This window comes from Triticum urartu, chromosome 3, assembly GCF_003073215.2.
Source record: "Triticum urartu cultivar G1812 chromosome 3, Tu2.1, whole genome shotgun sequence".
Classification (NCBI taxonomy): domain Eukaryota; kingdom Viridiplantae; phylum Streptophyta; class Magnoliopsida; order Poales; family Poaceae; genus Triticum; species Triticum urartu.
The window spans coordinates 40,630,513-40,702,601 of record NC_053024.1 but is presented as its reverse complement, the minus strand read 5'-3'; the positions used below and the strand labels follow the sequence as shown (position 1 = coordinate 40,702,601).

Here is a 72,089-nt window from a genome sequence, read left to right as displayed (position 1 = left end):
GGAGGTGTCGGTGGTCGGGGTGTCCTGTCGGTGTCGGGGTGCCGTGTCGGGGTCGGGGTGCTGTTTCGGGGTCGGGGGGTCGGGGTGTCGTGTCGATGTCGGGGTAGTGCCGTGTCGGTGTCGGGGTGTTGTTTCGGGGTCGGGGTGTGGTGTCGGGGTCAGGGTGTCGGGTCAGGCTCGGGGTCGGGGTGTCGGGTCAGGCTCGGGGGGTCGGGGTGTCGGGGTCGGGGTGTCGGGTCAGGCTTGGGGGTCGGGGTCTTCTTCTTCTTCCTCCTTTCCTTTTTCCTCTTCTTCTCCTCCTCTCCTCTTTTTTCTTCTTCTTCTTCCTCCTTTCCTTTTTCCTCTTCTTCTTCTCCTCCTCTCCTCTTTTTTCTTCTTCTTCTTCCTCCTTTCCTTTTTCCTCTTCTTCTTCTCCTCCTCTCCTCTTTTTTCTTCTTCTTCTTCCTCTTCTTCTTTTTTCTTCTCCTCCTCCTCTTCTTCTTCTTCTCCTGATCTCCTCTTTTTCTCTTTTTCTTCTTTCCTAAAACTAAACTAAACCTAAAACTAAAACTAAAAAAACAGAAAAAGAAAAAAACTAAATCTAAACCTAAAACTAAACTAAAACTAAACCTATAAACCTAAAACTAATCCTAAAACTAAAACTAAATCTAAACTAAACATAAACCTAAAACTAAAAAAACAGAAAAAAGGAAAAAGAAAAAAAGGAAGAAGAAGGCCTCACCTGCAGGGTGGAGGAGGGGGGCGGTGCGGCCTGGGGCGACGGAGGAGCGGGGCGGGGCGGCCTGGGGCGGGCGGGGGCGCGGGCGGGGGGCCGGGCGGCGGCGCGGCGCCGGGCGGCGGCGGGGGCGCTGGGGGCGGCGGGGCGTGGTGCGACGGGGGCGGTGGAGGTGGGAGAGAGAGGGGAGGCTGTGGGGCGCGGCCCCGTTAACGTTACGTGGGGCCTCCCTCTTTGCCGTCCGCCAACCTTTGTCGTCCGTCTCCTTGCTCTTTGCCGTCTGCTAGCGGACGGCAAAGAGGGGGGCCCGTCAGGTTTTTTTTTTGCAGCTCGTCAGTGGGGCCCCTCCCTCTTTGCCGTCCGCTAGCCGACGGCAAAGAATCTTTGCCGTCCGCTAGCCGACGGCAAAGAATCTTTGCCGTCCGCTAGCAGACGGCAAAGAATCTTTGCCGTCCGCTAGCAGACGGCAAAGAATCTTTGCCGTCCGCTAGCAGACGGCAAAGAACTGGCTGATGGCAAACTTTGTCTTTGCCATCAGCCAGTTCTTTGCCGTCTGCTTTTTGGAAGCTGATGGCAAAGAGCTTCTTTGCCGTCCGCTAGCGGACGGCAAAGAACTGGCAGATGGCAAACTAGCTGATTCCAGTAGTGAATAGACCTGGGGGCCATAGGTTTCACTAGTGACTTCTCTCAAGAGCATAAGTATTCTACGGTGGGTGAACAAATTACTGTTGAGCAATTGACAGAATTGAGCATAGTTATGAGAATATCTAGGCATGATCATGTATATAGGCATCACGTCCGTGACAAGTAGACCGAAACAATTCTGCATCTACTACTATTACTCCACTCATCGACCGCTATCCAGCATGCATCTAGAGTATTAAGTTAAAAACAGAGTAACGCTTTAAGAAATATGACATGATGTAGAGAGATAAAGTCATGCAATATGAAATAAACCCCATCTTATTATCCTCGATGGCAACGATGCAATATGTGCCTTGCTGCCCCTTCTGTCACTGGGAAAGGACACCGCAAGATCGAACCCAAAGCTAAGCACTTCTCCCATGGCAAGAACTACCAATCTAGTTGGCCAAACCAAACGGATAATTCGATGAGACTTGCAAAGATAACCAACCATACATAAAAGAATTCAGAGAAGATTCAAATATTATTCATAGATAGACTTGATCATAAACCCACAATTCATCGGTCTCAACAAACACACCACAAAAAGAAGTTTACATCGAATAGATCTCCACGAGAGTGGGGGAGAACTTTGTATTGAGATCCAAAAAGAGAGAAGAAGCCATATAGCTACTAACTATGGACCCGAAGGTCTGAGGTAAACTACTCACACTTCATCGGAGGGGCTATGATGATGTAGAAGTCCTCCGTGATGACAGCCCTCTCCGGCGGAGCTCCGGAACAGGCCCCAAGATGGGATCTCGTGGATACAGAAAGTTGCGGCGGTGGAATTAGGTTTTTGGCTCCTATTCTGATCGTTTGGGGGTACGTAGGTATATATAGGAGGAAGGAGTACGTCGGTGGAGCACCGAGGGGCCCACGAGGCAGGGGGCGCGCCCTAGGGGTATGGGCACGCCCCCCACCCTCGTGACCGCCTCTTTGACTCCTTGGAGTAGGGTCCAAGTCTCCTGGATCACGTTCGGTGAGAAAATCACATTCCCGAAGGTTTTATTCCGTTTGGACTCCGTTTGATATTATGTTTCTCCGAAATACTGAAATAGGCAAAAACCAACAATTCTGGGCTGGGCCTCTGGTTAATAGGTTAGTCCCAAAAATAATATAAAAGTGGAAAATAAAGCCCAATATAGTCCAAAACAGTAGATAATATAGCATGGAGCAATCAAAAATTATAGATACATTGGAGACGTATCAGGCATCCCCAAGCTTAATTCCTGCTCCTCGAGTAGGTAAATGATAAAAAGAGAATTTTTGATGCGGAGTGCTACTTGGCATAATTTCAATGCAAATCTTCTTAATTGTGGTATGAATATTCAGATTAGGAAGATTCAAGACAAAAGTTCATATTGACATAGAGAATAATAATACTTCAAGCAAACCAACAAAGCAATTATGTTTTCTTAAAGTAACATGGCCAAAGAAAGTTCATCCCTACAAAATCATATAGTTTCGTCATACTCCATTTTTGTCACACAAGAATGCTCTCATCATGCACAACCCTGATGACAAGCCAAGCAATTGTTTCATACCTTAATAATTTCAAACTCATAAACTTTCACGCAATACATGAGCATGAGCCATGGATATAGCACTATGGGTGGAATAGAATATAATGATGGGGGTTATGTGGAGAAGACAAAAAGGAGAAGGTCTCACATCAACGAGGCTAATCAATGGGCTATGGAGATGCCCATCGATTGATGTTAATGCAAGGAGTAGGGATTGCCATGCAACGGATGCACTAGAGCTATAAATGTATGAAAGCTCAACAAAAGAAACTAAGTGGGTGTGCATCCAACTTGCTTGCTCACGAAGACCTAGGGCACTTGAGGAGGCCCATTGTTGGAATATACAAGCCAAGTTCTATAATGAAAATTCCCACTAGTATATGAAAGTGATAACTCAAGAGACTCTCTATATGAAGAACATGGTGCTACTTTGAAGCACAAGTGTGGAAAAAAGGAATAGTAGCACTGCCCCTTTTTATTTATTTTCTCTTTTTTGGCCTTCTTTTTTTCTTCTTTGGCCTTTTTTGGGACAATGCTCTATTGAATGATTATCATCACACTTTTATTTATTTACAACTCAATGATTACAACTCGATACTAGAACAAAGTATGACTCTATATGGATGCCTCCGGCAGTGTACCTGGATATGCAATGAATCAAGAGTGACAAGTATGAAAAAATTATGAACGGTGGCTTTGCCACAAATACTGTGTCAACTACATGATCAAGCTAAGCAATATGACAGTGATGAATGTGTCATGATAAACTGGATGGTGGAAAGTTGCATGGCAATATATCTCGGACTGGCTATGGAAATGCCATAATAGGTAGGTATGGTGGCTGTTTTGAGGAAGATATAAGGAGGTTTATGTGTGAAAGAGCGTATCATATCACGGGGTTTGGATGCACCGGCGAAGTTTGCACCAACTCTCGATGTGAGAAAGGGCAATGCACGGTACCGTAGAGGCTAGCAATGATAGAAGGGTGAGAGTGCGTATAATCCATGGACTCAACATTAGTCATAAAGAACTCATATACTTATTGCAAAAATCTACAAGCCATCAAAAACCAAAGTATTACGCGCATGCTCCTAGGGGGATAGATTGGTAGGAAAAGACCATCACTCGTCCCCGACCGCCACTCATAAGGAGGACAATCAAATAACACCTCATGTTTCAAATTTGTTGCATAACGTTTATCATACGTGCATGCTACGGGACTTGCAAACTTTAACTCAAGAACTTCTCAAATTCAAAATTACTCTACTAGCATGACTTTGATATTACTACCTCCATATCTCAAAACAATTATCAAGCATCCAACTTTTCTTAGTATTCAACACACTCAAAAGAAAGTTTCACAAATCTTGAATACCAAGCATGTTACTATTAAGAAAATTACCATGCTATTAAGACTCTAAAAATAATTTAAGCGAAGCATGAGAGATCAATAGTTTCTTTAAAACAAATCCACCACCGTGCTCTAAAAAAATCTAAGTGAAGCACATAGAGAAAATTATAACGCTCAAAAGATATAAGTGAAGCACATAGAGTATTCTATCAAATTCTAATTCATGTATGGCTCTCTCAAAATGTGTGTACAGCAAGGATGATTGTGGCACACTAACACACACAAAGACACAAATAATACAAGACGCTCCAAGCAAAACACATATCATGTTGGTGAATAAAAATATAGCTCCAAGTAAATTACCGATGGAAGTGGACGAAAGATGGGATGCCTTCCGGGGCATCCCCAAGCTTTGACTCTTTGGTGTCCATGGATTATATTGGTGGTGCCATGGGCATCCCCAAGCTTAGGCTCTTTCCACTCCTTGTTCCATAATCCATCACAAGAATTCACCCAAAACATGAAAACTTCACAACACAAAACTTAAAGTAGAAAACTCGTGAGCTCCGTTAGCGAAAGAAAACAAAAAACCACTTCAAGGTACTGTAATGAACTCATTCTTTATTTATATTGATGTTAAACCTACTGTATTCCAACTTCTCTATGGATTATAAACTATTTTACTAACCATAGATTCATCAAAATAAGCAAACAACACACAAAAAATAGAATCTGTCAAAAACAGAACAGTCTGTAGTAATCTGTAGCTAGCGCAATATATGGAACCCCAAAAATTCTAAAATAAATCGATGGACGTGAGGAATTTATCTATTAATCATCTGAAAAAATAATTAACTAAATATCACTCTCCAAATAAAAATGACAGCAGTTCTTGTGAGCGCTAAAGTTTCTGTTTTTTACAGCAAGTTCAACAAGACTTTCCCCAAGTCTTCCCAACAGTTCTACTTGGCACAAACACTAATTAAACACAAAAAACACAACCAAAATAGAGGCTAAATAATTTATTTATTACTAAACAGGAGCAAAAGGCAAGGAATAAAAATAAAATTGGGTTGCCTCCCAACAAGCGCTATCGTTTAACGCCCCTAGCTAGGCATAAAAGCGAGGATAGATCTAGGTATTGCCATCTTTGGTAGGAAATTCTTCGATGAGGCATCTATTTCCCTTAGGAATTTCTTTCTTTCTAGTGATTATCAAACTTTTAGGCACAAGATCGAAAAATTCATTTGTAGCAATTGGTTCCTTAATGATAGAAAAAAGATTGGGATGAATACTTATAGATTTAAGATCCGCAGTTTCCTTACTAGATGTTTCACCCTTATTTTTTAGGAACATACATAAGCTTGGAAATTTTAGTAGGAGGACTTGGAGTATTCTTTACGGAAGAAAAAGCGGTTCCCAAGTTTGTAATGATACCCTCAAGTTTATCAATTCTAGTAGAATCTAAGTTTATCTTCTCATTAACTATGGGTTCCTTTTCCTTAATATTTTTCAAATTCATTCCTACCTTAGATCCATATTGAGTAATTTGATTTTGGATCTTTTTATCTAGATTTTCAATTAATTCAATAGTAGCAACTTTATTTTCAATAATTTCAAGTCTTTGCATAACATGCTCCAAAGTTAACATGGTTCCATTAACCAAAAGAGGTGGTGAGCCAAATAAATCTAACATAGCATTATAAGAATCAAAAGTATGGCTACCCAAGAAGTTCCCTCCGGTAATGGTATCGAGGATATATCTATACCAAGGATTAACATCTACATAAAAATTGCGGAGAAGAACTGAAGTAGATTGCTTCCTGGTAGATCTATTTTGAGCATTGCAAATTCTATACCAAGCATCTTTTAGATTTTCTCCCTCCCTTTGTTTAAAATTTAGAACTTCATTCTCGGGAGACAACGGAGAAGATATGAGACTAGCCATGACGACAAGCAAATAAACTAGCACACGAGCAAACAAGAGCAAACGGGCAAAAGAGGCAAACGAAGAGAAGAGAGAGAAGGAGATTGAGAGAGAGAGGGCGAATAAAACGGTAAGGGTGAAGTGGGGGAGAGGAAAACGAGAGGCAAATGGCAAATAATGTAATGCGAGAGATAGGGATATTGATGGGTACTTGGTATGTTGACTTTTTGCGTAGACTCCCCGGCAACGGTGCCAGAAATTCTTCTTGCTACCTCTTGAGCTTGCGTTGGATTTCCCCGAAGAGGAAAGGATGATGCAGCAGAGTAGCGTAAGAATTTCCCTCAGTTTTTGAGAACCAAGGTATCAATCCAGTAGGAGGCCACGCTCAAGTCCCTAGTACCTGCACAAAACAATAGCTACTCGCAACCAACGTGATTAGGGGTTGCCAATCCCTTCACGGTCACTTACGAGAGTGAGATCTGATAGATATAATATTTTTGGTATAGAGATGCAAAGTGAAAAGTAAAAGGCAAAGTAGAAAGCAAAGCAAGATTAAAGTGATCTCATCAATTTCTTATTCCATAGCTTCCTGCAAAATATTAGTCTCTTCTTGGACAGCGGAGACTTTCTCAATAAATGCATTAATATAGTAATTGTATTCATAATTTTCATAGCAATATCTAAGTATAGCAAGATTTTCAGGCCTATAAACATCATCATCTAAAGCTTCATACTTTTCAAACAAAGATTCAATTTCATAAGCAGCCTTAAAAGCAACAAATTCTTCTATTTGTTCCACATCATAGTAATCATATATACCATTAGCATAAGAAGCTAAGGTTTCATTAACATTAAATTTGCATGAAAAGGGAAGGTGTGGAGCCTTCATCCTAGAGCAACAAGTAATATCATATCTCAAGCATAGTTGCCAAGCATACCAACGCAACATAATAAATTGGTCCCATAATAGTTTCCCTTTTTGTGTCAAGCGATAATCCCTAAAGTATTCACGTTGATCCAACGTGTCTCCCATTATAAAGTTGAATGGGGTTTTCTCAGGATTATCAAAGTAGTACTTAATATCTTTCACATAATGAGAATCGAGGGTTTTAGGAGTTACCCCATCTCCATGAGTAGCAAGTACACCTAATTTTTTTTGGTATTTTGCGTTCCATATCCATAAATAAAGATAGAAAACAACTAAGAACAACAAATAAAAATTACTTAGTGATAGAGCAAACAAGCACACACGAGAATATTCACCCCACGCTATTGCTCCCCGGCAACGGCGCCAGAAAAAGGTCTTGATAACCCACAAGTATAGGGGGTCAATTGTAGCCTCTTTCAATAAGTAAGAGTGTCGAACCCAACGAGGAGCTAAAGGTAGAACAAATATTCCCTCAAGTTCTATCAACCACCGATACAACTCTACGCACGCTTGACGTTCTCTTTACCTAGAACAAGTATGAAACTAGAAGTACTTTGTAGGTGTTTTTGGGTAAGCTTGCAAGAAAGTAAAGAACACGAAAATAAAAGCTAGGGGCTGTTTAGATAAAGACACAACTAAATTAGTTTTAGTAGAGAGCTTTTGTCAACAAGAAAGTTATTTGTCCCTAGGCAATTGATAACTAGACCGGTAATCATTATTGCAATTTTATTTGAGGGAGAGGCATAAGCTAACATACTTTCTCTACTTGGATCATATGAACTTATGATTGGAACTCTAGCAAGCATCCGCAACTACTAAAGATTCATTAAGGTAAAACCCAACCATAGCATTAAAGTATCAAGTCCCCTTTATCCCATACGCAAACAACCTACTTACTCGGGTATGTGCTTCTGTCACTCATGCCACCCACCATAAGCAAATCATGAACATATTGCAAACCCTACAGCGGGAATCCCTCATGCTTGCGTGACACGGAGAGCACCATAGGACAGCACCAATAATAAAACATACAACTCAAACCAATCTTGATCATCAAATAGCCATTAGGACAAAACAGATCTACTCAAACATCATAGGATAGCCATACATCATTGGGAAATAATATATAGCGTTGAGCACCATGTTTAAGTAGAGATTACAGCGTGTAAGAGAGAGGTTACACTGCTGCATAGAGGGGGGAAGAGTTGGTGAAGATGGCGGTGATGATGATGGCCTCGGCAGCACTCCGGCGCCACCGGAAGCAAGGGGGAGAGGGGGCCCCCTTCTTCTTCTTCTTCCTTGACCTCCTCCCTAGATGGGAGAAGGGTTTCCCCTCTGGTCCTTGGCTCCCATGGCGTGGGAGGGGCGAGAGCCCCTCCGAAATTGGATCTATCTCTCTGTTTCTCTCTGTTTCTGCGTTCTGTTCTGGCTTTGTTTCACCATTTCGTATATATACGGAGATCCGTAACTCCGATTGGCTTGAAACATTCGCCGTGATTTTTTCCGAATATTAGCTTTCTTGCGGCAAAAGAAGAGCGTCAACCGCCTTACGGTGGGCTCACGAGGGTAGGGGCACGCCCAGGGGGGCAGGTGCGCCCCCCTGCCTCGTGACCACCTCGGGCACTGGTTCGCGTTGATTTTCCTTCCAAATTTTCCATATTTTCCAAAAATAAGGTCCGTCCGTTTTTGTCCCGTTTGGACTCCGTTTCATATGGATATTCTGCGAAACCAAAAACATGCAACAGACAGGAACTGGCACTGGGCACTGGATCAATATGTTAGTCCCAAAAATAATATAAAAAGTTGCCAAAAAGTATATGAAAGTTGAATAATATTGGCATGGAACAATCAAAAAATATAGATACGACGGAGACGTATCACAATTCCACACCATCCTTGCCTTCCAAGTCCTTGGGATCCTCAGCATCCAAGTTTTTTGCATGCAAGTCCTCGGCATCCTTACCTTCCAAGTCTGTAGGAACCTTAGCATCTGAGTCGTTACCATCCTTACCTTGCAATTCTCTAGCATCCCTGCCATATGGGACTTTATCATATGGGACTTTGCGCAAAACTCCAAACACGACCAAACCATCACACGCTACCCGGTCTGTGACCTGCCAATTTGTTCCTTCGACAATTTGACGCTTTACCCATGGAAACATCACAGTTGTATAAATATAAGAGGCAGCAATCTCCAGAGGGTGTGCATTCAGCTTAGTGAAGGGTATCGTATGTGTCGCTACTGCGTCTAATGTTGCTTCATTCTTACTCATTATGGGTACAAGTGCTCAACATGCTGCAACAAATCAACAAGCTGCATCTTCCTGTTCAGGTGCACATGAAGCCTTGAGTTGAGAGACTCACTCCTCTGATTACTCATGATGCCTAGGAAATATCTACCCTTTGTGTACGCAGCAGCCCATTTGTGTCGCAGCTCGTACATCCTGTTAACCCATTACAACCTCTTGCCTGTTGGTTTTATTTTGAACCTAACCTTATAAGCCTCCCATCTTTTCTCAAACTCATCAACATCCCAATGACGGTAAATGAATTCCCTAAATTCCTCAAGCTTTTTTTGCGGAGGTGGATCACCATATTCTCCTCGATATGCCACGTGCACAAACGATGATCTGTTCCGGTCCAGACAGTAGCTATTGCTTTAGCCATTGAACCATCCCCATCGGTGATTGCTGAAATGGGTGCCGTCTGGGACATTGCCTCCAAAAATACATGAAGAAGCCATTGGTATGATGCAATTGTCTCGTCTGACACTATACTGACCCCAAACAAAACTGTGCTGCGATGATGGTTCAGACCAACAAATGGAACAAACGGAAGCCTATACTTGTTAGACCGATATGTACTGTCGAACACCACGACACCACCAAAGGCAACATAGTCAATCTGGGATTGTGAATCAGCCCAGAATATGTTCCTCAAATGGCCTTCGCTGTCTTTTGTGTATTTGAAAAAGAATCCCGAGTCTCCTTTTTTTCTGTGCAATCATATAGGTGAGCAAATATCTAGTGTCACTGCCTTCTATCTTGCGCTTCTTCTGGATTGAAACATTGTTGTATAGATCTCGATCTATAAATCCAAGCTTGTCGGGACCTCTGGAATTCTTCTCCATTACATTCATAATCTGATGTGTTCGAAGTCCACCGACAGCATACTCGATGACATTGGCCTTTTCTGCGTCAGTCATTCTACGATGAGCCAATAAGTACAGAGTCAGGTCAGCAGGGACAAATAGATGGTTATGCTTGTCCACAAAATTCTTGACAAACCAGAGGCTACTTCTATCTTGTAGCTCAACTTGAAAAAGAGCGGGACACCCACACCGAGAAAGACCCCTCGGTGTTCTTTTTCTTTCAACTCTATTAAAGTGCTTAAGGGCCCGCCATCCTTGTTTGCAGCACTTGTATGTCCTTCTGTATGCATTTTGTTTCGGACCTGGACCCCTGTACTTCAGATCATCCTTTCTAACACCAAACCCTTTTTTTCTCGCATAGCCTACGTAGAACATGTAGGCTTCTTCCTCAGTCCTGAAAGTCTTCTTCACAATCTCTAAGTATTCCATACAGTCATTCAGGTCTGAACCAGCCATGCCTTTATTATCAATTCCTTTACCTTGCATGTGTACATCATCCATGTCTATGCCATCCTTGCCTGCATCCTCATTAACCTTATCATCCATGCACATACCATCCATTCCTTTGGGGTCCATGGCTACGAAATCATTGTCCTTGTCATCCATGCCTTTGCCTTCGTTGCCTCTATGACCCATGTCCTTGTCATCCTTGTCTATATCACCCAAGTTTTTGCCATTGTTGCCTTTATCATCCATGTCATTATGCTACCAGCGAAAACAGATAGTCAATGTTATGGATGGATAGCATACGTTACCAAAATTATGCACTACGCTGCTTAAATAATTGATTTAATTTTTCATATCGGATTCATGTACCTAACTCGGTCCTTCAAAAACTATAAGTAAATATGCCCTGACTAAATCCAGAAATTTGTAATTGATTGTATTAGCTCTAACTGATGATCTCCTAAATAAATCCAAAGTCCATGAGTCCTTCAAATGCCTTGATAGATCCACCCTGATAGATCAATTATCTCCAAACTCCATTCAAAATTATCTCCTAACTAAATCCAAATTATCTCCTCACAAAATCCAAAAGTATCTCCTAACTAAATCCGAAATAAGTCCAAACTCCATACAAAATAATTATCTCCTAACTAAATCCAAAATATCTCGAAACTCAATTCAAAAGTATCTCCTAACTAAATCCAAAATAACTTTCTTTGAATCCAAATCTGCTGACAACTTTCTCATGCCACATAACCCTAACTAAATCCTTCAATATGGCCTAGCTACATCCGACTTACACTTCCTTTCAATCGTAATCTTGTCACAACTTTCTGAAAACATAAACCCTAATCCTCACATGACATATCCTAAACCCTAACCAAATCCAATTGAAATCTCGTCACAACTTTTTGAAACGATAAAACCTAAACCTCACATGACATATCCTAAACCCAAATCAAATCCGACCCCTATTAGTGCTATATGCAGAAGGGACCAGAAAAGATTTGAGATGGCTAGGAACTTACAACGAAGATCCGGCATGAAAAAGTTGATGCACGTCGATGAGGATGATGTGGCCTCTCGGGTAGGGGAAGGTGGCATCCGCTCGGGGAAGGAGTGGATTAGCGGCTCGTCGGAAGATCTGGCGCCACGACCCGAGTGGGGTGACTTGCGATGGAGGGGAGGGGGTAGGGGCAGGAGGGGTAGACACGGCGGGTGTGATCGGCGGCGATCGAGGGCGCCAGGGGTGATCGGCGGCGATCGAGGACGTCGGGGGCGATCGGCGGCGGTCGACGGCGCCGGAGGCGATCGAGGGGGCCCGAGGTTAGGGCTCGAGAGGAGAGAGGACGAACCACTCGAACCAAAATTCAAAAGAGTACGCACGATGATGGGACCTCTATAATGAAGTGCTTTATTAATGCAATTAATTTAATCAAAAAAAATTTGACGAGAATACCCCTAGACCTAATTGGGCTGATTAAAGGTACAAAAAAAATTAGGTCAAAAATACCCTTGGGCTCAAAAAGGCCCAGTTATTGTTATCCGTTAGATCGCCCATATAATACACGTGCTCTGGTGTATTATAATGCACCGTAAAATTTCCCTTCTTCCTCATGGTCGCACAGAGGCCATGCGTCCTGATGCGGTAATCCTCTCCGTGCAAGTCGATCAGAGGTCCAACATTGGTCCCTGAACGCAAGCCATATAAAGAACTTGCAAGTGGAAGGTGCCCGAGACTTCCAAGTCAGCTCCGCCATGGGCTCAATAGTCCGGCCCCAAAACATTGCCGCGTATGCTGACCTCACCGAGTACTGTCCATTAGTCTCCCATGCCCAAGATATCGTATCCGGCATATCTGCGTTTGGCTCCCATACACACACTCTTAACCATAACGAGAGGAATTCCTGTAGAGCCTCATCTCCTAGCTCGGGGCCAACATCCAATGCTCAAGACCCATCCTCGATTGTCTGTGCCACCAGCCTCGTCGATCTGACTCTCCGCGAGATCCGGCCATAAATAGTTGAAGCAATGTCTTGAACCCTCTGGCCATCAATCCAACGATCTTCCCAAAAAAGTGTATTGAGCCCAGCATGCGCTTCGCTCCTAGTTGTTGCCTGGAAGAGTCTTTTCGCTTCCCTTGGAACTCTGATGTTAAATTCACTCCATGATCTGCTAGTGTCCACCCGTTGCAGCCATGGCCATCTGGCCTGCATGGCCACGTTTAGCCATCTGAGATTTGGCAGCCCCAGGCCTCCTGCTCATTTCGGTGTGCACACCGAGTCCCAGGCGAGAGCACAGTTGCCACCATTTGCAGCGGCCCTCCGGCACCAAAGGAACCCTCTGCACACCTTGTTCATCATAGCTATTGTCTTCATCGGGAGATCCAAAGCCATCATGGCATGTATGGGCATGGCGCATAGAACTGACCGGACCAAAGTTAGGTGCCCACTCTTTGGCATAAGTGCCGCCTTCCACTTCGGCAAACAGTTTGCCATCTGGTCAACAAGGTATTGCAACTATGTCGGTGATTGCTTCCTTAGAGACAACGGTAAACCCAGGTACTTGATTGGGAAGGATCCTCTCGGGCATCCCAGCTCCACACTAGCCAATGCAATTTCCTAATCATTGCATCTTATAGGGAGAACAGCTGACTTTGCCATATTTATCCGCAGCCCCGATGCTTCCCCAAACATCTCAAAGATTCGCTTACTAATCTCCAGCTCCACTGGCTTTGGTTTGATGAACACCACCACGTCATCCACAAAGATGGATAGATGCTGCCTTACTCCAGAACGTGCCAAAGGCTCCAAAATGCCTCTGCTCGTGGCTTGCTCAAACATCCTTTGTAGAGGCTCCATGGTGAGGATGAATAGCATTCGTGATATCGGGTCACCCTGCCTAAGCCCCTTGCAGTTGTAAATGGTGTCCCCGGGGTCTCCATTCACCATAACCTTGGTGGTGGATGTTGCAAGAATCCCACAGATCTAAGACCGCCACCTAGGCCCAAATACAAGATGCTGCATCACCTCAATCAGGAAAGGCCACTGGACATAATCAAAAGCCTTCGATATATCAAGCTTGAGCAGCACTGTTGGGTTCCATAGGGCATTAAGCCTGGGAGTAGTACATTGCACCAACATGAAGTTGTCATATAGGGATCTGCCCTTCATGAAATCACTCTGATGATTGCCCACAAGCTTCGACAACTGCATCACCAATCTGCACGCAAGCACTTTCTTGAAGATTTTTATAGCCCCATGAACAAGGTTGATCGGCCTGAAATCTGTCACCTCCAGAGCACCATCCTTCTTGGGCAGAAGAGTCACTAGGGACGTGTTGATTGCAGCCATTCCATGAACATCCCCATTGTAGAAACAGTTCATGGCCTTCATGAAGTCTTCTTGTATAATGTTCCAGCATGTGGCATAAAAATGGCCAGTGAACCCATCCGGTCCTGGCGCCTTATCCGGAGGCATAGCTTTGATGACGTTTTCCACTTCCTCAGAGGTGAAGGGTTCCTCCAACTGAGATAAGTCCAGCTGCGGCAAGTCCAACTCACGTAGGTTAAGTGTGTATTTCCTGGAGGTAGTACTGCCAAATGCCGCACCAAAATGCGCATCCACCGCAGACGCCACCTCATCCTGCCCAGAGTAGATGTTCCCATTGTACTTTACCATCCGGAGAACGTTCTGTTGGGGAACGTTGCAGAAAACAAAAAAAATCCTACGGTTTCACCAAGATCCATCTATGAGTTCATCTAGCAACGAGTGATCGGATTGCATCTACATACCTTTGTAGATCACGCGTGGAAGCGTTCAAAGAACGGGGATGAGGGAGTCGTACTCGACATGATCCAAATCACCGGAGATCCTAGCGCCGAACGGACGGCACCTCCGTGTTCAACACACGTACGGTCACCATGACGTCTCCTCCTTCTTGATCCAGCAAGGGGGGAGGAGAGGTTGATGAAGATCCAGCAGCATGACGGCGTGGTGGTGGATGCAGGAGTCACCGCACCAGGGCTTCGCTGTTCTACTACGAGAGGGAGAGGTGTAGCAGGGGAGAGGGAGGCGCCAAGAGTCAAGGGTGCGGCTGCCCCTCCCTCCCCCCCTTTATATAGGCTCCCCAAGGGGGGGCGCCGTCCCTAGGAGATGGGATCTCCTAGGGGGGCGGCGGCCAAGGGTGGAGTGGCCCCCGAGGCAAGTGGGGCGCCCCCCCCCCCCACCCTAGGGTTTCCAACCCTAGGCGCAGGGGGTGGGCCAAGGGGGGCACACCAGCCCACTATGGGCTGGTTCCCCTTCCCACTTCAGCCCATGGGGCCCTCCGGGATGGGTGGTCCCACCCGGTGGACCCCCGGGACCCATCCGGTGGTCCCGGTACAATACCGGTGACCCCCGAAACTCTCCCGATGGCCGAAACTGCCCTTCCTATATATAATTCTTCACCTCCGGACCATTCCGGAACTCCTCGTGACGTCCGGGATCTCATCCGGGACTCCGAACAACTTTCGGGTTACTGCATATTCATATCTCTACAACCCTAGTGTCACCAAACCTTAAGTGTGTAGACCCTACGGGTTCGGGAGACATGTAGACATGACCGAGATGGCTCTCCGGTCAATAACCAACAGCGGGATCTGGATACCCATGTTGGCTCCCACATGCTCCTCGATGATCTCATCGGATGAACCACGATGTCGAGGATTCAAGCAACCCCGTATACAATTCCCTTTGTCAATCGGTACGTTACTTGCCCGAGATTCGATCGTCGGTATCCCAATACCTCGTTCAATCTCGTTACCGGCAAGTCACTTTACTCATACCGTAATGCATGATCCCATTACCAGACACTTGGTCACTTTGAGCTCATTATGATGATGCATTACCGAGTGGGCCCAGAGATACCTCTCCGTCATACGGAGTGATAAATCCCAGTCTTGATCCGCGTCAACCCAACAGACACTTTCGGAGATACCCGTAGTATACCTTTATAGTCACCCAATTACGTTGTGACGTTTGGTATAACCAAAGCACTCCTACGGTATCCGGGAGTTACACGATCTCATGGTCTAAGGAAAAGATGCTTGACATTGGAAAAACTCTAGCAAACGAACTATACGATCTTGTGCTATGTTTAGGATTGGGTCTTGTCCATCACATCATTCTCCTAATGATGTGATCTCGTTATCAATGACATCCAATGTCCATAGTCAGGAAACCATGACTATCTATTGATCAACGAGCTAGTCAACTAGAAGCTTACTAGGGACATGTTGGTGTCTATGTATTCACACATGTATTACGATTTCCGGATAACACAATTATAGCATGAATAAAAGACAATTATCATGAACAAGGAAATATAATAATAATCCTTTTATTATTGCCTCTAGGGCATATTTCCAATAGTCTCCCACTTGCACTAGAGTCAATAATCTAGTTACATTGTGATGAATCGAACACCCATGGAATTCTGGTGTTGATCATGTTTTGCTCTAGGGAGAGGTTTAGTCAACGGATCTGCCACATTCAGGTCCGTATGTACTTTACAAATATCTATGTCTCCATCTTGAACATTTTCACGAATGGAGTTGAAGCGACGCTTGATGTGCCTGGTCTTCTTGTGAAACCTGGGCTCCTTGGCAAGTGCAATAGCTCCAGTGTTGTCACAGAAGAGCTTGATCGGCCCCGACGCATTGGGTATGACTCCTAGGTCGGTGATGAACTACTTCACCCAGATTGCTTCATGTGCTGCCTCCGAGGCCGCCATGTACTCCGCTTCACATGTAGACCCCGCCACGACGCTCTGCTTGCAACTGCACCAGCTTACTGTCCCACCATTCAAAATATACACGTATCCGGTTTGTGACTTGAGTCATCCAGATCTGTGTCGAAGCTAGCATCGACATAACCCTTTACGACGAGCTCTTCGTCACCTCCATAAACGAGAAACATTTCCTTAGTCCTTTTCAGGTACTTCAGGATATTCTTGACCGTTGTCCAGTGTTCCTTGCCGGGATTACTTTGGTACATACCTACCAAACTTACGGCAAGGTTTACATCAGGTCTGGTACACAGCATGGCATACATAATAGACGCTATGGCTGAGGCATAGGGGATGACACTCATCTCTTCTATATCTTCTTTCGTGGTCGGACATTGAGCTGAGCTCAATTTCACACCTTGCAACACAGGCAAGAACCCCTTCTTAGACTGATCCATATTGAACTTCTTCAATATCTTATCAAGGTATGTGCTTTGTGAAAGACCTATGAGGCGTCTTGATCTATCTCTATAGATCTTTATGCCTAATATATAAGCAGCTTCTCCATGGTCCTTCACTTCATTGAAAAACTCTTATTCAAGTAGGCCTTGATGCTGTCCAAGAGTTCTATATCATTTCCCATCAAAAGTATGTCATCTACATATAATATGAGAAATGCTACAGAGCTCCCACTCACTTTCTTGTAAACGCAGGCTTCTCCATAAGTCTGCGTAAACCCAAACGCTTTGATCATCTCATCAAAGCGAATGTTCCAACTCCGAGATGCTTGCACCAGCCCATAAATCGAGCGTTGGAGCTTGCACACCTTGTCAGCATTCTTAGGATCGACAAAACCTTCCGGCTGCATCATATACAATTCTTCCTTAAGGAAACCATTAAGGAATGCCGTTTTGACGTCCATTTGCCATATCTCATAATCATAGAATGCGGCAATTGCTAACATGATTCGGACGGACTTCAGCTTCGCTACAGGTGAGAAAGTCTCATCGTAGTCAACCCCTTGAACTTGTCGATAACCCTTAGCGACAAGCCGAGCTTTATAGATGGTCACATTACCATCCGCGTCTGTCTTCTTCTTAAAGATCCATTTATTTTCTATGGCTCGCCGATCAACGGGCAAGTCAGTCAAAGTCCATACTTCGTTTTCATACATGGATCCTATCTCGGATTTCATGGCTTCTAGCCATTTGTCGGAATCCGGGCCCGCCATCGCTTCTTCATAGTTCGAAGGTTCACCGTTGTCTAACAACTATGATTTCCAAGACAGGGTTGCCGTACCACTCTGGTGCGGAACGTGTCCTTGTGGACCTTCGAAGTTCAGTAGACTTGATCATGAAGTTATCATGATCATTAACTTCCTCTCTAGTCGGTGCAGGCACCTCAGGAACATTTTCTTGAGTTGCGCCATTTTCCGGTTCAAGAGGTAATACTTCATCAAGTTCTACTTTCCTCCCACCCACTTACTTCTTTCGAGAGAAACTCTTTCTCTAGAAAGGATCCATTCTTGGCAACAAAGATCTTGCCTTCGGATCTGAGGTAGAAGGTATACCCAGCAGTTTCTTTAGGGTATCCTATGAAGACGCATTTTTCCGACTTGGGTTCGAGCTTTTCAGGTTGAAGTTTCTTGACATAAGTATCGCATCCCCAAACTTTTAGAAACGACAGCTTAGGTTTCTTCCCAAACCATAATTCATACGGTGTCGTCTCAACGGATTTCGACGGAGCCCTATTTAAAGTGAATGCGGTAGTCTCTAAAGCATTGCCCCAAAAAGATAGCGGTAAATCGGTAAGAGACATCATAGATCGTACCATATCTAATAGAGTGCGATTACGACGTTCGGACACACCATTATGCTGAGGTGTTCCAGGCGGCGTGAGTTGTGAAACTATTCCACATTTTCTTAAGTGTGTGCCAAATTCGTGACTCAAGTATTCTCCTCCACGATCTGATCGTAGAAACTTGATTTTCCTGTCATATTGATTCTCAACCTCACTCTGAAATTCTTTAAACTTTTCAAAGGTTTCAGACTTGTGTTTCATTAAGTAGACATACCCATATCTACTCAAGTCATCAGTGAGGGTGAGAACATAACGATAGCCACCGCGAGCCTCAACACTCATCGGACCGCACACATCAGTATGTATGATTTCCAATAAGTTGGTTGCTCGCTCCATTGTTCCTGAGAACGGAGTCTTGGTCATTTTTCCCATGAGGCATGGTTCGCACGTGTCAAATGATTCGTAATCAAGAGACTCTAAAAGTCCATCTGCATGGAGCTTCTTCATGCGTTTGACACCTATGTGACCAAGGCGGCAGTGCCACAAGTATGTGGGACTATCATTATCAACCTTACATCTTTTGGTACTCACACTATGAACATGTGTAGTAATACGCTCGAGATTCATTAAGAATAAACAATTGACTATCGGAGCATGACCATAAAACATATCTCTCATATAAATAGAACAACCATTATTCTCGGATTTAATGAGTAGCCATCTCGTATTAAACGAGATCCTGATACAATGTTCATGCTCAAACATGGCACTAAATAACAATTATTGAGGTTTATAACTAATCCCGTAGGTAAATGTAGAGGTAGCGTGCCGACGGCGATCACATCAACCTTGGAACCATTCCCGACGCGCATCGTCACCTCGTCCTTCGCCAGTTCCGTTTATTCCGCAGCTCCTGCTGTGAGTTACAAATATGAGCAACGGCACCGGTATCAAATACCCAGGAGTTACTACGAGTACTGGTAAGGTACACATCAATTACATGTATATCAAATATACCTTTGGTGTTGCCGGCCTTCTTGTCCGCTAAGTATTTGGGGCAGTTCCGCTTCCAGTGACCCTTCCCTTTGCAATAAAAGCACTCTGTCTCAGGCTTGGGTCCATTCTTTGACTTCTTCCCGACCGCTTGCTTGCCGGGCGCAGCAACTTCCTTGCCGTCCTTCTTGAAGTTCTTTTTACCCTTGCCCTTCTTGAACTTAGTGGTTTTATTCATCATCAACACTTGATGTTCCTTTTTGACTTCTACCTTTGCTGATTTCAGCATTGCAAATACTTCAGGAATGGTCTTTTCCATCCCCTGCATATTGAAGTTCATCACAAAGCTCTTGTAGCTCGGTGGAAGCGACTGGAGGATTCTGTCAATGACCGCGTCATCCGGGAGATTAACTCCCAGCTGAGTCAAGCGGTTATGTAACCCAGACATTGTGAGTATGTGCTCACTGACAGAACTATTTTCCTCCATCTTACAGCTGAAGAATTTGTCGGAGACTTCATATCTCTCAACCCGGGCATGAGCTTGGAAAACCATTTTCAGCTCTTCGAACATCTCATATGCTCCGTGTCTCTCAAAACGCTTTTGGAGCCCCGGCTCTAAGCTGTAAAGCATGCCGCACTGAACGAGGGAGTAGTCATTAGTACGTGTCTGCCAAGCGTTCATAGCGTCTTGGTTCTGTGGGACGGGTGGATCACCTAGCGGTGCTTGTAGGACATAATCTTTCTTGGCAGCTATGAGGATGATCCTCAGGTTCCGGACCCAGTCCGTATAGTTGCTGCCATCGTCTTTCAGCTTGGTTTTCGCTAGGAACGCGTTGAAATTGAATACAACGTTGGCTTATTTTATCTACAAGACATATTGTAAAGATTTTAGACTAAGTTCATGATAATTAAGTTCATCTAATCAAATTATTAATGAACTCCCACTCAGATTAGACATCCCTCTAGTCATCTAAGTGTTACACGATCCGAGTCGACTAAGCCGTGTCCGATTAACACGTGAGACGGACTAGTCATCGTCGGTGAACATCTTCATGTTGATCGTATCTTCCATACGACTCGTGTTCGACCTTTCGGTCTCTGTGTTCTGAGGCCATGTCTGTACATGCTAGGCTCGTCAAGTTAACCCTAAGTGTTTTTGCATGTGTAAAACTGTCTTACACCCGTTGTATGTGAATGTAAGGATCTATCACACCCGATTAACACGTGGTGCTTCGAAACGACGAACTGTAGCAACGGTGCACAGTTAGGGGAGAACACTTCTTGAAATTGTTGTAAGGGATCATCTTATTTACTACCGTCGTTCTAAGTAAACAAGATGCAAAACATGATAAACATCACATGCAATCAAATAATAATAGTGAGATGATATGGCCAATATCACATAGCTCCTTTGATCTCCATCTTGGGGCTCTATGATCATCCTGTCACCGTCATACTCATCGACATGTAAGTTGTGATTCCTCGTATAATAGCATGAACATCTCATACATCACATATAGATCATTCATCATTCATCACAACTTTGGCCATATCATATCATAAAGCACTTGCTGCAAAAACAAGTTAGACGTCCTCTAATTGTTGTTGTAGGTTTTACGTGGCTGAAGTAGGGTTCTAACAAGAACGTTTTCTTACCTATGTGAAGGCCACAACGTGATTTGTCAACTTCTATTTACCCTTCATAAGGACCCTGTTCATCGAATCTGCTCCAACTAAAGTAGGAGAGACAGACACCCGCCAGCCACCTTATGCAACTTGTGCATGTTAGTCGGTGGAACCGGTCTCACGTAAGCATACGTGTAAGGTTGGTCCGGGCCGCTTCATCCCACAATACCGTTGAAGCAAGATAAGACTAGTAGCGGCAAGAAAGTTGACAACATCTACGCCCACAACAAATTGTGTTCTACTCACGCAAGAGAACTACGCATAGACCTAGCTCATGATGCCACTGTTAGGGAACGTTGCAGAAAAACAAAAATTTTCCTACTCGTTTCACCAAGATCCATCTAGGAGTTCATCTAGCAACGAGTGATCGGATGCATCTACATACCTTTGTAGATCGCGAGCGGAAGCGTTCAAAGAACGGGGATGATGTAGTCGAACACGACGTGATCCAAATCACCGATGACCAAGCGCCGAACGGACGGCACCTCCGCGTTCAACACACGTATGGGACGGGAGACGTCTCCTCCTTCTTGATCCAGCAAGGGGGAAGGAGAGGTTGATGAAGATCCAGCAGCACGACGGCATGGTGGTGGATGCAGGGCGTCACAATAGCAGGGCTTCGCCTATACTACGAGAGAGAGACGTAACGGGGAGAGAGGGAGGCGCCAAGGCTGGTGTGTCAAGTCCCTCCTCTCCCCCACTATATATAGGAGGGCCAAGGGGGGTGGTGCGCCAGCCTAGGAGATCCAATCTCCTAGGTGCGGCAGCCAAGGGGAGGTTTCCCTCCCCCCCAAGGCACCTAGAGGTGCCTTCCACCATTGGGACTCTTCCCTTAAGTGGAACCCTAGGCGCATGGGCTTTTTGGGGCTGGTACCCTTGGCCCATCTAGGCCAAGGCGCACCCCCTCCATCTCATGTGGCCTCCCAGGACAGGTGGCCCCACCCGGTGGGCCCCCGGGACCCTTCCGGTGGTCCCGGTACAATACCGATAACCCCGAAACTTGTCCCGATGGCCGATACTGCACTTCCTATATATAATTCTTTACCTCCGGACCATTCCGGAACTCCTCGTGACGTCCGGGATCTCATCCGGGACTCCAAACAACATTCGGGTTACTGCATATACATATCTTCATAACCCTAGCGTCACCGAACCTTAAGTGTGTAGACCCTACGGGTTCGGGAGACCTGCAGACATGACCGGGACGACTCTCCGGTCAATAACCAACAGCGGGATCTGGATACCCATGTTGGCTCCCACATGATCCACGATGATCTCATCGGATGAACCACGATGTCGAGGATTTAATCAACCCCGTATACAATTCCCTTTGTCAATCGGTATGTTACTTGCCCGAGACTCGATCGTTGGTATCCCAATACCTTGTTCAGTCTCGTTACCGGCAAGTCACTTTACTCGTACCGTAATGCATGATCCCGTGATCAACCACTTGGTCACCTTGAGCTCATAATGATGATGCATTACCGAGTGGGCCCAGTGATACCTCTCCGTTATATGGAGTGACAAATCCCAGTCTCGATCCGTGTCAACCCAACAGACACTTTCGGAAATACCTGTAGTGCACCTTTATAGTCACCCAGTTACGTTGTGACGTTTGATACACCCAAAGCACTCTTACGGTATCCGGGAGTTACACGATCTCATGGTCAAAGGAAAAGATACTTGACATTGGAAAAGCTCTAGCAAACGAACTACACGATCTTGTGCTATGCTTAGGATTAGGTCTTGTCCATCACATCATTCTCCTAATGATGTGATCTTGTTATCAATGACATCCAATGTCCATAGCCAGGAAACCATGACTATCTGTTGATCAACGAGCTATTCAACTAGAGGCTTACTAGGGACATATTATGGTCTATGTATTCACACGTGTATTACGATTTCCGGATAATACAATTATAGCATGAATAAAGACAATTATCATGATCAAAGAAATATAATAATAATACTTTTATTATTGCCTCTAGGGCATATTTCCAACAAGTTAATCATCGGTACGTGTCTGCCAAGCGTTCATAACGTCTTGTTCTGCAGGGAGAATAGGTGCTTCACCTAGCGGTGCTTGTAGGACATATCTTTCTTGGCAGCTATGAGGATGATCCTCAGGTTCCGGACCCAGTCCGTATAGTTGCTGCCATCGTCTTTCAGCTTGGTTTTCTCTAGGAACGCGTTGAAGTTGAGGACACACGTTGGCCATTTGATCTGCAATACATGTTGTAAAGATTTTAGACTAAGTTCATGATAATTAAGTCATCTATAAATTATTCAATGAACTCCCACTAGATAGACATCCCTCCAGTCATCTAAGTATAACATGATCCAAGTTAACTAGGCCGTGTCCGATCATCACGTGAGACGGACTAGTCAACATCGGTGAACATCTTCATGTTGGATCGTATCTTCTATACGACTCATGCTCGACCTTTCGGTCTTCTGTGTTCCGAGGCCATGTCTGTACATGCTAGGCTCGTCAAGTCAACCTAAGTGTTTGCATGTGTAAATCTGTCTTACACCCATTGTATGTGAACGTTGGAATCTATCACACCCGATCATCACGTGGTGCTTCGAAACAACGAACTGTCGTAACGGTGCACAGTTAGGGGGAACACTTTCTTGAAATTATTATGAGGGATCATCTTATTTACTACCGGCGTTCTAAGTAAACAAGATGCAAAAACATGATAAACATCACATGCAATCAAATAATAATAGTGACATGATATGGTCAATATCACATAGCTCCTTTGATCTCCATCTTGGGGCTCCATGATCATCGTTGTCACCGGCATGACACCATGATCTCCATCATCATAATCTCCATCATCGTGTCTCCATGAAGTTGCTCGCCAACTATTAATTCTACTACTATGGCTAACACGTTTAGCAATAAAGTAAAGTAATTTACATGGCATTTCTCAATGACACGCAGGTCATACAAAAAAAAGACAACTCCTATGGCTCCTGCCGGTTGTCATACTCATCGACATGCAAGTCGTGATTCCTATTACAATAGCATGAACATCTCATACATCACATATATATCATTCATCATTCATCACAACTTTGGCCATATCACATCACAAAACACTTGCTGCAAAAACAAGTTAGACGTCCTCTAATTGTTGTTGCAAGTTTTACGTGGCTGCAATAGGGTTCTAGCAAGAACGTTTTCTTACCTACGTGAAAGCCACAACATGATTTGTCACCTTCTATTTACCCTTCATAAGGACCCTTTTCATCGAATCCACTCCAACTAAAGTGGGAGAGACAGACACCCGCCAGCCACCTTATGCAACTAGTGCATGTCAGTCGGTGGAACCGGTCTCACGTAAGCGTACGTGTAAGGTTGGTCCGGGCCGCTTCATCCCACAATACCATTGAAGCAAAATAAGATTAGTAGCGGCAAGAAAGTTGACAACATCTATGCCCACAACAAATTGTGTTCTACTTCGTGCAAAAGGAACTACGCATAGACCTAGCTCATGATGCCACTGTTGGGGAACGTTGCAGAAAAACAACAAAAATTCCTACGGTTTCACCAAGATCCATCTATGAGTTCATCTAGCAACGAGTGATCGGATTGCATCTACATACCTTTGTAGATCACGCGCGGAAGCGTTCAAAGAACGGGGATGAGGAAGGCGTACTCGACGTGATCCAAATCACCGGAGATCCTAGCGCCGAACGGACGGCACCTCCGTGTTCAACACACGTACGGTCAGCGTGACGTCTCTCCTTCTTGATCCAGCAAGGGGGAGGAGAGGTTGATGAAGATCCAGCAGCACGACGGCGTGGTGGTGGATGCAGGAGTCACCGCAGCAGGGCTTCGCCGTTCTACTACGAGAGGGAGAGGTGTAGCAGGGGAGAGGGAGGCGCCAAGAGTCAAGGGTGCCGCTGCCCCACCCTCTCCCCTTTATATAGGCTCCCCAAGGGGGGCGCCGGCCCTAGGAGATGGGATCTCTTAGGGGGGGCGGCAGCCAAGGGTGGAGTGGCCCCCAAGGCAAGTGGCCCCCCACCCTAGGGTTTCCATCCCTAGGCGCAGGGGGTGGGCCAAGGGGGGCGCACCATCCCACTATGGGCTGGTTCCCCTCTCCACTTCAGCCCAGGGGCCCTCCGGGATGGGTGGTCCCACCCGGTGGACCCCCGGGACCCATCCGGTGGTCCCGGTACAATACCGGTGACCCCCGAAACTCTCCCGATGGCCGAAACTGCATTCCTATATATAATTCTTCACCTCCGGACCATTCCAGAACTCCTCGTGACGTCCGGGATCTCATCCAGGACTCCGAACAACTTTCGGTTACTGCATATTCATATCTCTACAACCCTAGCGTCACCGAACCTTAAGTGTGTAGACCCTACGGGGTTCGGGAGACATGTAGACATGACCGAGATGGCTCTCCGGTCAATAACCAACAGCGGGATCTGGATACCCATGTTGGCTCCCACATGCTCCTCGATGATCTCATCGGATGAACCACGATGTCGAGGATTCAAGCAACCCCGTATACAATTCCCTTTGTCAATCGGTACGTTACTTGCCCGAGATTTGATCGTCGGTATCCCAATACCTCGTTCAATCTCGTTACCGACAAGTCACTTTACTCGTACCGTAATGCATGATCCCGTTACCAGACACTTGGTCACTTTGAGCTCATTATGATGATGCATTACCGAGTGGGCCCAGAGATACCTCTCCGTCATACGGAGTGACAAATCCCAGTCTTGATCCGCGTCAACCCAACAGACACTTTCGGAGATACTCGTAGTATACCTTTATAGTCACCCAGTTACGTTGTGACGTTTGGTATAACCAAAGCACTCCTACGGTATCCGGGAGTTACACGATCTCATGGTCTAAGGAAAAGATACTTGACATTGGAAAAACTCTAGCAAACGAACTATACGATCTTGTGCTATGTTTAGGATTGGGTCTTGTCCATCACATCATTCTCCTAATGATGTGACCTCGTTATCAATGACATCCAATGTCCATAGTCAGGAAACCATGACTATCTATTGATCAACGAGCTAGTCAACTAGAGGCTTAGTAGGGACATGTTGGTGTCTATGTATTCACACATGTATTACGATTTCCGGATAAAACAATTATAGCATGAATAAAAGACAATTATCATGAACAAGGAAATATAATAATAATTCTTTTATTATTGCCTCTAGGGAATATTTCCAACACGTTCTTCCTTTGCCGATGACTCGCTTGCTGATGGAACAGCCTTATGCTACCGTCACCCTCGCGCAGTTGCAGCAATCTCGATCGCTGCCTTGCAATGGTTCTCTCAAGAGAGCACAACCGAAGTAGCTTCCTCTTCAAACAACTCCTCAAATCCCGCTCCGCATCCGACAGCGCCCTAGATTCCATGGTCGTATCCAGCTGTTTTATCACCTCCATTGCAATCAAGATTTGAAGTTTCACATTCCCAATCCAACGGGCGCTCCACTGTTTAAGACTAATCGCCATGGCCCTCAACTTGTTATGGAGTGTTACATAGTCATTTGTAGCCACCAGTGTGGAGTCCCGCGCCATCTGTACCATATCCATGAACCCCTCAGCTTTGATCCAAAAAGCCTCGAACTTGAATCTTTTCCGCGTACTTATGTCCATGTTCATATCCAACATGAGCGGGTAATGGATCGAAACCGGTGTCCCAAGAGCAGAGAGGAAGCATGATGGGAATGCTTCATCCAACTCGCTGGAGACGAACACGTGATCTATTTTCTCCAACATCGCATTTTGCCTCTCATTCGACCATGTATAGCGCCTCCCATTGAGATAAAGCTCCTTAAGCACAAGCAAGTTTATCTTGGCTCTAAACATTCCCAACATCCTTCGGTTGATCAGAGCATTGCTCTTATCCTCCTGCCTAGCCAGCAGGTTGAAATCTCCAGCCACCAACCAAGGGCCCGCGTGCAAATCCTGAATGTCAACTAAATCCGGCAAGAACTCTAGCTTGTCGGCCTCCTCCCGCGGACCATACACGCATGTGAGCCACCATGCCTGCTCATCCTCCAGGCACTTGACGAGTGCGGTCAATGTATGGGGAGTATAATGTGGATTGGACAATTGGGTGACGAATGCATCCCAAGCCACCAAAATTCCACCCCGAGTGCCATGTGCCGGCAAGTAGAAGAATTTTTCATATTTATTTCCGAGGCATTGTCGAACAATGTTTATCGATACATCATGCAGCTTGGTTTCTTGAATACAAACAATAGTCTGGTTGGCTGTTGTCACCACCTGGTAAAGGGCGTTCCTCCTAGCCTGGGCGTTTAGCCCATGGACATTCCACACTAACACTTTCAACGGTTGTGCATTCCTTTCATAGACCCCACGTCCACGTAGCCGGCATAGTAGCTAGACCACTCCGAGGCCATCCACCAAAGGCACCAGAGGTGACTCCCAACCAAACAAGGGCAAAACCGCCGTGATGTGCGCTTCTGAGAGTGGTCGTGAGAACAAGTCGACGTACATCCGCAGTGCATCGTCCGAAATGACCTCACCCTCATTTGCCAGGCACAATTTGCGAATCAGCACCTGCTGTTGTTTTGACGCTGCATGCTTAGCAATCCTTGCGTTGCGCCTTCGAGTTGTTTCCATCCTCTGCTTCTTCCTTGCCTGGCGGCCTGGGTTGGCACCCGCACGAGCAGCTGGCCTGGGCAGAATCGGCGAGAGCCTTACGCTCATACCCGCGCAGAAGCCCCCCACATCAACGTGGAAAGAGGCATCCGGACCCGCTTGCATGGGCACAGGAGTGCATGGCGCTGGTTCCGTCGATTGGCCCGCTCCATCTACCCGTGGGGCCTCTTGCTCCCCATGCATAGGCCTACATGGCCCGGGATCACGCGCCGGCCCCTCCAACACCTCCACATGGGCCACCAGATCTCCTTGGAGAGGCGTGATTGGTCTTGGGTCCCGCGCTGGACTGCTGTCTCCCTCTGATAGGCTGACCAAGAAAGTTTCCCATGTCTCCACTTGCATGTCCCCATCGTCTGTGCTGCCAGACAGCAACAGCTCAGGGTGGACACGGTCCGGGCCGGTCCGGTCCCTGACCGAGCCGCCCTATGGACCGGCCGGCGGCGGACCAGACTAGACCGGGCCGAGCAGTGCTGCGGTCCACTTTTCAGGGACCGGACCGATGATGGTAAAGCTCGGGCCGAACCGAGAGGACCGCCCATGGCGTGGCACGGCGACGGTGAGCGGCGGCGCATGGCGAAGGTAGGAGATTATGGGGCACGGGAAGCAAACAAAGGAAAGGGAAAACAGTCGCGTGCCCATCATGAGCACGTTTAAGAGGTTGGGGAGGCCAGGTACACGACGACGGCGGTGAATGGAAGTGTTGCCGTGGAAGTGGCGGCGTCGCAGTAGCCGGCGGAGGTCATCCCCGGCCCGCCTGACTTGGGGCAGCTGGAGTTCTTCATCAGGGAGGCCCCCGAGCGCATGAAGTCCAAGGGCGTATCTGTTTGTGGCGACACTAATGCTCCGGAATTAATCTTGTTGCCCCATTGTTTCCTGTTTTTAGGGGTGTTTCCTATTTTCTGTCGCGTTAATTCTGCTTGATTTTTTGAAAGTATCACGTTAATTATGTTGAGTCGATAGGAGTCCACATTGTCGAATCGTTGCATGTGCCATCACTATCCCTTTTAGAGTTTGCATGTTGCATGTACATTTAGTCATACAAATTCTGATCTGCCACGAATCGATCTTCCTTTCGATGGCCCGGGTTAATTGGATCGTGGGGAGGTGTAGGATGGCAGGAACGTATCCGATCGCGTCCATCTTTCTCGTTCTTTCTATTTTTGCTCCGTTGAATTTAGGCAATAGATTCCTATTCCTACGAAGTAAATCATGGAGTACATCGTGGAGATAACCGCTTCTCCAATAACGTGCAGTAAATCGTGGAGATAACTATCTCTTCTTCTACCTCAAGCCATAGAATCCATCGCCTCAGTTTTCTCGCGTCAGCTCGTTCGGTCCATGCGAGTTAACCGAGCTAAGACCGGACCGGACCAGTGGATTTTTCAGGCCAATATTCCCAGCTCGGACTGGCCAGTTTTTCCAGCGGACTAGGACCGATCGGTCCGGTCCAGAGCGGGCCACGAGCGGGCCGAAAAGCCCGCTCGTTACGTCCAGCCTGAGCAACAGCAACAACTCTGGTCCATCCCCATCTTTCGTGCTGCTAGACAGCGACAGCTCAAGTCCTTCCTCACCTATCCCATCGCAACAAGTCTCATCCTCGTCTAGGCCCTACAGCGGGATTCTCACCGAGCCAACCGACCCATCGCACCGGTGTCCACCATCTGAAACGAGCACCGATGCGCAAGGCCCCAGTGCCTGCAAGGCTGCCGGCTCAAGCTGCACGCCTTGTCGCCATCTGGCAAGTTAAACCGAGGGCGGGGAGCCAACGGTCATCACAGCCATAGCTGGGGCCGCACGTGACGCCACCCGCAAGCGAGAACAGTTGTCATCCCTCTGTGCATCTCCTCCGATTGGCTGGTCTTCCCTATCCACAAAAGAACCCCTAAGGCTGGTCATAGTGGGGAGTAACTTAGACTAGTGTCATACATATGACACTAGTCTATGTTACTATCTTCATAGTGCAAAGTGTCATAGAAGTAGTATCATATATGGTTGCATTTATTATCTTATAGACTCAACATTTCTTGGGAAGTGCTATGTGATGGTAACATAATATGTTACTCCAAACACCTCTCTCCTCATTAACTAGGTGCCACATAAGCAAACTTGTCTTGAGATGTGTTATGTTACTAGCTAAGTTACTCCCACTATGACTAGCCTAACGTTTGCAACACAGTTGTTGCTGACCATATGCCCCCTCGGGCCGCACCTGGTTTGAATGTGAGCGCGCATGCCCGCCGGCGGCACCGCCGCCGTCAATTCTGCCATACTCCCTGAACCTCCACTAGAGTGGCGAAACTGCCCTTCCTGACCTCCACTTCCGGCCGAGCCCTAGCCGTGGTCATCACTCCTTGAAGGCGGCAATGGAGGCGGCGGCGATGGCGGGGGCACCGGCCGATCCTCGGACATCCCACCATCCTCGATCCCATCCGCCAGCACCACGATGTTGATGGGGTACCATAGGGCCGTGGAGCGCCGACCAGCAGTCGACCGTTGTCCCCCTCCTTCAGACCAGAGGGTCCGCCTGGGCTCATCGATGAAGAGGATGAGCCGCCTTGGAATCTGCCTGAGCCGATCTGTGCGGAGCCAAACCCAGAAATCCGCCATGTCTGCCCTGCTCGTCGTGTCCTCGTCCATGCCCACGACATATCCAAGTCCCCGTAGGATCACGCTTGCTATTCTCTGGCTCCAGGAATGGGCGGGCACGCCCCGCAACGAGACATGGACGAGGTAGGTCAAGGACGCCGCCATGGCCTGAGCCTGCCAGAGCCAAGGCCACAGAGAGAGCTCGAACCAGGCTACATCAACACGCCCGGCCCGCACCATGCGATCCCGCAGCGCCCCATCATGGCAAAGCGCAAGGAATTCTTTTGGGAAGAAACGGCGGATGGACAACTCCGCCGGGCCGACACCGAACGCCGAGTGCAGCGCACGCGCCGCAGAACCTACATCCACCGCTGGTCTGGTGCCGATGACGGTGACCAGCACCGCTCATGCCAGCTCCGCCTCAAGCATCCTTGTGTCCTCTGCCACCTCGAGGAAGCAGGCCTCCATCGGATCATCATCACGAAGCTCCTGCCGCAGCAGCTGGCCCTCCAGCAGACCAAACGGGGCAAAGAAGACCGGGCCCGCAGATCCCCCCACCGATGGCGGCCGCGCCACGGGCGCCTCCCGCACCACCTGACTCCATAGACGCACCGCACCGGGCTGTTGGGGAACGTAGTAATTTCAAAAAAAATCATACGCACACGCAAGATCATGGTGATGCATAGCAACGAGAGGGGAGAGTGTTGTCTACGTACCCTCGTAGACCGGAAGCGGAAGTGTTAGCACAACGCGGTTGATGTAGTCGTACGTCTTCACGGCTCGACCGATCAAGCACCGAAACTACGGCACCTCCGAGTTCTAGCACACGTTCAGCTCGATGACGATCCCCGGACTCTGATCCAGCAAAGTGTCGGGGATGAGTTCCGTCAGCACGATGGCGTGGTGACGATCTTGATGTTCTACCGTCGCAGGGCTTCGCCTAAGCACCGCTACAATATTATCGAGGATTATGGTGGAGGGGGGCACTGCACACGGCTAAGAGATCAATGATCAATTGTTGTGTCTCTAGGGTGCCCCCTGCCCCCGTATATAAAGGAGTGGAGGAGGGGGCGGCCAAGGAGGGTGGCGCGCCCTAAGGGGGAGTCCAACTCCCACAGGGAGTAGGACTCCCCTTTTTCCTATTAGGAGTAGGAGAGGGAAGGAAGAGGAAGGAGGGAGGAAGGAAAGGGGGGCCGGCCCCCCTCCCAATTCTGATTCTTCTTGGGGGGGCACGCCCCCTCCCTTGCTCCTTTCCCCTCCTTTCCACTAAGGCCCATATACCTCCCGGGGGGTTCCGATAACCTCCCGGTGATCCGATATTGTCCCAATCTCACCTCGAACCTTTCCTGTGTCCAAATATAGTCGTCCAATATATCGATCTTTATGTCTCGGCCATTTCGAGACTCCTCGTCAAGTCCGTGATCACATCTGGGACTCCGAACAACCTTCGGTACATCAAAATATATAAACTCATAATGAAACTGTCATCGTAACGTTAAGCGTGCGGACCCTACGGGTTTGAGAACAATGTAGACATGACCGAGACACGTCTCCGGTCAATAACCAATAGAGGAACCTGGATGCTCATATTGGCTCCTACATATTCTACGAAGATCTTTATCGGTCAGACCGCATAACAACATACGTTTGTTCCCTTTGTCATCAGTATGTTACTTGCCCGAGATTCGATCATCGGTATCTCAATACCTAGTTCAATCTCGTTACCGATAAGTCTCTTTACTCATTCTGTAATACATCATCTTGCAACTAACTTATTAGTTGCATTGCTTGCAAGGCTTAAGTGATGTGCATTACCGAGAGGGCCCAGAGATACCTCTCCGACAATCGGAGTGACAAATCCTAATCTCGAAATACGCCAAGCCAACATGTACCTTTGGAGACACCTGTAGAGCACCTTTATAATCACCCAGTTACGTTGTGACGTTTGGTAGCACACAAAGTGTTCCTCCAGTAAACGGGAGTTGCATAATCTCATAGTCATAGGAACATGTATAAGTCATTAAGAAAGCAATAGCAACATACTAAACGATCGGGTGCTAAGCTAATGGAATGGGTCATGTCAATCACATCATTCTCCTAATGATGTGATCCCGTTAATCAAATGACAACTCATGTCTATGGTTAGGAAACATAACCATCTTCGATTAACGAGCTAGTCAAGTAGAGGCATACTAGTGACACTCTGTTTGTCTATGTATTCACACATGTATTATGTTTCTGGTTAATACAATTCTAGCATGAATAATAAACATTTATCATGATATAAGGAAATAATAATAACTTTATTATTGCCTCTAGGGCATATTTCCTTCAGTCTCCCACTTGCACTAGAGTCAATAATCTAGATTACACAGTAATGATTCTAACACCCATGGAGCCTTGGTGCTGATCATGTTTTGCTCGTGGAAGAGGCTTAGTCAATGGGTCTGCTACATTCAGATCCGTATGTATCTTGCAAATCTCTATGTCTCCCACCTGGACTAGATCCCGGATGGAATTGACGCGTCTCTTGATGTGCTTGGTTCTCTTGTGAAATCTGGATTCCTTTGCCAAGGCAATTGCACCAGTATTCTCATAAAAGATTTTCATTGGACCCGATGCACTAGGTATGACACCTAGATCGGATATGAACTGCTTCATCCAGACTCCTTCGTTTGCTGCTTCCGAAGCAGCTATGTACTCTGCTTCACATGTAGATCCCGCCATGATGCTTTGTTTAGAACTGCACCAACTGACAGCTCCACCGTTTAATATTAATACGTATCCGGTTTGCGATTTAGAATTGTCCGGATTAGTGTCAAAGCTTGCATCAACGTAACCATTTACGACGAGCTCTTTGTCACCTCCATATACGAGAAACATATCCTTAGTCCTTTTCAGGTATTTCAGGATGTTCTTGACCGCTGTCCAGTGATCCACTCCTGGATTACTTTGGTACCTCCCTGCTAGACTTATAGCAAGGCACACATCAGGTCTGGTACACAGCATTGCATACATGATAGAGCCTATGGCTGAAGCATAGGGAACATCTTTCATTTTCTCTCTATCTTCTGCAGTGGTCGGGCATTGAGTCTTACTCAACTTCACACCTTGTAACACAGGCAAGAATCCTTTCTTTGCTTGATCCAATTTTGAACTTCTTCAAAACTTTGTCAAGGTATGTGCTTTGTGAAAGTCCAATTAAGCGTCTTGATCTATCTCTATAGATCTTAATGCCCAATATGTAAGCAGCTTCACCGAGGTCTTTCATTGAAAAACTCTTATTCAAGTATCCCTTTATGCTATCCAGAAATTCTATATCATTTTCGATTAGCAATATGTCATCCACATATAATATCAGAAATGCTACAGAGCTCCCACTCACTTTCTTGTAAATACAGGCTTCTCCAAAAGTTTGTATAAAACCAAATGCTTTGATCACACTATCAAAGCGTTTATTCCAACTCCGAGATGCTTGCACCAGTGCATAAATGGATCGCTGGAGCTTGCACACTTTGTTAGCTCCCTTTGGATCGACAAAACCTTCCGGCTGCATCATATACAACTCTTCTTCCAGAAATCCATTCAGGAATGCAGTTTTGACATACATCTGACAAATTTCATAATCATAAAATGCGGCAATTGCTAACATGATTCGGACAGACTTAAGCATCGCTACGGGTGAGAAGGTCTCATCGTAGTCAATCCCTTGAACTTGTTGAAAACCTTTTGCGACAAGTCGAGCTTTGTAGACACTAACATTACCGTCAGCGTCAGTCTTCTTCTTGAAGATCCATTTATTCTCAATTGCTTGCCGATCATTGGGCAAGTCAACCAAAGTCCACACTTTGTTCTCATACATGGATCCCATCTCAGATTTCATGGCTTCAAGCCATTTTGCGGAATCTGGGCTCACCATCGCTTCTTCATAGTTCATAGGTTCATCATGATCTAGTAGCATGACTTCCAGAACAGGATTACCGTACCACTCTGGTGCGGATCTTACTCTGGTTGATCTACGAGGTTCAGTAGTAAATTGTTATGAAGTTTCATGATCTTCATCATTAGCTTCCTCACTAATTGGTGTAGGTGTCACAGAAACCGGTTTCTGTGATGTACTACTTCCCAATAAGGGAGCAGGTACAGTTACCTCATCAAGTTCTACTTTCCTCCCACTCACTTCTTTCGAGAGAAACTCCTTCTCTAGAAAGGATCCATTCTTAGCAACAAATGTCTTGCCTTCGGATCTGTGATAGAAGGTGTACCCAACAGTCTCCTTCAGGTATCCTATGAAGACACATTTCTCCGATTTGGGTTCGAGCATATCAGGTTGAAGTTTTTTCACATAAGCATCGCAGCCCCAAACTTTCAAAAACGACAACTTTGGTTTCTTGCCAAACCATAGTTCATAAGGTGTCATCTCAACGGATTTTGATGGTGCCCTATTTAACGTGAATGCGGTCGTCTCTAAAGCATAACCCCAAAACGATAGCGGTAAATCTGTAAGAGACATCATAGATCGTACCATATCAAGTAAAGTACGATTACATCGTTCGGACACACCATTACGCTATGGTGTTCCGGGTGGCGTGAGTTGCGAAACTATTCCGCATTGTTTCAAATGTAAACCAAACTCGTAACTCAAATATTCTCCTCCACGATTAGATCGTAGAAACTTTATTTTCTTGTTACGTGATTTTCAACTTCACTCTGAAATTCTTTGAACTTTTCAAATGTTTCAGACTTATGTTTCATTAAGTAGATATACCCATATCTGCTTAAATCATCTGTGAAGGTGAGAAAATAATGATATACACCACGAGCTTCAACATTCATTGGACCACATACATCTGTATGTATAATTTCTAACAAATCTGTTGCTCTCTCCATAGTACCGGAGAACGGCGTTTTAGTCATCTTGCCCATGAGGCACGGTTCGCAAGTACCAAGTGATTCATAATCAAGTGGTTCCAAAAGTCCATCAGTATGGAGTTTCTTCATGCGCTTTACACTGATATGACCTAAACGGCAGTGCCACAAATAAGTTACACTATCATTATTAACTCTGCATCTTTTGGCTTCAACATTATGAATATGTGTATCACTACTATCAAGATTCATCAAGAATAGACCACTCTTCAAGGGCGCATGACCATAAAAGATATTACTCATATAAATAGAACAACCATTATTCTCTGATTTAAATGAATAACCGTCTCGCATCAAACAAGATCCAGATATAATGTTCATGCTCAACACTGGCACCAAATAACAATTATTTAGGTCTAATACTAATCCCGATGGTAGATGTAGAGGTAGCGTGCCAATCGCAATCACATCGACTTTGGAACCATTTCCCACGCGCATCGTCACCTCGTCCTTCGCCAGTATTCGCTTAATCCATAGTCCCTATTTCGAGTTGCAAATATTAGCAACAGAACCGGTATCAAATACCCAAGTGCTACTGCGAGCTCTAGTAAGGTACATGTCGGGGATATACCCCGCGGCGTAAACCGGCCGGAAGCATAACCCGGCCGGACTTGGCGGTTTACTTGAGACCCGGCTAAGACTTGATAACTCACTGGTGACCCGTTTGGGCCTGGCGGTTTACGGTTCATTGGTAATCTGGCAGGCGGGTCAGAAGAACGACAAGACCCGATGGCCCAACAGGCGGTTCATGAAGGCCGGTTCATACTATGGTGGGCCGGTTTAAGGAGAAAGGCATGACGAATATTTACCTTACAAGGAGTTAAGACCAGGACTTGTATCCGGTTCGTATTAGAGATAGACTAGTCCTAATCCTAATAGGACTCCGCATGTAAACCGCCCCTTCAACATATATAAGGAGGGGCAGGGCTCCCCAAAGAGGGGAGGAAAAAGAAGAAACAATCTTAGGGCTAGACACAAAGAGGAGAGCCGGTTTACGGCGACTCCCTCGTGATGATAATGAGACCTAGCCTCAAACAGCATGTAGGGCTATTACCGGACGATGTTTCCCGGGGCCCGAAGCTGTCTAAATCCTTGTCTTGCGTGTTGATCCGCCCTGCGTCTCTCGTCCCACTCAACCCCTCTCAAGCTACCACATAGATGTGTTGGCCTCACGACTAAGTCCTGACACTAAGGACATCTGCCGTGACAAATCCACGATAGTACACATCAATAACATGTATATCACATATACCTTTGTTCACCTTGCCATCCTTCTTATCCACCAAATACTTGGGGCAGTTCCGCTTCCAGTGACCAGTCTACTTGCAGTAGAAGCACTCAGTTTCAGGCTTAGGTTCAGACTTGGATTTCTTCTCCTGAGCAGCAACTTGCTTGCTGTTCTTCTTGAAGTTCCCCTTCTTCTTCCCCTTGCCCTTTTTCTTGAAACTAGTGGTCTTGTTGACCATCAACACTTGATGCTCCTTCTTGATTTCTACCTCCGCAGCTTTTAGCATTGCGAAGAGCTCGGGAATTGTCTTATTCATCCCTTGCATATTATAGTTCATCACGAAGCTCTTGTAGCTAGGTGGAAGTGATTGGAGAATTCTGTCAATGACGCAATCATCCGGAAGATTAACTCCCAGTTGAATTAAGTGATTATTATACCCAGACATTTTGAGTATATGCTCACTGACAGAACTGTTCTCCTTCATCTTGTAGCTATAGAACTTATTGGAGACTTCATATCTCTCAATCCGGGCATTTGCTTGAAATATTAACTTCAACACCTGGAACATCTCATATGCTCCATGACGTTCAAAACGTCGTTGAAGTCCCGATTCTAAGTCGTAAAGCATGGCACACTGAACTATCGAGTAGTCATCAGCTTTGCTCTGCCAGACATTCATAACATCTGGTGTTGCTCCAGCAGCAGGCCTGGCACCCAGCGGTGCTTCCAGGACGTAATTCTTCTGTGCAGCAATGAGGATAATCCTCAAGTTATGGACCCAGGCCGTATAATTGCTACCATCATCTTTCAACTTTGTTTTCTCAAGGAACGCATTAAAATTCAACGGAACAACAGCACGGGCCATCTATCTACAATCAAACATAAACAAGCAAGATACTATCAGGTACTAAGTTCATGATAAATTTAAGTTCAATTAATCATATTACTTAAGAACTCCCACTTAGAAAGACATCCCTCTAATCTTCTAAGTGATCACGTGATCCAAATCAACTAAACCATAACCGATCATCACGTGAAATGGAGTAGTTTTCAATGGTGAACATCACTATGTTGATCATATCTACTATATGATTCACGCTCGACCTTTCGGTCTCAGTGTTCCGAGGCCATATCTGCATATGCTAGGCTCGTCAAGTTTAACCTGAGTATTCTGCGTGTGCAAAACTGGCTTGCACCCATTGTAGATGGACGTAGAGCTTATCACACCCGATCATCACGTGGTGTCTGGACACGACGAACTTTGGCAACGGTGCATACTCAGGGAGAACACTTTTATCTTGAAATTTAGTGAGAGATCATCTTATAATGCTACTGTCAATCAAAGCAAGATAAGATGCATAAAAGATAAACATCACATGCAATCAATATAAGTGATATGATATGGCCATCATCATCTTGTGCTTGTGATCTCCATCTCCGAAGCATCGTCATGATCACCATCGTCACCGGCGCGACACCTTGATCTCCATCGTAGCATCGTTGTCGTCTCACCAATCTTATGCTTCCACGACTATCGCTACCGCTTAGTGATAAAGTAAAGCATTACAGCGCGATTGCATTGCATACAATAAAGCGACAACCATATGGCTCCTGCCAGTTGCGGATAACTCGGTTACAAAACATGATCATCTCATACAATAAAATTTAGCATCATGTCTTGACCATATCACATCACAACATGCCCTGCGAAAACAAGTTAGACGTCCTCTACTTTGTTGTTGTAAGTTTTACGTTTGATTGAAAAGCCAATATTTGACGCTAGGTCCTATGGAAGCTAACAAACTCTGAGCAACTCTTCATCAACTAAGGTACAATTGCATCTTGACATAGTGCACTCAAGTAAGGAGTGGCGCCATGAATCCGGTGCCCCCACATAGATCGCAAGCACTCGTTGCGGACATGTGTCGATGAGCCCTTAGACTAGCCACAGTGCGAGTAACTTCAGCAGTAATATCTAGTCCAACTCAACAAATTTGTTTATATGGCAATGAGTTAATGAGAAGAGAGGTAGTTTGAGTAACTTAGCTAGTTACTGTAACATCACATGTTCCAATACAATATGAGTTTATAACCTGAAGTTTTGCATGACACCACACTTATGTTACTACCCACTATAAAGGTAGTAATATAGTCTAGAGATATTATGTATGTTACTATTGTATGTTACTCTTCATTGTGGCTAGTCTTACATAGAAGTGATTGTTTTGAAAGCCTTCATAAGAACATGCAAATCTTAGCAGGGACCTGTATTTTCCACACATTCTCAAAGTTCCAACACCAAAAATCATCAACCATGCCCGAAGTAGCATTTTATAAGCCGATTTGACTGAGAACATGACGTTTCTCTCAAAGTTCCAACACCAAAAATCATCAATGTTCCGCGTGTACAGTTGGATTCCCATTCCTAATATAACTGGGACATCCATAGGAAAGAAAACAGAAAATGCTGAAGCAAAAAAAGTCTGCTGCTAAGTTACCGCTGATGTCTTGAACTCATCCATACATAGACGTTGAGGGTGTCACGTATGTCATTGCCGGAGTAGTTCAAACAAACTGGACACATCGTATTCTGAGCAGAAAAACACAAAAATGAATTATTATTTTTGCAGGGAAACACAAAAGTGAATTAATACAAACATAAATAAAAAGGAAAAAATACATGCAATTAAAAGGTATGGAACTATATAAAATAGGAAAAAGTCTATTTTACTACCCTGAACAAAGTTGGTGGTTCACATAATCCCTTAATCTTTATTTCGGTTCTTTTTACCCCCCCCCCCCCCCCCGAACAATCTCATACCGGACAAAATCAGTCCCTGAGTGGTTTGACTTGACTGATTGCTGACGTGGCAATGGCCAATGGGCGGTTTGGACCCGCGGGTGAGTCTCCCTCGTCACGCTGGGTTGAGACAGAGGAGCTCCTCCCGAGCCTCCCCTCGCAGCTGCCTCCCTCCCGAGCACCGCGCGCGACCCCGCCGCCTCTGGATGACGCCGGCGACCGCCGAAGTTCCAAGCTGCTGCCCTGACGCCCTGCTTCTCCTTTCTCCCTTCTCTTTCCTCTCCCTTCCACACATTTGAACTCACTGAGATCCACCCTGCCCCCTGGCAGCCATGGTCGTACCGTCCGCCGCGCCCACCCCACGCTCCCCTCACCCGGACTCATCCGCGGCCGCCAACGCGGCCGCCGATGCCGCCCCGTCCCTGGACTTCGGCGACCCAGCCTCCCTCGCCGCCCTCCGCGGCCTCACCGACGCCTGCGCCGCCACCCGCCTGCTCCACGAGTGCGTCGCCTACCAGCGCGCCCTCGACGCGCTCCTCGCCCGCCGCCCCGACCTCGACCGCGCGGCCGCCTCCCTGCTCCGCTCCGCCCCGCCGCTCCTCTCGCTCGCCGCCTCTGATGCCACCACACTCAGGGAATCATCCTCCTCCACCGCCGCGCTCGCCGAGGCGCTCTCCTCCCGCGTCCGCCACCTCGACGCGGCGCACTCGCGCGCCGAGTCCGCCCTGCCCCGCGTCGAGGTCGCGTTCGACTGTTCCCGCGCGCTCGACACTGCGCGCCGCACCCTGGCGGCTAGCGACCTCGCGGCCGCCGCCACCGGGGCCCACGAGTTCCTGGCCATCGACGCACGGTTCCCCACCAACGACAACCTCCACCGCGACCTGCTCAACATCAAGCGCCGCCTCGAGGGCTCATTTCCTCACCGAGCGCCCCCTGAGTCACTGCCAAGCGGGTCCCATTTCATAATTAACCATGGGCTAATTTCCTGTTTCACTTAAGTTAATCCTCGTGGCCCCACCCGCAGGTCAAAACCACCATTGATCAGCGCCACATCAGCTGCATGTTGAGACAAACCACCCAAGGGGGTCTTTTGTCCGGTTTGGGATTGTTCAGGGGGTAAAGGAAACCGAAATAAAGATCGGGGGGTAATGTGAACCACCAACTTTGTTCAGGGTAGTAAAATGGACTCTTTTCTACAAAATATTGATCTTCCCGCTGGCAGCCCGGAGGCCGCATCACAGACTCCTCCAAGGCCAGGCCGGAGCTCGTATCCAACTGATCCGTCTAAGGTTGAACCTTGGGGGATGATCTCCCCGTTGGCAGACTTGAGGTTGTACCAACGGGGTCGCTCTAGAGCTGGACCCAGAGATTGCATCATAATCGACCTCCCTGATGACAACTTAGGGTTGTATCTACATTGATCGCTCCATGGCTTAGACCTTGGGGGTTGCAACGAAAACCGACATGTATCTAGGGTAGGGTCCTAGGCCGGACCTACATACCCTACCCAAAGATACCACATACAAGAATCTAAGGCCCACAAAGCTAGAAAGAAGTCACCGACTGGAATACCTGCAACGCGCAAGTCACTCGAACGCAGGGTTCACTCGAAAGCCCTCCCATCACTCGACCGCCTCTATCCACTTGGAGTACCAAGCGTCACTCGGCAGTAGAAGACCAAGAATCACCCTGAGACAGCAATGGTCAGGCGATCAGTTCGCCACCATAAAGAGCATCTAATACTGACGTTACCTGTAACGCCCGCACCCTTTACTTCCCCATTGAACCCTTGGGAAACGGGGCATTCATGACGGGCCAGCGGACTCTATATAAGCCACCCCTCCACTCCTACACAAGGGTCCGCACCTCTTGTAACACAACACTCATAATCAGGCTCCAGCAGCACCGAGACGTAGGGTCTGTACCTCTTCCGAGAGGGGCCTGAACTCGTAAATCCGAGTGTACAATAACACCGTAGCTAGACTCTGCCCTCTCATACCTACCCCTATCCTCTACTGTCAGGTCCATTCCCACGACACTTGGCGCCACCCGTGGGGCAGGCGTCTTAGCGACTTCCGGCGTGGACTAAACTTTTTTACTTATGTTTTTTTAGGAAGCAAAGGGCTTTATTGGATTATAACAACATTCTCAGGAATGCAAATAATTTCTGGTAAAGAAACTAGCCAACATGGCGCCCTGTGGCTAAAGAACTTATGTTTTGTAAAAATATATGAAAAATCGCTCGTGCAAAATGGCCGCAGTGTCTGCAGCCCATTTAAGTTCCATATGCATCTATCTATATCGGTCATGTGAACATGATTGGTCGAGTCGCTAGACTGACTACTATTTTATTAAAGCTGGGTCATGGGTTCAAGTGCGGGCGCCCAGGTCTTTTATCTTTATTTTCACAGCACAGTGGTGCTTGCTTTTTTGGAAATAAAAATATTATAAGGGGTTCGGTGCAAAATGCATCACTATGGTCGGCTTTTTCCAGGAATAAAAAATACACGGGTGTTTTGTGCAAAAATGCATCGGCCTAGAGCCCTCACTCACTGACAGGTAGGGCCATACACACGGATAAGTCTGCATACACATTTTGTGACCATATATGCACGCTGAAGTCAAGTTAAGTGACTGTAATTTTATATTTTCAAAGTTCTAGCACCAAACTAAATATCTAGCGCAAGTTCTGTGACTCCCAATGATATTACCTCTTCTTTCTACTGCTGAACGGACGAAATCCATATAAAACAGACGTCCGTTTGTAGTCGTGCGTTGAAGTTGGCCTAAGAGCTCTTGTTCCCCGGGCCGGAGGGCGTCTCGACGCGACGCTTGTCGTGGTACCGACGACGGATATTCACAAGACTGGTCGTACGCTCGCTTGCTTGCTTTCCAATCAGCTTGTACCGTTGTGCGTACCGTCGACGAGCTGGAGCCACCAACGGAGTGGCCACCTCCAGGCTTTCGGACAAAGCCATGGTTTGGAGCCACAGCGTAGCAAAGCAAACAATACTACTACTAGGTGCTGTGAAGATTATAATTTCAACCCCAAAATCGTCTTATGTTTAGGGACAGAGGTAGTACTATTCAGGGAACCATGTAGGTGTGAAGATTCACAGGTTTACTGTGGAAATTGTTATTTGTACTTCAACCAAGTTCACATCCACCGCCGAAAATATGTTATAGTGTGCTATTTATGTAAGATCGGTTTCTAGCCACCGCGGAAAATACTACTCCCTCCGTTCTCAAATATAAGTCTTTCTAGAGATTTCAATAAATGACTATATACGGAGCAAAATAAGTGAATCTACACTCTAAAATATGTCTACATACATCCGTATGTTGTATTCCATTTGAAATCTTTAAAAAGACTTATATTTAGGAACGGAGGGAGTATGTTATAGGTCACGGTGCACTACCTAAGATGCCTAGTGCATTGGTACGGAGGGAGTAATAAGCTTTGGTGAGAAGATAAGTTCGAAGATCTTGGACGAAGGAATAACGAATTCTTGACAAATAGACGCTCCAAAATAATCAATACTTGTAGCTACCTTAAGTACAGTTGGAAACTGCTGGTATACACTGAAAAATTGTACAAACTCCCGAGAGGACTGCACGCTTTAGTTTCACGGGGTCTCCGGGTCACATGAATAAAAACCTAACGATAAAGAAGAACACATGAACATGAAAGTGCAGAATCGAGGATTGCAGAATATGCAGAAGCTGCAAGATCATGTAAACTGAATGGGCGAACAAAATGTTGGGTGAATGTGAAAAGTTCTGAGTGTAGGTGGACATTGAATTCAACAATTCTTAGAAATTTTGTGGAATAAGCATATACTATCTAAAAGAACGTATGTCTAGCTTTCACTCTGTAATTATGGCCCCACTAGCTCCATATATCTGGCGACCCGTTGCATCGATGAGGCTGCGGGTGCCTACGTGGCGTCATCGACTTCTGGTCCATGCCATCGCAATCGCGGCCTCTGAAAAACATGGGTAAGACGCTAAGAGTCACAAGGGATGACACTGGATATCCACTGGGCACCCTCCTAACCCCAGTTTGATTGATTACACTGTTGGTGAGTTCTTCATTGACTGGGAGAAGGGAGAATGCTTAAAAATCAGGTAATATGTCTAATTCAGATCCCCCGTTTATCCTTGATAGCTTAGTATAATATTGCATCAAGATTACTGAAGCACCAGACAACCTTGGCGATCACATATGTAGCAAAATATCAAAGCAACCTGGGACGTATTTTGAAATGTCACTATGTCAGTGGCCAGTAGAAAAATCTAATATGAGGAAACTAAATTATCTGATAGTATTGTGCATGGTCACCAGCTAACAGAATAGCAGTTGTAAGGTAACTACAAAAAGATCATACAAAAAAAATACTGACCTGTGTTTTGCTTTTATCGGCCTTCTGGATGTGCAATATCTGAAAATATGGCTTCCTGTGCTGCAACGCTAATTGTTGAGTTGGTTGATGGTTTGCCTGAATGCACTCCGCTGATCTGAAGAGATGATGCACCCTCAGCACAGCTGGTGTTGTAGCTTGCACTATCCTGAAGCTGGAGTGCGACCTCAAGGTTCCAAAGTACATCACCCATTGATGGCCTATCTATGCTACGATCAGCAACACATTTCTCCGCTACCTCTGGAAATATCCTGAAGCACTCAGGGGTGATTTCCTCCTTAACACAGGGGTCAACAATCTCCTCGAGTACACCTTTCTTTCGGCAAGATACCGCCCAGTCACGCAAGCTCACTTGCTCATAAGGGAGCTCAGTATTTATCACAGGGCGCGCACACAGGGTCTCAAACAACACAACCCCGAAGGAGTACACATCTGATTTTTTGGTGAGACGCTGCTGCCGGAAGTACTCCGGATCAAGATATCCAAAGGTGCCCTTAACAGCAGTGCTCATCTGGGTGTTGCCAATGTCTGGACTAGCCTTAGACAAACCGAAGTCGGAAACCTTTGCCATTAACCTATCATCCAGTAGGATGTTGGTGGTCTTGACGTCACGGTGGATGATTCCTTGCTCTACGCCGGTGTGGAGGTAATGCAGTCCTCGGGCTGCACCGATGCAAATCTCAAGGCGCTGCTGCCACGGCAGTGGTGGGTTCCTGGTGTTGTACAGATGCTCACACAGTGTTCCATGAGCCATGTAGTCATACACCAGAATCATCTCATTCTTCTCCTCACAATAGCCAATCAGAGACACAAGGTGGCGATGGCGGAAATTGCACAGCATCTCGATTTCAGTCTGGAACTCATGAAAGCCTTGTTGGGATTTCTGGTCACATCGCTTGATCGCCACTTTTGTCCCTCCATCTATATCGCCGATGTAGACATTCCCGAAACCGCCTCTGCCGATGATAAGTGCTTCATCAAAGTCTTTGGTGGCAACTTGAATTTTAGCAAATGAGAAATGACGTACAAGATCACATGTAGACTTTATGCATTTAGTTGGATGCTTCACATGTCCATAGTCGGTCTTGCCGGGACTCTTCGCTGCCTTCTTCCGTCTGTAGATAACACACATGCTGAAAAGGGCAATCAACAATAAAGCAAAACCACCAGCAGTACCACCGATGGTTGCTTGTATGCCACCTTTGGTTTTTCTTTCACCGCTAGATAGCCTATTAGGATTCACATCAGGCTTTTGCGGAAGTGGAGGATTGAGCCCAGCAAGATTGCTCGGTCCGTAATTCTGTAGCTTGAAGACCTCGAGACCATTCAGTATTGCATCAGAATACTGTGGTTTACTTGAAAGATCAGGGTGAAGTGCAATCCACATGTCCACCTGACCAGAACCAATAGCCATGATAACATATTCAGTGTACGTTGGTCTACCGATTCCTCCGCTCCGGAAGATGACATCCATTTGCTCCTGCGCTGTCTGGTTGTTGATGTAGATGAAGAACGACCTCTGATTCACCTTGGTAATAGGATACTTAATCTCACAGAAATGAAACCTTAGGAGGTAAAAGAAACCCGCATCAACCGGTAAAATCCATGTAAGGTTGTAGTTCAGGTTGATCTGTGCAGTTGGCCCCATGGACCGAGCTGTACCATAGACATCAACTGGGGCGGTGTAATTCGGCACTCTAGATGTATAACTGATAGTCAAATTATCATTTTTCCAAAAGGTCAACCCAAAGCCACCAAGTATGTATGGGGCATCATTGGCCCATGAGCGGTAAAAGCCCGAGTCACCTTTCGGGGAAATGGCTGGGCCCCCGACATTGAGCCGGTACATAGTCTGGAGGCTCATGTCAGCGTCGAATGTGAATGGAGATGTGTTATCACCGCTGACAAATCTTATGTCAGGTGTTGCGAAGACGTCAGGCGTGGGCACAATCTCAATGCCATTCACAAATGCATAAGACCCATACTGATGTGCTGATGGTGCAAAGGTGAGGTCCAAGCTGCCTGAAGAAACATTCACCGAGAATTCACGCACAAGGTAGGCAGAAGTGATCGCCTGAGCTGTTTGCAAAGCATTGAAGTCATTTAAGAGGACAAGATTCCGTGCCATGACTCCGAAGACGGCATCTGAGACAGCATAGTATTCGTAAGCAGTTGAAAGGAAGTATAGGCGTAAGAACATTCGGCCTGGACTGACAGGGAAGGAATAGGTGTAATTTGAAGTAAAGATGCGTGCAGTTGTATAAGGAACCCTGGGGGTGAGTGAAGGGGGTTGACCTAAAGCAATGGCTGCATCTCCTTTCATTGATGGCGCGAATATGGAGCCGGTGTCCCCATCCCAAGAACGACCACCATCATCATCGTCTTGGGTAGATTCTCCGCAATTTAGGAGGATGAGGCCAGAGGTTGTGGAGTTGTTATCAGCCGCCTTGGCAATCGACAAGAGGGCTAACAGTGTGAGGAATGTGAGGGTAACCGGTAAGGTTGGGAGCACCATTGCGGTGATTGGTGTACCAGGATAAAATAATTGGGGACTCCCTTACATCAATGTGCTACAGGGGGGCAGTTGTATAGAGCAAGAACATTGTTATTTTCTTGGACTTTGGGGTAAGGAAACGTCGGGAAAATTGAGGATCTTAGGATCGTGCTATTGTTTAATGAAGAAGGCACACCTAGAGAGCCACAAAACCTGAAATCGCAGCAAAAAAGAAGTTGATAATTCAGTAAACTGAATCATGCAATTTGAACAAAAGCTCATTGATAGAAGGCAGAACATCCATGTGTCTGAGTAAGAGAACACCACTAACAATTGCAAGAACTTTAGTAAAGTGAAGTTCCTGGCATCACCGAAAGTTGAGAACAGTACCAGAAGACAGATATAGACAAAGCCGGCTCAATAATTTCTTTCCAATAGTAGTGCAAATAAGAAGAAGAAGAAAAGAGTGCGAGAATTTAGCTCAATAGAAGTAGCCAATATATATCTCACAAGGGAAGATCCAGAACGTACAAACAGAACGTTTAGGAAAGAAATCAAGTAAACATTAGTATACATTTGTGCTTGACAAATTCACACCAAGAGGAAACACATGGAGCAACAGTCCAATTTTTTGACCTGTGGAGCAACAGTCCTGAATGATGATTCCACATCTACAAAAGAAATTGGTGGACAACTTGCCTTTTATTTTGATGTTTCCCCTAAAAAGTGGTCTACTCTTCTCACTAGGTTCGAAATCATACTTTTTAAAAGTCTAAAAACAAAACAATCCAAGCAGGAAAACCTCAATTGCTGTCACTCGAAAACACACAGTATGGTGATTGTGGATGAAAAAACTGACTTCAGGGGAACCCCTTGGCAAAATTTGGGGCAGAAGCTAAGCCTTAAAAGATTCAAGCCCAAGAATGGACACACAGAGCATATCCAACCGAATCAACTAGATAAAGGAGATCGAAAAGAAGAGAAAGGGGGATGCATGGTTACCTCAACAGGAAGGCCGAGCTCATGTGGGAAGAGAAATCAAAGCCATGGGCGAGATGAAGGCCCGAGCAGCAGAAGTTACGGCGCTTTTGGTGGGCACAAGTGATGAGAGATTGAGCATGCTCTCGCCGAGTGCTTTAGTGGACGAAAATATGTGACATGCCACCCCCGGGAGTAATGCTAATCGCAAAATAAACAGCACACGAAACAACTCGGGGCAAAGGATAGTCAAAGAATGAAAGTTGAACGGTCGCTGGTTCAAAGCAATCATAAATCTCTCAACTTAAAGATGTAGTATCCACCGGAAAGTTATAGTTCCACGAAAGCATAGGGTTTGTTTATGCTATGTAGCAAGTGGAGCAATCTGTGACCAACCAACAAATTAATAGAATAGAGAGCTACTGCCACTGCCAGGATAAGGAAATTGTTTTGTGCCACCATGCCTTGGATGGGAGTAGCTCAAGCACTAGCGGAGATGCTTCCTAACAAAGACCAGGAGACTATGTAAATTTTAAACTAATTAAACGTGAGATCCAAGGGGTATCTTTCAGACCTCAGTGGTCAATGGCTGGACAGCATCTCCGTCTATCTCATCCACCAACGTACATCATCAAGCCATTACGACAGGTGATGAAATTTCAGTGCTTTACTTCAGAAACTTCAGAATCTGGCAATGCATAAACTTGCCCTTCAACTAGCCGCTCTTTGAATCACATTTTTATCTCTGTGTGTGATGTATATTGGCTTGGATGGTTTGTCCCTGCAAGTGAAAGGCCGGAAGAAGCATCAGCATGTTGAGAAGACCAAAAAATAAGGGTGCTAACTGGACAATTCTGTTTGGTGTGGAGGTTCAGGCAGGGAATGTGTCAGTCACCTTATCATCGATCGAAAAATATCGAGGCTGAACAACGTGTGGCCATGATTTGGATTGAAGGCTCCCCACATCAGTGGGAGACGCACCCGGCCCTGAACTCTGTACCTCTGCTTTGAAGCTGCTAACTGAGAGGTACAGTGGGGTGAGCTGAACCTCAGCTGCATCCATTTTGGCCTTAACGGCTTGAAACTTAAGGTCTGCATACCATCTGGACACAAAATGAAATAAATACAGTTTGACTAATCCTTTGTGGTCTCTACATATATATGTCAAGCCCAACAATTGTGCAAAAAAAACTTAGGAATGTGCAGCAATATTTTTCACCATGAAGCTGAAAGAAACCTGAATGAGATGCGAGGTAGCCGCTGTCGCGCTCGAGCCCACCCGACCCCACCCACTGCCGTCCATCTCCGCCCGCCTCCACCACCACTAGGCGACAGGCGTGCCCGCTGGCACTGGCCCAACCGCCGTTTCCGGCCACCCGCGGCCGGCGTCGCCAGCCCGACCATCCCTCTAAACACCCCGCACAACGGCATCTTCTCCGACGCCGGCGAGCCCACACGCCCACAACCCTAACCTACTCAGGCAGTCTCCGTCTCCGGCGGAGACAGCCGCGTCGGGCTCCGGCTTGGCCGCTTCGCCCCCGCTCCGCGGGCTTATTGGGCCGGGCCCATTGACGATTGGCCATCAGCAGCAACCTGCCAACCTCCCTGTGCGTTGGCAGGACGAAAAGACTACAATGCCCTTTGAGCTGAATATATAATCAGATTTGTGAGGGGGAGCGTGTGTAGAATTGTACTATAGCGAGGACATTCTCGATGATGTGCAATAATCAGTTGCATATGTTATTTGGATTTAATTACTTTTAGTTATCTTATCTGAATTTGTAATCGTGTAGTACTCTCTGCGTTTTAAAATAATTGAAGTTTTAGGATTGTCACTTTCACTGAGTCTATAAATATATTAATATCTGTAAAACCAAACTTAATTTATTAGATTCATTATAAAATATGTTTTCAATTACACCCTTGCCTCCAAATTATAAGACGCTCTACTTTTTTCCTTGAATCAAATGTATGCAATGTGTTTTACGCCGTGTCGTCGAAAGGCTACATGGGTAAAGGAGAGCGGGACACCTGTTGAAGCTACCAATTAAAGGAATGCGGGTGGATTAGATCGACTTTAGGGCCACTCCTATCTAGCTTATTCTAAAAGTCCAACCAAATTTTTTTAGAAGCCTACTAGTCAACTCTTAATTAGTAGGCTTTCTAAATAAATAAATTTGATTCGTCGTCAAGAATAAGCTGGATAGGAGGTAGCGTATTTCAGCTTATTCTAGAAGCCAGCAAAATAACCGGCCCTTACTCAGGTGAGGTTACCCAACCTCCTACACTACCCTGGTTAGTACAGTGTCTATCCATCTCCTATCCGTTGCCCGGATATTTTACAAACTAGGCAACAGTATGCTTTGCTCATATTCTCTTCATAAGAAAATACTTATCGGAGAAATGGTGGGAGTATAATTTAGCGATGTTTTGTATATATCTATTCCTTCTCTTTTTTGCCATGGTAGTTTGACAAATAATCTCGGTACAAAATCCGATTATTACACTAAATATTACTCCCTCCGTCCTATAATGTAAGACGTTTTTTAACTCTAGTGTAGTGTCAAAAAACATCTTACATTATGGAACAGAGGGAGTAGCACATATTTATTTTAGGTCATTACAACTGAACTCCATCCTATGCGTTGCAGTTGAGCTGCGCTCAGGAGATCTGCAGCAGCTGTGCACCGATGGGGTATGCTGTGGCATCCCAACGGTGTCGTGTCATGGTGTCCTCGTCGGCGCAATGGAGGATGAGAAGCACACATTGGGGATTTTGCCTTGGTTCTGGAAGTCTGGATAGAACGAGGACGAGGAGTCTATATGGAGGAGATGAGTGGATGGGAAACAAGATAAAGGCAGCAGCACATGGTGGCCACATGCGTGTTTGCTGCGTGCAACCTTTTTTTTTAAGAAAAGAAGGATGACCTTCGGCCTCTGCATGCATTTAGAAAATATATGTGGCTATTTTATTGATTATTCTTGAAGACCTTATAAAATAGTACAATAATATGTCTGAATCCGTCGTCTTGGCAATATCTGCCGTTACTCCAATCCATATAATGAAGGGGTGCAAGCTGGGCCAAATATCCAGACCTCTCACCTAAGCCTAACATCTAAAGGCGGAGGCCCTGACCGAGCCACATACCGGGTTCGGGGCACAAACCGGTCCGACGCACTCACATGTGTCGTCGCCGCCATCTTCCACTGGTCCATCTTTAGAGCAGATTGAGGTGTCAACCTTGGCAGGTGCCTCCGCCATCGACGCCACCATGACGCCAAATGACGACCTCCACCTACGCGAGTCCATCTCCAAGCAACGGACGCGTATCCATGCTAGGATAGGGCCACACCACCACCCACAAGCGCCACCCAGCCCCAAGGTTTTCAAAGCGGCGGCTTCAAGAAGGGAATGGCGTCCTTGAGCGCCGTCGCCGCCCAACAAAGTTAGGGCTTTTGCCCGGAGACCTAGGGGAAGGGGGAGTGAGGGGATCAGTCCATACCGATGCCTCCAAGGAGGGAACGGCGCCGTGAGCGCCGTCGCCGCCCAACAAAGTTAGGGCTTTCGCCCGAAAGACTTAGGGGAAGGGGAAGTGAGGGGATCAGTCCATACCAACGCCTCCAAGGAGGGGAACGGCGCCCTCGGGCGTCGCCGTCGACGCGGCCCGGCCGACCAGGGATTTCGTCTGAAATAGATCCCCGCCGCCACCAGCGCCTCCTGTACAAAACCGGCGACCCGAGGAAGCGTGGCCCGACCAGGCTGGCCCGCACGCCGAACAAGGGAGGAGGGGAGGCGCCAGATCGCCCGCACCGGCTACCGCAAAAGCCGTCGCCAGCCACCAACAACCACCAAATCCTGCCGCCCCGCGCGGGCGGGACGCCAGATCCACTGCCCGCACAGCTGCTAGCCAGCCGTGCCTTGCCAATGAAGCCACTGCTCCAGATCCAAGGTTCCCCACGCAGAGGCAGGGCAACCGAGGCCCCGCCGCCACCATCCTTGGCGCCCCGGGCTTGCCCGACGGCTGCCTCAGGCGACGGCGAGGAAGGGAAGAGGGAGGGGGGTGAGAAGGAGGGGTGGCTAGGGTTGGGAGGGAGGGGCCTTGCTGCATGCAGCTGATCAGCTGGGAGCTCCACACAGGAGCGTGAAAGCAACATCGATCGACCAAATGGCAATCAGAAGCATCATGCATTGCATAGCCCAATACAATAGTACAGTACATCCCAATACTGAATGTCACATACATCCAGCATTCAACTCACGTTTTATTCAAGATATACACAAGATACGAAGTGGTTCACACAACGAGTTCAAATAAGTTCGACATACACTGATATACCCAGTAGAACCACAGTCTCAACAGAGACTAAGAAGTGGGGTTACCCTGAGATCTGCGTAACAGAAGCTGAAGAATCTGGTCAGTCTCGGCTTGCTTCTTCCTGACTTCCTTCATCTCCTGTTGGGTTTTGGCGATGACCGCATCAACCCTTTCTGCTTGCTTCTTCAGGGCACCGATTTCTTCCCGGAGTGCAGATGCACCCCGTCTTTCCGCCTCGAGTTTATCCTCAAGAACTTGAACAGCCGGCAACTTCAGCGAGCTTGTGGAACTGACATGGGAGAGTACCTTGGAAGCAAACTCTGCAACTGATCTTGGTGTCTGACCATCTTCAACAGTCTCTGCCATCATAGTTTCCATGGCACTCTGAAAAGTTTCAGTTAGTAGAGTAGGAGAGAAGTTGCATCAGTGAGCCATCAAGCAGAACAACTTGTACATGTTTTATTGCACATGCACTATTTTGAGTCCCAAAGTTGACTTGGTAAGCTACATTTATGAAACCGACAGATTTTGCATCATATGCTATTTTTGTAAGTCCAAAGTAATCACTTGCATAGTAAAGTGTATCCAGTTGGGAAAACATGAAATGTGTCATTTCCATGCTGTAACAAAGGAAGGTTCTATGGTGTATCCCTGACAAATAGAAGACCTAGCACCCTGAGGAATCAATTGATTTTCCCTCCTCTGATGGACGGATTTACCATCTCAACAAAAGCTGCAAGCTCGGATTTCTGTATCATAGAACAAGCAAGAATACTATACCACCAACATATAATACATAAAAATATATTCTAGCTAGTCCTATTGGCATGCTATTGAACATGAGATAGACAAAGGTACTTTAAGTAGTCAAAATACTGCACAAGGAGAATCACCAGTTCATGTTGATATTGCCATAGAGCATCACTGGATAAAGTAAGCCATTGTCAAGACAAGAAGATTATCACCTGAAGACGAATCAAACAGCAGAGTGGACTTTTGGAATCCGAATCCTGGCACAGAGAGCAAACTGGCCGCGTCTCAACGGCAGTTGATTTGGGCGCATCTGGCTCAAATGTTGGAACGTCATGCCATTCATTTCCTGAGGACTTCATACTTTCAGCAGGTTTTGACTGCTCTGCTCCCATTTTTGCCTAAGACATGCAGATTCAGATAAGAAACTAGCACATAATCCAGTATTGAGAAAAGGTCAGAATTAACAAGCAAGTAGGAAGGGCAAACTGTAGATGAATTAACAAATTCCAAAACGCAAATTCAATAGCTAATCGAGGAAACTATACACCTAGCGTTTCTATCCTAGAAAAAAATTATGTTGTGAGCACATCCAAACAAAGACCCTGTTTTTGAATTTTAACTGAAACTGGAATTCAAGATGGCTTGAAAATATAATTAGACTAGTAAACTTGTTAAGTTAAAACTCTTACCATGATTGCAGCTTCGCATTGGTGTTTTCCCGTCGAATCTGGAGATCCTAAATTCTGTTTGGCGCTGGCATGATCTGGAATGGATGGGAGTACTTGTGGTGCCAGTTGTCTTACTGCAGACATGCACTGCTTACTTAACTTGGCAAATCTCTTTAACAAGGTCTCAACTAGAGAAGGAATATTGCATCCAGAAAAGGTGCTGTCATTCTTTTCCTTGTGCATCAGTGAAACAAGCAAGGTTAGCATGCTATCCTTCTTTAGTTTGTCAGTCTCTGGGGAGACTAGTTCTGTAGAGTAGGTCAATATGGGAAAAGCCTCTTTTTCATCCGATGACAGAACAACCCACGATTCATCATCATGCTGCACTATGTCCATCCCGTACTGGTCCGCCGAAATTTGACTCTCTGATTCACATATGTCAAGTGCCAACGAAAGCAGGTGCAGACCAGTCACAAGAACATTGTTAGGGGCACGTGATACTGATGATGCGTCAGTGTAAACAGCATAAAAGAGAACAGCACGAACAACTTGAAGGACAGCTTTGGAGGTGGCAATCTTAGAAATACTCCGCAGAGGACTAAGAACATTAGTCCATTGAGGTAGTTGAGCGCCAAGAGTAGAAACTTTGCAAAAACGGCAATATCTCTCCTTAGCAACCTGTAATTCCCTGGAACTCCAACGCGGGTGATACAAGTCCAATTCCTTCCAGAATGCTTCGCGAAGCACATACTTGCCCTGTGATATAATCTTTCTTATTAGTCACGTATTCATTCAAACATAAAAAGCAAGTTGCAGAAGCATGTAGTATAATTTCAAGGATTAAAACCTTTTTCTTTCCAGATGGATCAGAATAAACTGCGACTGAATCTAGAACATCTTGAAGTTGTTCGCTTGACGAAAGGTCACGGGGAAGAGACCTCACAATCTGGCTATGGGTGGCATCTCCAACAGCCAATTTATAAATCAATTCTCTCTTCAAGTTGTCTGCTGTGGAACACCCACAAAATCTGCGTTCTTTGACTAGTTGCACAATCAAGGTTAGCATTTCTTGTATAAGAACCGGCTCATGCCTGAAAAAGCATAAGAAAATTGTTCAACATTTAAACAAAAATATTCAGGCAAAACAAGTCGATACGCCATAATAAAACAACTTGGGGCTTACTCATTCTGTTGAGTGAGATCCAGAGATGTATAATCTGATAGACCAAATCTTTCTTGAATGGTCCTCACAAAGAACTCTGGAGAAGATAATGCACCACAGCATTGAAGCAGAAACAAATCCGACTCCAAGCCCTGTTCAAACCTGGAAAGACGGGTAATCAGTACAACTTCAGGACTGTAAGTTGAATAGAAAATCATTCGAGTTCACCAAGAGATTACCATTGCACAGAGCGGTACCACTCAGCACTTAGTGTAGGTGCATCACCATTCTTACGCCACATTCCGGCACGCACTTGTGCGCAAAACACTCTAACTCTTAATGGATGCTCCATCACAACTGAAGCAAACCCATGAGGCTCACAACCTCCAAATACCTGAGAGAAGAACTCATTGGACCGCACAACCGAACATTCCTCTGTTTTGGCATCCTCTCCGGAACATTTCTTCATTGCTTCCCGCAATAGTAATGAAAGCATACGGTGTAAAGGGATATGAAAAGACGTTTCTTGTGAACTGACATCAGAGACAACATGATGCCAGCCTGTCTTGCTGAGTATACCTTGTTGTTCATCAGTTCCTGAATCTGGGTGAGCATATAGAAGGTTGCCACCAGTCAGAGTAGCGGCAATGGCATTTTCAGTGTGCAACTGTACATCCGGTGCACTGCTAGATTCTTGCATCTTTCCCTTTCCTGTGATGTTACCAACTTGAGGCATCCCCCCTTGACCTATCAGCAACATGTTGTCGGACTCTTGAATAGGAGGACCAATCACTTCATAATAATCTGAAACATTATCTAGTTGGGATCCTTCATTTACCTTCACGCTCACCTCACCAATCTGTTCCAGCCAGCTACCAATAGCTTTCAAGCACTGACGAATTAAACAGGCAGCAGGGGCCAGTAATTCCCTGTTCAAAGAACTCTCTCTGGTACTCAAATTGAATACCGAGTTCTCCTGGGAGACCCTTCCAACTTTTGCAAGCCGCCGGTTCTCAACACTTTCGATGCCTTTTATCGTAGTGGAGCATATGGTAACACTTGTTGACTCTTGTTGCCCAAGAGAAGAAAATACTCCCGTCATCAAAAGACTCTGAATGACCCCAAGATAGTGACCTAGCACGAAAGGCGCAGACAGATTCTCATTCTCATCTTCAACATGAATACTCGTCACTCTCTTCTGAGGATCCATTCCTTGCACAAGTAACAACAGCTTAACCCATGAACTTGTCAGATCAGGCCTCTCAGAAGCAACATACATGGAAACCTCCTCATGTCTCAGGACATAGCGCGCATCTTCCAATAATCTAAAAGAAGCATCATACAAATTTACCCATTTGCTCGTCTGCAAATAACAAAGTAGAAATATTTCTGTGACCATATGAAATCACATTACTCTGTACAAATCACAATATATTAAGTTGTTATATACATCGCTGCAGAATACCCAAGAGAAACCAAACTATGCTTCCTAAGTTGCCTATCACTCTAAAATCTTCCTGGGATCTTTCAACATATATACTGAACACACATTTATCAGAAATCCAAGTACGTGGAAATGTTATTTATCTTGTGGTCTCTTGTGCATAGTTATTTTTTGGGAGTTCTCTTGTCAATAGTCGAAGAGATGCTAGGCGTGTTAATGTTTGATGACAAGCCCACATTCAGGGCCTATGCTCTGTTTTTTACCTGTTGTTGTTACCATTAACGGGTAAGAGAAATATGTTCACCGCGAATTGTACCAGCAGCTTTGACAGAATATAGCAATTATGCTCGAAAAGTAACAATATCCCATCAGTGCATAGTGGCTAGATAATAAGGCATAAGCATCAAACTTTTTGAGCGACAGAAAGAGGAAGCTAAACATACCTGTAAACGACCATCCTCACCAACGCAAGAAAGAAACAGAGCTGTCAAACATTCAAGGAGAGTACCCAACAAATTGTGCTCGCGCACAAGCCTTGTAGTCAGCGCAGGCACAGTAAATATTTGGACAGAAAAGGCTGGTATCAGTGGATACTCCTCCAGCACATAGTCGTTGCCCCCTTTAATAACTTCAGAAAATGCAACAGGGTAGTACTGTATGAAAACTTTGGCAAACTCATACTTAAAAGCCGGTTCAGCGATAAGCTTCAAAAGCAACTCATGCAATTTGATCACAACTTTCTTGTCCAGTATCCTCTCTGCCCTCATCAATGCATCCAAGAGACCAGGGGACTCATGGATCCTTTGGCACACAAAACTTAGAAGGCTTTCACTACATGCGCAGAAGCGAAGCAGCATGTCAGCGACAGAAACCGTCAACTCTTGGGCAACCCTCTTGCAATAATCATCAGCCTTTGCACGAGGCACGCATATCCTCTCCTTCCAGAACAGCAACAGCTCGTCCAACACAGGCCCTACGGAACTCACAAGCTCCTCGGTAAGAGGCTTAATTTGTTCGGCCCCCTTATGCCTCGAGCAGAACCCTTCAGGCTTCCAAGCAGTAGCATCCCCACAATCACAACACCCACCACCTGTTTCAAGGATGGAGTAATCATGATCCTTGTGATTACCATTCTGGAAGCACGGAACACAAATCACGCATGTGGGGTCACTTTCGCAGGTCCGGCAGCGGTAAGCAACGCCATTCTGCCCCCAGACAGTCCCGCAGACAGCACGGTTATCCTCAGAGCTAAGCTCCATGTCATGAAGCATTGCATCTGGGTTTCTGCGGAACATCATCCACTGCAACCACAACAGGCTCTCACTGTAAGCATTGCTGCTGCTGCTGCTGTCTTCATCCTTCTTTGATGACTCCATTAAATCAGTGCCTGCTGACAAGATGGCCGCCGTGATCTCGGAAACCTTATCCTTGCGCTCCTCCAAATACATGAGCAAGCCTTCTTGATGTTGCTGCTCTTCTGGAACTCCACATATTATCAGCTTCTGCAGAGGGACAAGTGCCAGTACATTAGCAGAGTAAAAAGATTTTTTGTTTTTGCAAATGGTACTTATATCCTACTGAATCGTTGCAACTTTTCATCATGTAGATCCCCAATCATAGCATCGCGAAAGCTGAATGAGAAAAAACGTTCTTGGCTAAAAAAATAATAATCTGTCGGTGGTGATCAGGTCCGGAAGAGGAAAGGGTCAAAAGAGTACTATTACAGTAATTAATTTTTAGATGAACTTATGGATACACAAATCGATTCCAGTTCCACCAAGGCGAATCGCGAGCGCTACCAGCGATTCTAAGAACAAATCCCACACAGGCATGCAGCAGAAGCCAGAAGGCAGGCAATCGCCGCCACGGGTGGGCAGATCGATCAGAGGAGACGAGGAAGACGCACCTGCACCAGCTGCGCGGCGGCGGCGGCGGCGGCCCCGCCGTCGTCGATCCCGGCCATGGCAAGCAGAAGCAGCCGGTTGGCGCAGGTCCAGCCTCGCCTCGCCGGATCAAAGCCCGCAGGTATCCTCCCCGCAGCTCACACAGGAACACCAACAAATTCCCCAAGTGTAGGCGACGACTGACTTACTGAGCACGTAGAGCGGAGCTGATCGAGCCAGCCAAGTAAACTAGTACTCCCAAAGCCTGCCAGGTCATCCTCCCCACCACGCACTCGGTCGCCTCCGGAACAAAAGTCCTTTGCTACCCAAGTTTTTCCATTTTTTAGCTTTTCTTTTGAGAAGATTTTTCCTCTTTTTAGCTTTCCTGCACATTCTTTTGCCGCCACTAAAAGGACTTTTTGACCCAATCCTAGCCGCCGCCGCCTCAACTTCCCTACACGCGGCCGCCTCGGCCCCCTCCTCTTCCTGGTCCGGCAGCTTCGTTGCCGGCAAAAGAGGTGGGGACAGAGGCGGAGCTGGGCACACGGCTCCTGCCGGGGTGTAGAGATTTTGACTACACTCTAAAACATATCTATATACATTTGTATGTAGTCTGCATTGAAATCTATAGAAACATCGATATTTAGAAATGAAAGGAGTATTAACTATATACTCTTTTCATTTCTAAGGGCGCGTTCGGTGGCCCTCCGCTCCACTCCGCTCTGCTCCTGGAGCGGACGGAGCTGGAGTTATAATCCGTGGAGCGAGCTAACAGCTGCTCCGTAGATTTTTGGATTTGAAGGAGCGGTGGAGTGTCGAACGCGGCCTAAATATAAGTCTTTTTAGAGATTTTAATAAGGACTCATTTTATTTCATATATAGTTTATACCGAAATCTCTAAAATGATCGCATATAGTCTATATTGAAATATCTAAAAAGACCGTATATAATTCATATTGAAATTTCTAAAAAAAACTTATATTTAAAAACGGTATTTTGATATGAGCCCAGGGTTCAGCCCGTCCTTTATTTTTGAGTCGAGGGCTCAGCCCATCCAGGAACTGGGATCAGCACCGGCCACAACCAAAATGTCCTACCAATCCTCTGATCAGTGAACGTCGTCCCACACTGCCCCCCATCTTCCGCGATGTCGTCTTGTGCTGCTGCAAGTCCGCCGTCGTCCATCGAGACCGAGCTCCTGGCCTCCATAGTCCAGGGCACGAGCGGCGAGCCCAACCGCCATTGCGCCCCGAGCGTCATCTGCTTTGGGACGAGGCCGTTGTGCTCCTGCGGTCCTACCGGTTGCTAGCTGGGTAAATTTTTGATCAAAACTCTATTTGTAGTGCATATATACTGAATAACAGAAGTATTTAATACTAAACTTTTTGTAGATCGTATTTAACACTGGGACTGCATTGAACTGAAATTCAATTCAAAAAAAAATTGTGTGAAGTCTTACATGTATTGTTGAACTGTAATTTAATTGAAAAAATGTAGCATCTAGAAGTGCTAAAGTTTTATTAGAACGCTTACACGGTTATTTTGGGTAGTAAATGCGAAAGTTTTTTCATGTCGTCAAAAGAAAATTGGCCTGGGGTTTTCTTAAATCCTGGCTCCACCACTCAGTGGGGATCCGACCATCTCATTTTCTTTAATTTAGGTTTTTGTTTCCCTGGTGACATCGACAAGGTTGTGGCGGTGATGGAGGGTTGAAATAAGATCTTTCCGGTCCCTCCCTACGTCAACGATGCTAGATCCGATGCCGATGAAGGACCTGTGAGATTTTGTGTCCACATATATGTTGGTTCCCTTTAGATCTTGATAGTTGGTATGTCTTTCAAGGAGAGCTATTGACTGACCATTAGTTTTGATATCTTCTTCCATGTTGTTCTGCGGTATGGTTTGGTTTCTCCAATCCTCTAAATCGGTTTCTGCAAGCATGTATCACGTGGGATGATGCTTCAACCGATGTTGCTTCAGCAATGTTTAGATCTCTTCTCAAGGGCGAGCGACTATTGCCGCCTTCAAAACCTACTATGGCAATGGCATTTGCAGATGTCCCTTTTCTTTACCGTTGCATCACTAAAATTTCCAATCTCCAGCGGGTGGCATACAATCGGAGGAAGAAGAAGGCTAGTACAAGTTTCAATGGAATTTTATTTTTACTGATCTTTTTGTGTAAAGTTGTCTATCCATTGCACTGATTTATGTTTTCCTTGATATTGATCAGATCTAAGATGCCCTTTAGGTGCCTTTATTAAGAAAACCTCTGGATTGTAGGATTTTGGTAGTAATTTAGATGATTGAATCCTAAGGATTTCCAAAATCCATTTTGATCACATGATTGGGGATACTAAATTCTTGTGGAATCCACTACCATGCCTCCCACTCCATAGGGAATTCCAACATGAGCTGAAACCTCTTTTTCTTTTTGCTTTGAGAAGCTCAATGCACATTCACTCTATCTCTCTACCCTGTCTCCTCAATCTCTACAATTTCCGTGTGTTTTTAGTGTGCAACATCCAAAATCACTTATTGTAGGATTCTTGTATATTGAAATCCTCTAGGATCTCATGCTATGTGATATCCAATTCCTGCATTTTTCCTATTTCATCATTTCCATATTCATATGATCCAAAGTGGCCCTAAAGTCCTTTTGTTTTGCAATGATGATGGCCATGAGCAGGGTCAAGACAATGGCGACCTAGGATGTCAGGTATGGGGGTACCACTATTCAATTTTGTGAAAATTTACCCTATAGGTAGCATAATCTGGTCTAAGCATCATCATAGTTCCAACATCAGTCCTGAAATGGCATTAAGTTGTTGGAAAATTGGTATTAAGGACATAGTACAAATTATTTGCATTTTTAGAGACGATGCTATGGAACCTCCTAGATCCTCCCTGGGGGATCACGTTGTGGGTTTAGGTAGTCTGACTAACCGGTGGTTTAGGTAGTTTGCTTTGTCATTGTGTCCAATGGACAATTTCATGCTTGTCATTTGTCGTGGAGTTGGAGCTAAACCTTAGAGGAGCCTCAGTGGTGATGATGATACGTGTACGGTGATTAGTTGTAGGAGTTTCGATCGACGCAAACCCACATTTCTTTCTTGAAGCTTGTCGCCATACTTAGAGTTGTATGTCGTTCTGTCATTCACGGGTGTGGTCAACTATTTAGCATGGTTCCTTAAGTTGGAGTCACTGGATTGAGAGCAATGGGAGATGATAATGGCCCTTGTAGCCAACCATGAAGGATACTCTCTACTTGTCGGTGTATTTGGGTCCACAGGGTAGCCAAGTCAGCTAGCGACATGAATGTGTTGTCATGTTCCTTGAAGATGGGTCACAATGTGGGTTTAGGTAGTCTGCCCTTCTAGTGGTTTAAGTAGCTTTGCTAGTGTGTCCGACGGAAATTTTATGCTTTCAGTTTGTTGTGGAGTTGGGGTACTATGGATGAGTCTCGGTGGTGATGATGAGGCGGGTAGGGTGGCTGATTGTAGGTGAAAGTGTGTTATATCGACTAGAGGGGGGGTGAATAGGGGATTTTTATGAAAGTCTTCAAAACGTGGAAGTTATGAAGACAAACGATAGAAATAAACCTATTACCCTGCAGCGGAAGGTAGACTACACTAGGCAAGCCATAGTCAAGTATTCAATAGAGTGAAAGCACAATGACTAATAGCAGCAATGTAGTAAGGATCAGGTAGGAAGATATTGTGAAGCCACACAGAACACGCAGTCACTCAGTGAAGACAAAAGATAGTGCGAACATACAATGACTTCACAAGGAGTAACAGTAAGTAAAGGGAAGGGAAGATGAAACCAGTGACTCGCTGAAGACAATGATTTGTTGGACCAATTCCAGTTGCTGTGACAACTGTACGTCTGGTTAGGGCGGCTAGGTATTTAAACCTTAGGACACATAGTCCCGGACACCCAGTCCTGAACACGCAGCTCAGGACACCCAGTCCTCACCGTATTCCCCTTGAGCTAAGGTCACACAGACCTCGCCCAATCACTCTGGTAAGTCTTCAAGGTAGACTCCCAAACCTTCACAGACTTCGTTCACCGGCAATCCACAATGTCTCTTGGATGCTCAGAACGCGACGCCTAACCGGCTGGAGGATGCACAGTCCTCAAGTGTAATAAGTCTTCAGATCACACAGACAAGAAGACTTAAGTGATGCCTAATTCTCTTTGGCTCTGGGTGGTTAGGGCTTTATCCTCGCAAGGAATTCTCTCTCAAAGGCTTCGAGGTGGGTTGCTCTCAAACGACAAAAGCCGTACTCTGAATCTGAGCAGCCGACCGTTTATGGTTGTAGGGGGTGGGATATTTATAGCCACTTGGCAACCCGACCTGATTTGTCCGAAATGACCCTGGGTCACTAAGGAACTGACACGTGTTCCAACAGTCAGATTTCAAACTCACACGGCAACTTTACTTGGGCTTCAAGCAAAGCCGACTTGCCCGACTCCGGACAAGATTCGCTCTCAAAGTCTTCACTCGAAGACATAGGTTTTGTTTAAGCATCACTTCAGTCATTCTGACTGGTTCTCTTGGACCCCACTTAACAGTACGGTGGTTCCTATGACTCAACACAGAAGAAAGAGAACTACGAAAGATCTAAGTCTTCGAGCTCCATAGGCTTCATGTGGCATCTTCTCTTGTCATAGTCTTCAATGTGAATATCTTCATATACCACCTTTGACTTCAATGTCTTCATACATTTTTAGGGGTCATCTCTGGTAGGAAAACCGAATCAATGAGGGACTTCTACCTGTGTTATCCTGCAATTCTCACAAACACATTAGTCCCTCAACTAGGTTTGTCGTCAATACTCCAAAACCAACTAGGGGTGGCACTAGATGCACTTACAATCTCCCCCTTTTTGGTGATTGATTACAAACTAGTTGAAGTTTTCAACGGGGAATATAATCTGTGAAATTGTAAAGGATAAGGAATTGTCTTCATAAGTTGCAAGGGCTCCCCCTGAAGATGTGCATATAAGTAATTTGCTTTTGGAATGCAAATGCACATGGCAGGTTGTACTTGTGGAGATCCACTTCATGACAATCCACTATGCATGTGAAAGTATATGAAGATAATGACATGCATAATGGAAAATGGACGTCTGCAGAATGATCTAAGTGCGGAATTTATCGTCGCACATGCGGAATTTATCATCGCAGCACAAGGTGGCAGATAAGTAGCAGACGACCATCGAGTTTAAGTGTTACAACTCAAAGAACCAAATGTAGCAAAATGAGAGTTGTAAGCACGAAGCAAAATATAAAGCACCCGCCCATATGGACCCGCTTGAAGACTATCAACCTCATATGCTTCTCCCCCTTTTGTCAGTAAGGACCAAAAAGGTTTGAAGACATAGAGCATCTACTCGTTCCCATGAGGAGTAGGTGAAGCAGCAGGGTCGTTGGTGGTGTTTGGCGGTGCTGAAGAGCTTGGAGCAGAGTCGAAGCGTGCTGAAGGAGGTGGCGGTGAAGTAGCACCGTCTTCATCCTCGATCACTCTGGCATTCACAGTTGCAGCAGAGGAAGAAAACTCAGAGTCTTCAAGGGATGGAGTTCGTCGCAGCACTGCCCTTCGAGGAGGTGTGGAGTCAAACTTGAATCGCTCAGTGAAGCCATCCTCTTGAAGATCATCTTCAGAACACATCAGCGTTAGCCCTTTCCATGTGCGGTGAGAGGTTTAATGGGCAACAAAAGCATTCTTGGTGGCAAGATTGCGAATGCGATTAACATCCACCAAGAGGCCTTGCATCTGATGCTTCAGCCAGTCATGATGCCTATCCTGTTTCTGATGAAGAGCCACAAGAAGCTCTCGGTCGTTGAGAACACGAGTGCGCTTCTTGGGTCGTGGAGCAGTTGTACTGTCAGTGGCTTCAGTGAGAGCAGGATGCAGTGCACGTGTAGTGCCAGCCAAAGGATACACACGAGTTACGGCTTCCACGCCTTCAATGTTCTGAGTGAAACTTTGATGCTCTGCATTCTGAAGACTGAGAGGTTCCTTGGCAGGCTCAGGATAGATGGCTTCAAGAGACATATCCACATCAGGCAAAAAGATCCGATGGTTGCGGGCCGAGGGCTGATATGAGATAGCGGAGTGAAGTTTGATCAGCCGCATCACCCAAGGGGCGTAGAACTTCAAACCAAACAGATCGGAGCCAGATGCAGCAAGTTGGCGAATGAAGAAATCCTGTGTATTGAAGCATTTTCCATGAAGAATGTAGAAAACCAAAGTCTTCATTGCACCTTCCAGCTTGGCATGGGGAGAATGTCCTTTGATTGGCCAGAGAGTTCGTCTTATGATGTGATAAATGGTTCTTGGCAGATACTCAAGGTCTTCAATGAAGAACTCCGTGGGATAAGCAGCATCTTGGGGCAATGGCTTCATCATACTGAGCATCTGACTCATATTAGGTTCAGTCTTCTGAAAGATGCTCTCAATAGCTTCACTATGAAGCTGACAGCCATGCTCGTAGAGATCGCCAGGAGTGGGCAAACCAGTGAGCTCAATGATGTCAAAGGCTTTGGCTTCGTGATGAACGTTTCCTATCATCCACTCCAGGACCCAAGTCTTCGGATCTCTACTATACCCGCAGATGTGAAGTGTGGCATAGAATTGGAGCAGCAACTCTTCATTCCAATGCTCTTGGTCAGTGACGAACGGCAGCAGTCCAACCTCTTTGAAGCAATCCAGAGCTTCCTCCAGACAGGGCAGACCAGCTATTGCTTCAATGTCAAGGCGCTTGTGTGGGAAGATGCGATCTTGGTTGTAAAGAATGCATGAGTAATAGCTTCGCTGCGGATAACTCCAGAACTGATCAGATGATATTATTTCCCTAGAGTAGGGGTTCTTGGAGCTGTTGAAGAATGTGTTGTCTGCTCTGAAGCCATTGATATTGAAGGAGCCAGGTGCTGATGCAGGACCTGGGAACCTTGGCAATCTTGGGATTGGCTTCTGTACCTGAGGCCTGTGCTCAACATGATAGTCGAACTGGGGACCGACAGCAGACTCAGGAACAGAATTGACGGGATCAGTGGCTTCGCTGACTTCTGGTGCTTTTGTTGGTGAGGGCTCCACATTAGCTTCAGCCATGACAGCGTCAGTGGCTTCAGTGGTGTTGGTGGTGGCAGCCTCAAGATGTTCAACCTCCACTTGATGAGCAGGAGGATCGGTCACGATCACGTTCTCCTCGAGAACTGCTTCTTGGTGGGACAGGGGAGTGGCAACTTGTGGGACTTCTTCTTCCGCGGCTGATGCAGCTGGATTGTCTTCAGCAGAGACTTGAGGCCTTGGACCTCTGCGAAGCCTGCGCAATGCGGGTGACGCCTGTGGAGTTGCTGTTGGCTGGGCCTCATGGTCTTCATTCTCTTGTGGGCGATCCGTCCATGAAGCATCCTGTGCAATTGGCGTTAGTAGACGACCAATGCTGATGAGTTCGTTGTGTGTTAGCACAGGCGATGATACCTGTTGGTGTTCTAGCTGAGGAAGGGCTGCATCATCTTCAACATGGTCATGATGACCAATGTCTTCAGCAGCGATGGGATCAGCTGCTGGAAAGTCTTCAGCTTCATGAGCCTCTGTGAAAGCAGGCTCATGGACAGTCAGTTGACGTTCTTGTGGATCGGCGTCGGGGTGAACCATGGAAATGGGTTCAACAATCAAGGGCTCTGTGGGAGCAGCCCGTTCCTTCTTGGTCATTCTTTTCTTCTTGGCAGGGGCAGTAGCAGAGGCTTCAGGATGTTTTCTCTTCCTTGCTTCAGCCTCAGCAGTCCTGGTCTTCTTCAGTTCTGAATCGGTTGACCTGACCTTTGGCTTCGGGCCAGTCATGCTAGTTGGGAAGACAAGGGGATCTGCCTCCTGCCTTGGTGCTTCAGGTTCAGCCATAGCGGGCTTCTTCTGCTTCTTGGCAGCCATCCTGGGGTCGATGCCAGGACGCCCAAGGGCCTTGCGCTTCTCAGCCTCATTGTAGGCTTGCACATACTTATCAGCCAGGACCTTCATGCGCTCACGAGAACCCTGAGTTTTTGCACGTTTCTTTAGAAAGGCTTCCTTGAGCTCGTGCAACATAATCTTGAAATTCTTCACGTCTTGCACGCCGAGCTTGGCCATATGCTTCTTGAACTGAGATTTCTCAAAGTCAATCTTCTGCTTCAGTTCAACAATACGATGGGCGATAGCTAACTCTGAAGCAATGGCGCCATGGAAGGCGACACTGAGGCCAATGGGTAGTTGGAGATCGTCGAAGCTGATGTTTGGCGTGTCAAACCATTCATCAATGAAGTTGTGGATGATTGTTACATCAAAGAGAGGCAGATCATTGAAGATTTCTGCTTCTTCTTTGCTCTTGATGAGTTGCTCAAGAGCGTCATCTGCAAGATCTTCATCACTTGACAGATCAATGGCATCATTGCGCAGAATGGCAGCAACTGTTAGCTCTTGGCCGGTGTGTGGCAGAGGCATCTTGACCTTCTGGGGCTTGGAGATGCGTGATAAATCTTCGGACTGCACACTGGCTTCAGGAGGTGCAGTTGCCAGTGGCTTCGCCCGTGAGATTTTTGGTGAAGGGGCAGGCTTTGAAGCTTTAGGCTTCTTCAACTTCTTTGGCTTCGGCGCTGCAGGCGCTTCATCTGATTCAGCGTCAGCTGCAGGCTCATTCACTGCAGTCCCTTGAACCAAGATATGGGTGATGAGGCCTTCAAGGTTGTAGAAAGGACCAACGACATTGGGTTCTGCATCTCGTGTGCCATCAGCCCTTAGAGCTGAGGGACCAGGGTTGAAGTCTAGTCCCAATGTCTTCTTGTTTTGCTTCGCTGAGTTCTGGGCAAACTGGAAGTTGTGCTTGAACAGAATGTCGTCACGACACCATAGTAGCGACGACGGGTGTGCATCAACAGGCTGTGGCCCACGGACCATGCAGGGATAGAAGCCTTGTTCAATGGCTTCATCTCTGGACCTGGGTTGAAGATTCTTGTATAGGATGTCTCCCCACGGTCTCTTGATGGCATTTTTCTCAGCATATTCCTGGGTTACAAATCAGTATTTGAACCATTGTTCTGCCCAATATCTTCGAATCCATTGGATTCGGGTCTTGCGCTGATTGTAATCCTCTTCAGGATCTGTCTTGTACAGTTCTGAGAGGTCATCTGGAAGATCTCTAGATGTTTCTCCATGACGCTTTCTGCCACCCTTCCTTGCTGATTTCTCTGAAGCCATGAACTTTAAATTGAAAGGCTTCAACACGTTCAAAGGCTTCAAAGATTTTCGCTTGCTGGACAAACAGGAACTTGCTTCGGGAGAATTTATATGATGCTGTAAGAATTCTGCAAATGAATGCAGACTATGAGAACCAAGGGATTCTCCCACGGACATGTATCTGTGACAGCATTAAGGTGCGAGGGAAGGGGAAGAGGTCATATGCATTCTCAGAAGATTTTGAATATAAATCAGTTTAGAAGACATTGACCTCATCGTGCGAAGACATTCACTCATAGATAAGGAGTTGGTTCCAGATTTGTACGAATCCAGAGATCAGTACAAGTGAGGAATCTAACTACTTTGTGAAGCATAAGTGAATATACTAGGCATGTTATGAGATGCAGTATGAGAGAGATCTAACTTGTGTGAATAGAAACTGCTTGTGGTAGAAAGTGACAAAGCCATAGGATCAACGGTGCCGTAAAAAGGAAGTTTTATTTACCACACTAAGAACTGATAGACGGAGTGGAAGATGAGGCCGAGCAGTTCGATCTTCCGTGCCCTAACTTGGCGACGGAGGACACCTACGGTGACGGCGGAGAGGACGATGTCTGCGGTCAGCGTGAAGACGGCGTCGGAGAGGTTGCAGCAGCGAAGCGCTTCGTCGCCGGCGTCGTCGAGGGCTAGCGGTGGTGCTAGGGTTCGTGCGAGAGTGGAAGAAGAGATAATGACCGCCGTGAAGTGTGTATTTATAGGTACAGGGGCGGCACTGCGTTATTACACAGGTGACCCTGGCGATTCGCATCTGAGGAACACGTGGCCATCATGCAGAATTTTGGGGTTTGTTCCACGTCCCACGCACGCCTGGATTGTCGGGTGGTCGTTCCTACTTCTCCGGGTTTCATGTGGAGGAATGAGCATTGAAAGTGGACTTAAGGTTTGTCTTTGTATCTTCTGCTGATAAGGACGCAGAGAAGACATTTGACAGTTTCAATAGAATGCATATGATTTGGAGAGATAGAGTTTGAGATAGACAGCATAGAGAGGTTAGGGTCCGATCACATTCACTTAGTTCAAAAGATTCAACAAGAAGACATAGCTATAAGTGAATGCTATAGAGGACAGAACACTAGTATATATATATATATATAATCAACATAGTGAAGATAATCATGAAGAGATGTTGAGATTGAAGCCAAACCAAATGTGAAGACCTAGCAAGGTAACGCCATGAGTGAAACACTTCAAAATAGAACATTTGGTGGTGGCGTTACCCACCGTATAGGAAGTATTAGACCCAGACACGGCGCACAATTATCGTGGCGCTCCGAAGTCAAATTCCACATTAATGTATTCACACTTAGAATGTATGTCTTCATTGATTGAAGATATACTTTACTTCGTGTGTTGCGCATCTAAGTCATCAATATGCACAAGGGTTAGGATGTGTGCCTGATCACAGGACATTTGAGGATTCCAGGATATTTAGCTCACACCGTAACTTGCAAAATCTCTTCTCATCCAAGGGCTTGGTGAAGATATCTGCCAATTGCTCTTTAGTGTTGACGTGTATGATATCAATATCTTCCTTCACAACATGATCTCTCAGAAAGTGATGACGAATTTCAATGTGCTTTGTCTTCGAGTGCTGAACTGGGTTGTTGGCAATCTTGATGGCGCTTTCGTTGTCGCAGTAGAGTGGCACTTGCTTCAGATGAATGCCATAGTCTTTGAGTGTTTGCTTCATCCACAGAAGCTGAGCGCAGCAAGATCCAGCAGCAATGTATTCAGATTCAGCAGTGGAGAGAGATACACAGTTCTGCTTCTTTGAAGACCAACATACAAGTGATCATCCCAGAAAGTGACATGTGCCTGATGTAGACTTGCGATCAACTTTATCACTAGCATAATCAGCATCCGTGAATCCAACCAGATCAAACTCTGAGCCCTTTGGATACCATAATCCTAGAGTTGGGGTGTGAGCCAAATATCGAAGGATTCGCTTCACAGCTAAGTGATGCGACTCCTTTGGTGCCGCTTGAAATCGAGCACACATGCAAACACTAAGCATAATATCTAGCCTAGATGCACATAGATAAAGTAAAGAACCAATCATGGAGCGGTATACCTTTTGATCGAGCTCTTTACCATTGTCGTCAGGACCCAGATGATGCTTGGCTGCCATTGGCGTCGTGAAGCCTTTGCAGTCTTGCATACCGAACTTCTTCAGGCAATCTTTGAGATACTTCTCTTGAGATATGAAGATGTCGTTGCGTTGCTATCATATTTGAAGACCGAGAAAGAACTTCAGCTCTCCCATCATAGACATTTGATATTGCTCTTGCATCATATATCCAAACTCTTCACTGTACTTCTGATTGGTGCAGCCGAAGATAATGTCATCCACATATATTTGGCACACAAACAGTTCACCATTATATGTCTTCGTGAAGAGAGTGGGGTCGAGAGAACCAGGTATGAAGCCTTTGCTCTTCAGGAAGTATTTGAGTGTGTCATACCAGGCCCGAGGGGCTTGTTTGAGGCCATACAGTGCCTTGTTGAGCTTGTATACCATGTCAGGATGTTTTGGATCTTCAAAGCCAGGAGGTTGTGCAACATACACTTCTTCTTCAATATTGCCATTGAGGAAGGCGCTCTTCACATCCATTTGATAAAGAAGTATGTTGTGATGATTTGCATAGGCCAGCAGTATGCGTATGGCTTCAAGTCTAGCCACAGGAGCAAATGTTTCATCGAAGTCAATGCCTTCCACTTGAGTATATCCTTGAGCAACGAGACGAGCTTTGTTTCTGACAACTTGACCATGCTCATCTTGCTTGTTGCGGTATATCCATTTGGTGCCTATTATGTTGTGCTTCCGAGGATCGGGACGCTTGACCAGTTCCCATACATTATTCAGCTCAAACTGTTGAAGCTCGTCTTGCATAGCTTGAATCCATTCAGGTTCCATGAAGGCTTCTTCAACTTTCTTGGGTTCTGTTATTGAGACGAAAGCGAAGTGCCCACAGAAATTTGCTAGCTGAGTTGCCCTTGAACGAGTGAGTGGACCGGGTGCATTGATGCTATCAATTATTCTTTCAATCTGCACTTCATTGGCAACGCGAGGATGTACAGGGCGAAGATTTTGCTCTTGCTGATCATTGTCGTTGTTAGAAGGAATGTCTTCAGGCTGAGCATTGTCTTCATGTTGATCAGGTGCTGAGATGATAAGTTCTTCTTCAGGATGAGCTTCATAAGGTATAATTTCTCCAGTTCCCATTAGCTTGATTGATTCACTGGATGGGACTTCATCTAGCACATTTGGCAGTTGCTCTCTTTGTGAACCGTTGGTCTCATCGAACCGCACATCCACTGTTTCAACCACTTTGTAATGAAAGAGATTGAAGACTCTGTAGGAGTGCGAATCCTTTCCATATCCAAGCATAAAACCCTCATGTGCCTTTGGTGCAAACTTTGAGGTGTGATGTGGGTCCTTGTTCCAGCACCTGGCGCCAAATACTCTGAAGTAACTGACATTTGGCTTCTTGCCAGTAAGGAGCTCATAAGATGTCTTGTTCAGAAGCTTGTGAAGATAAACACGATTGATTGTATGGCATGCAGTATCAATGGCTTCAGGCCAGAATTTTCTTGGAGTCTTGTATTCATCTAGCATCGTTCTGGCCATCTCAATGAGTGTTCTGTTCTTGCGTTCGACGACCCCATTCTGCTGTGGCGTGTACGGGGCTGAGAATTCATGTGTGATGCCCAAGGTATCAAGATATGTATCAAGGCCAGTGTTCTTGAATTCAGTGCCATTGTCACTTCTGATATGCTTTATCTTGGCGCCATAGTTGTTCATTGCTCGATTGGCGAAGCGTCTGAAGACATCCTGCACTTCAGTCTTGTAAAGGATTATGTGCACCCAAGTATATCTAGAATAATCATCAACAATGACAAAGCCATAGAGACAAGCAGTAGTAGTAAGATTTGAGTAATGAGTGGGACCGAAAAGATCCATGTGAAGCAGTTCGAAGGGTCGAGTAGTGGTCATGATTGTCTTCGAGGGATGTTTGGCTCTCGTCATCTTTCCTGCCTCACAGGCACCGCATAAGTGATCTTTCTTGAACTTGACGCCCTCGATGCCTATGACATGCTTCTTCTTTGCCAGGGTGTGGAGGTTCCTCATGCCAGCATGCCCAAGCCTCCGATGCCAGAGCCAGCATTTTGAAGCTTTTGCTAGAAGACATATGACAAGCTGTGGTCCTGGTGAGAAATCTACCACGTACAAATCATCTTTTCGATACCCTTCAAATACTAGAGACTTGTCAGATTCCATTAGAACAAGGCAACGATATTTTCCAAATATTACGATCATGTTTAAATCGCAAAGCATTGAGACAGACATTAAGTTGAAGCCAAGGGATTCAACAAGCATGACTTTATCCATGTGTTGATCCCTTGAGATTGCAACTCTACCTAGACCCAATACCTTACTTTTACCAGTGTCAGCAAATGTGATGTGGCTCTTATCGGATGGACGTAAGGTTGAGTCCATAAGAAGGCTTCTTTTGCCAGTCATGTGATTTGTACACCCACTATCAATAAAGCATTCTGAAGATGCTGGTGTCGTACCCTACAGTGCAGTTAGAGGGATAGGCTTCATGAAGAGCATTGTGAAGCAAAAACATTTGACGAACCAGTGGGTTATGAAAGCTTAGATCCAGATTAGGACTAATAGGGAGAGCAGCAAGCGATTCAGGAACGAAGTGTTGGAAATATGCCCTAGAGGCAATAATAAAAGCTTTATTATTATATTTCCTTGTTCATGATAATTGTCTTTATTCATGCTATAATTGTATTATCCGGAAATCGTAATACATGTGTGAATAATAGACACCAACATGTCCCTAGTAAGCCTCTAGTTGACTAGCTCGTTGATCAACAGATAGTCATGGTTTCCTGACTATGGACATTGGATGTCATTGATAACGAGATCACATCATTAGGAGAATGATGTGATGGACAAGACCCAATCCTAAACATAGCATAAGATCGTATAGTTCGTTTGCTAGAGTTTTCCAATGTCAAGTATCTTTTCCTTAGACCATGAGATCGTGTAACTCCCGGATACCGTAGGAGTGCTTTGGGTGTGCCAAACGTCACAACGTAACTGGGTGACTTAAAGGTATAACTACGGGTATCTCCGAAAGTGTCTGTTGGGTTGACACGGATCAAGACTGGGATTTGTCACTCTCTATGACGGAGAGGTATCTCTGGGCCCACTCGGTAATGCATCATCATAATGAGCTCAAAGTGACCAAGTGTCTGGTCACGGGATCATGCATTACAGTACGAGTAAAGTGACTTGCCGGTAACGAGATTGAACGAGGTATTGGGATACCGACGATCGAATCTCGGCAAGTAACATATCGATTGACAAAGGGAATTGCATACGGGGTTGCTTGAATCCTCAACATCGTGGTTCATCCGATGAGATCATCGTGGAGCATGTGGGAGCCAACATGGGTATCCAGATCCCGCTGTTGGTTAT

General features: G+C 46.0%; 2 protein-coding genes across 5 annotated transcripts; both read right to left on the bottom strand.

The window, feature by feature from the left end:
- Positions 1-42,756: 42,756 nt before the first annotated feature.
- LOC125542641 (receptor-like protein kinase FERONIA) lies at positions 42,757-48,923 on the bottom strand. Of its 4 annotated transcripts, XM_048705755.1 has the most exons (6): positions 48,330-48,914; positions 47,988-48,195; positions 47,117-47,873; positions 45,916-46,327; positions 43,603-45,765; positions 42,757-43,447 (listed from the first exon to the last, which is right to left on the bottom strand). In XM_048705755.1, the coding sequence occupies exons 4-5, from the start codon at positions 46,133-46,135 to the stop codon at positions 43,616-43,618; spliced, it is 2,370 nt and encodes a 789-aa protein (XP_048561712.1). In that variant the 5' UTR covers positions 46,136-46,327; positions 47,117-47,873; positions 47,988-48,195; positions 48,330-48,914; the 3' UTR covers positions 42,757-43,447; positions 43,603-43,615. The 4 variants fall into 4 exon arrangements, with proteins under 4 accessions (XP_048561712.1, XP_048561711.1, XP_048561710.1 ...); XM_048705754.1 differs by having other exon boundaries at positions 43,603-46,327; positions 47,667-47,873; positions 48,330-48,923; XM_048705753.1 differs by having other exon boundaries at positions 42,757-43,185; positions 43,603-46,327; positions 48,330-48,922.
- A 2,336-nt stretch (positions 48,924-51,259) lies between these two features.
- Positions 51,260-57,609, bottom strand: LOC125542640 (E3 ubiquitin-protein ligase PRT6-like). Its single transcript, XM_048705750.1, has 8 exons — positions 57,342-57,609; positions 55,879-56,937; positions 54,231-55,354; positions 54,013-54,153; positions 53,677-53,920; positions 52,851-53,585; positions 52,374-52,559; positions 51,260-51,792 (listed from the first exon to the last, which is right to left on the bottom strand). Exons 1-8 carry the CDS (start codon positions 57,396-57,398, stop codon positions 51,457-51,459), a joined length of 3,882 nt encoding a protein of 1,293 aa, XP_048561707.1. The 5' UTR covers positions 57,399-57,609; the 3' UTR covers positions 51,260-51,456.
- Between the last annotated feature and the right edge of the window lie 14,480 nt (positions 57,610-72,089).

Coding starts and splice junctions, on each gene's coding strand:
- LOC125542641 (XM_048705754.1), bottom strand. CDS start 46,135: ATGGTGCTCCCAACCTTACCGGTTACCCTCACATTCCTCACACTGTTA.
- LOC125542640 (XM_048705750.1), bottom strand. CDS start 57,398: ATGGCCGGGATCGACGACGGCGGGGCCGCCGCCGCCGCCGCCGCGCAG. Junction 54,154..54,230: donor TGGTACCGCTCTGTGCAATG/GTAATCTCTTGG, acceptor CCGTCTTTCCAG/GTTTGAACAGGGCTTGGAGT. Junction 51,793..52,373: donor GCTGTTTGATTCGTCTTCAG/GTGATAATCTTC, acceptor GAAACTTTTCAG/AGTGCCATGGAAACTATGAT.